Source organism: Triticum urartu, chromosome 2A, assembly GCF_056163025.1.
Source record: "Triticum urartu cultivar PI428250 chromosome 2A, HENAU_Tu73, whole genome shotgun sequence".
Taxonomy (NCBI): domain Eukaryota; kingdom Viridiplantae; phylum Streptophyta; class Magnoliopsida; order Poales; family Poaceae; genus Triticum; species Triticum urartu.
Window position 1 is genome coordinate 694,232,303 of NC_141874.1, and position 72,089 is coordinate 694,304,391.

Sequence of the window (72,089 nt, forward strand, 5' to 3'; positions counted from 1 at the left end):
GCCATTTGGACTTCGTTTGATACTCCAACGGTTAACTGAGGGACCGAAAAGGCCTCGTGTGTGTTGCAGCCCAACACCCTTCCAATTTGGCCCAAAACCCACCTAAACCCCCTCCACATCTCGTTCGTTCGATCACGATCGCATGGTCAAAAACCACGCCTCATTTGGACTCTCCTAGCTCCCTCTACTTATAAATATGTGGCCTCCCCCGAAATTTTCGCGCAGTCTAACCCTAACCTTCGTCCTCCTTGCGCCGCCGGACACGTCCGCCCGACGGCCGGACATGTCCATCCCGTCCGGCCACGTCACCCGACCAACGGCGCGCTGCCACGTCGCCCCCACCACCGCTCCCCTCCACTCATGGCGTGCCACCTCATCCCGCACCGCGCCTTCCTCTCTCCTACGCCGCCGCAGGCCCGCGCGGCCCGAACCGCCGCTGCCACGCGCCTGGTCTCCCCGCCGCCTCAGGCGCTGCACGCCCCGCGCCCTCCGCCCGCCGCCCGTCGCCGGCAAGCCGCGCCGAGCTCCGCCGCCGCAGCGCCATCGCCCCGCGCCGCCACCGGATTCACCGCCATCGCCGCCCGGGACCCCGAGCTCCTTCCGCCTCTCCATCGCCACGCCTCCGAGCCGCTCGCGCACTGCCTCTCCGCCGGTGAACTGCGCCTCCGCCGCCGCGCGAGCTCGCCGACCCCGCAGCTCGCCGGTCCCGCCACCGCATCGCCCGCCGCGCCGGATGTCGCGTCCGCGCCGCCCGGACCTCGCCGGCCCCCGGATCCGGCGCCCCGACCCCTCTCCGGCCACCTTCCTCGACTCCGGCCGCCTCCCTCGCGAACTCCGGTGAACCTTGGAAACTGTGCCAGATCCAGACCTGGAAGAAGGTTGACTTTCCACCCCCATCGAAAATCTGCTAAGTCCCCAGTATTTTTAGGCATTTTCATCATGCCATAACTTCATCACCGTTGCTCCGATTTGCGCGTATAGCATATCAAAATGTTCGCCTCAACGAGTACATCATTTCATCTCATTGCATCATTTTCATTTGAGCTCATCTTGATGCCTGAAATGCTGTTGGAAGAGGGCTATGTGATAAAATTGCCAGATCTGTTTCATCAAATAGATATTTGTCATTTTTGCCATGATTAATGTGTGCATAATATGCTCCTGAGCTCTACATGTATTTTGTTATATGCCATGCCATCTTTACAGAGGTGCTTACCATGTATTTTTGTGATATGTGTGGTGACTAGCACAAGCTTGCAAAGTAGTGCGATCGGTAATGCTGATTTCAGGGACTTAGAATTTCACTAAGTCCTTGATCTGATTTTGTCAATATGCCATATGTTCATGTTGTTTCCGAGTGATCCGTGCCTCTTTTGAGGATGATCAGTAAGGATGATTTGTTAACATTGTGGTGCTCTATCCATCCATGTCTTTGTTTGCATTTACGGAGCACCCTAGCTTGAGTCAATCGAGCTCTACTTTTGCTATTTCGTGAATCCTGGCAGATTGTTGACTTGTTAGCGATTTTGCCGAGGATGTTGCTATTGATCCGTGCATGCTATGTTGTTGTTCTTGCCATGTCTAGCTTCTATGCCATGTATTCTTGATGGGTGTATGCTTAGTTTGTCATGCCATTCTCTGTAGTGAATGCATCGAGCTCGTAAACATGCATACTCGTTAACAGATTTGCATGCTCCAGTTTTTCACTAAGTCTGTAATCTAATTATGTTTTTGCCATGTTCACATGCTTGCAATTGTATTTTCTGATCCCTTTTGGCTCAAGGTCACTAAGGGACTTTTGTTAAGTGCTTTGAGTAGCTTCATGAAATTCCTTGTTTTTCCATGTTAAGTTCATTTACCATGTAGGTTTCATGCTCCAAAGTGTGCTACCTGATGTTAAATTCCAGACTTGTGTTAATTTCACTAAGTCTGAAACATGTTATCATTTGCACTTTTGTCATGCTTGTTTGAATCTGTTAATGGATGAATTGGCCGTAGCTCAGTGTTCATCTTTTGTCAAGCATCATGAGTGGATCCCTGCCATGTATTTTTTTGTCATGTTTGAGTGTTGTAGAATAATTATCTTGATGCTTTTAGATGGCTACTTGCTGTTTATCGCAGACCGGTGTCATATTTGTTTTGCTTGCCATTCCCAAACCGTGCATCCGATTCCGGTGATCTTTATATCGATTTCAACCGAAATCACCTCACCTTTCCAGTGGCACTATTGGATTTCCAAGTTGAGGCCAGATTCAATCATTCCTTGTCAAATCTTGCATATGCATCACATATCGCATCCCGCATAGCATACCATGTTTGCATCATATTGTTCGAGCATTGCACGTGGTTGATTGTGTTCCTTTTGCTTGTTTGTCTTGTTTGGGTAGAGCCGGGAGACGAGTTCGCTAACGAGGAGCCCGTTGAGTTTGCTTACGAGGATCAAGTCAACTCTGACAACTTTGCAGGCAAGATGATCATACCCTCGAAATCACTTCTATCTTTGGTTGCTAGATGCTCGCTCTTTTGCTATGCCTATGCTACAATGCCTACCACTTGCTTATCATGCCTCCCATATTGCCATGTCAAACCCCTAACCCACCATGTCCTAACAAACCGTTGATTGGCTATGTTACCGCTTTGCTGAGCCCCTCTTATAGCGTTGCTAGTTGCAGGTGAAGATTGGAGATCGTTCCTTGTTGGAACATTGTTTATTGTTGGGATATTACCATATTATCTTGTTATATTAATGCATCTATATACTTGGTAAAGGGTGGAAGGCTCGGCCTTTTTCCTAGTGTTTTGTTCCACTCTTGCCGCCCTAGTTTCCGTCATATCGGTGTTATGTTCCCGGATTTTGCGTTCCTTACGCGGTTGGGTTATAATGGGAACCCCTTGGCAGTTCGCCTTGAATAAAACTCCTCCAGCAATGCCCAACCTTGGTTTTACCATTTGCCACCTATCCTCTTTTCCCCTTGGGTTTCCGGAGCCCAAGGGTCATCTTTATTTAAACCCCCCCTGGGCCAGTGCTCCTCTGAGTGTTGGTCCGACCGAGTAGACTGCGGGGCCACCTCGGGGCAACTTGAGGGTTAGTTTTACTCGTAGGGTGTCTCATCTGAGTGTGCCCTGAGAACGAGATATGTGCAGCTCCTATCAGGATTTGTCGGCACATTCGGGCGGTGTTGCTGGACTTGTTTTACCATTGTCGAGGATGTCTTGTAAAACCGGGATGCCGAGTCTGATCAGAATGTCTCGGGAGAAGGAATATCCTTCGTTGACCGTGAGAGCTTGTGATGGGCTAAGTTGGGACTCCCCTGCAGGGATTTGAACTTTCGAAAGCCGTGCCCGCGGTTATGGGCAGATGGGAATTTGTTAATGTCCGATTGTAGATAACATGAAACTTAACTTAATTAAAATGAATCAACCGCGTGTGTAACCGTGATGGTCTCTTCTCGGCGGAGTCCAGGAAGTGAACACGGTGTTGGAGTAATGCTTGACGTAGGTTGTTATAGGATCACTTCTTGATCATAGTTCTTCGTTCGTGCTTTGCCTTCTCTTCTCGCTCTCTTTTGTGAACAGGTTAGCCACCATATATGCTAGTCGCTTGGTGCAGATCCACATATTACCTTGCCTTACCTATAAGCTTAAATAGTCTTGATCGTGAGGGTGCGAGATTGCTGAGTCCCCATGACTCACAGATTACTTCCAGACCAGATGCAGGGACCGATGATACTGCTCCAGACGATGCGCTTGAGCTCATGTGGTAGTTCAATGAAGACTCTCGTCGTTACTATGTGTCTTTCCCAGATGATCAGTAGTGGTGCCCAGTTGGGGCGATCGGGGACCGTGTCGCATGTTGGGGTTGATCTTTTATTTTGGTACAGTAGTCGGACCATGAGTGTATTGGATGATTGTAATGTTATTCATGTATTTGTGTGACGTGGCGAGTGTAAGCCAACTATGTAACTTTTCCCCTTTTATATATTTACATGGGTTGTTGTGAAGATTACCTTACTTGCGGCATTGCTTTCAATGCGGTTATGCCTCTAAGTCGTGCTTCGACACGTAGGAGATATAGCCGCATCAAGGGCGTTACAAGTTGGTAATCAGAGCCTTCCCCGACCTTAGGAGCCCCCCTGCTTGATCGAATAGTTGGCGTTGTTGAGTCTAGAAAAATGTTTTAAGTCATTTAGGATTATATATCGGAGAGTTTAGGAATTCTTTTTACTCCCCAGTCCCTTCCTTTGATGACACCCAGTATGTCCTCCAGTTATTCGCTGCTGCTGCCTTGTCATTGCTTGCGTGTCATGCATTGCACATCATGTCATCATGTGCATTTCATTTGCATACATGTTTGTCTCATGCATCCGAGCATTTTCCCCGTTGTCCGTTTTGCAACCCGGCGCTCGTATGTCACCCGGTGTCCCTTTCTACCTCTTTTCGTGTGCGGGTGTTAAACATTTTTGGATTGGACCGAGACTTGTCATGCGGCCTTGCTTTACTACCGGTAGACCGCATGTCAAGTTTCGTGCCATTTGGACTTCGTTTGATACTCCAACGGTTAACCGAGGGACCGAAAAGGCCTCGTGTGTGTTGCAGCCCAACACCCCTTCCAATTTGGCCCAAAACCTAGCTAAACCTGTTCCATCATCTAGAGCGTTCGATCACGATCGCATGGCCGAAAACCACACCTCATTTGGACTCTCCTAGCTCCCTCTACCTATATATATGTGATCCCCTCCAAAATTTCCGCAGTTGAAACCCTAAAATTTCCCCCACACGCCGCTGGACATGTCCGCGCCTGCCGGACGAAATCCCAGCGCCGCTCCCTTCCAGTGGCAACGTGCCACGTGTCCCGCGCCCGCCGTCCCCTCCGCCGGCCCGCGCGGCCCGGATCGGGCCCGCGGGGCCCAACCGTCACCGCCGCCATCCGCGGAGGGCGCTCGCCGCCCGCGCCAGCCGGATCCAGCGCCGCGCCGCCCGCCTCTTCCTCCACCGGAGCTGCGCCTCCGCGCGCGAGCTCGCCGGCCCCGACCACCGCACCCCGCCGCCTCGGGCGCCCCGCGCCGCCGCCGTTTTCCCATCGCGCCCTGCCACCCCGCCGTCTCGGAGGAGCTCCACGCCGCCTCACCGTGCCGCCTCCACCCCGCCATCCCGGAGCTCCGGCAGCTCCACCATCTCCGGCCGCAGTCATCTTCAACTCCGGTGTACAGGAGATCCGTCGCTGCCTCGGGAAGCGTGCCCTAGATCTGGATCTGTATCCATCCTCCTCGGTTGACTTTTATTCCCCGAAACCCTAATTTTTTGGCAAATTTCATCATCCTATAACTCTGCATCCGTAGCTCCGATTTGCGCGTGTAGCATATCAAAATGTTTGTCTCAGAGAGTACATCATTTCATCTCATTGCATCATTTGCATTTGAGCACATCTTGATGCCCGAAATGCTGTTGGAAGATGGCTATGTGGTGAATTTGTCAGATCTGTTTTAGCAAATGGCGTTTTGTCATTTTTGCCATGATTAATGTGTGCATGCTATGATCCTGAGCTCTACATGAGTTTTGTTATATGCCATGCCATCTTTACAGAGGTGCTTACCATGTATTTTTGTGATATGTGTGGTGACTAGCACAAGCTTGCAAAGTAGCGTATTCGGTAATGCTGATTTCAGGGACTTAGAATTTCACTAAGTCCTTGTCCTGATTTTGTCGTTATGCCATATGTTCATGTTGTTTCGTAGTGATCCGTGCCTCTTTTGAGGATGATCAGTAAGGATGATTTGTTAACATTGTGGTGCTCTATCCATCCATATCTTTGTTTGCATTTATGGAGCACCCTAGCTTGAGTCAATCGAGCTCTGCTTTTGCTATTTCATGAATCCTGGCAGATTGTTGACTTGTTAGCGATTTTGCCGAGGATGTTGCTATTGATCCGTGCATGCTATGTTTTTGTTCTTGCCATGTCTAGCTTCTATATATGTATTTTTGATGGGTGTATGCTTAGTTTGTCATGCCATGCTCTATAGTGAGTGCATCGAGCTCATAAACATGCCTACTCGTTAACTGTTTTGCATGCTCCAGGTTTTCACTAAGTCTGAATCTGTTTATGTTTTTTGCCATGTTTTTTTTGACCTGGGCTAATCCCCTTTCCATTAAAAAAATAACAGAAATACAGTCGGTTCCAAGTTCAAACAAGGGAAAGGGAAAAAGCGAGATCAAGCACTTCAGGGAAACCCGCTGTGAGCGCTCGCAATCGAAACGCCCACTACAAGGCGAAAACGCCAAGAACATGCTTGCAATGTTCACTTCAAGAACATGTTTTTTGCCATGTTCACATGCTTGCAATTGTATTTTATGATCCCTTTTGGCTCAAGGTCACTAAGGGACTTTTGTTAAGTGCTTTGAGTACCTTCATGCCATTCCTTGCTTTGCCATGTTATGTTCCTGTAGCATGTAGTTTTCATGCTCTAAAGTGTGCTTCCTGATGATAAATTCCAGACATGTGTTAATTTCACTAAGTCTGAAATCTGATATCATTTGCATTTTTGCCATGCTTGTTTGAACATGTTAATGAGTGAATTAGACGTAGCTCAGTGTTCATCTTTTGTTAAGCATCTTGAGTGGACCCCTGCCATGTATTTTGTTGCCATGTTTGAGTGTTGTAGCATGATTATCTTGTTGCATTTAGATGGCTACTTGCTGATTATCACAGACCGGTGCCATATTTGTTTTGCTTGCCATTTCCAAACCGTGCATCCAATTCCGGCGATCTTTATATCGATTTCAACCGAAATCACCTCACCTTTCCAGTGGCACTCTTGGATTTCCAAGTTGAGGCCAGGTTCAATCATTCCTTTGCAATCATGCATATGCATCGCATACCGCATCCCGCATATCATACCATGTTCATGTGTTGGTTGTTTACTATGTTGTGTGCTTCTTTCCGGTGTTGCTTCTTCGGGTTGGTTCCGGTAACGTCGCGTTTGTGAGGACCCGTTCGTCTACGCCATTTTGTCTTCTTCATGACTCGTTCTTCTTCCTTGCGGGATTTCAGGCAAGATGACCATACCCTTGAAATCACTTCTATCTTTGCTTGCTAGTTGCTCGCTCTTTTGCTATGCCTATGCTGCGATACCTACCACTTGCTTATCATGTCTCCCATATTGTTGAACCAAGCCTCTAACCCACCTTGTCCTAGCAAACCGTTGTTTGGCTATGTTACCGCTTTGCTCAGCCCCTCTTATAGCGTTGCTAGTTGCAGGTGAAGATCGAAGTTTTCTTCCTTGTTGGAACATGGAGATGTTGTTCCTTGTTGGAACATGTTTACTTGTTGGGATATCACAATATTTCTTATTTAATTAATGCATCTATATACTTGGTAAAGGGTGGAAGGCTCGGCCTTATGCCTGGTGTTTTGTTCGACTCTTGCCGCCCTAGTTTCTGTCATATCGGTGTTATGTTCCCGGATTTTGCGTTCCTTACGCGGTTGGGTTATAATGGGAACCCCTTGACAGTTCGCCTTGAATAAAACTCCTCGAGCAATGCCCAACATTGGTTTTACCATTCGCCGCCTAGCCTTTTCTTTCCCTTGGGTTCTGCAGACTCAAGGGTCATCTTTATTTAAACCCCCGGGACAGTGCTCCTCTGAGTGTTGATCCAACCTGTCAGCTGCCGGTGGCCACCAGGGGCAACTCTAGGCTAGCCTACCGGAACCTTGGACAATCTGGTGTGCCCTGAGAAAGAGATATGTGCAGCTCCTATCAGGATTTGTCGGCACATTGGGGTGGCTTTGCTGGTCTTGTTTTACCATTGTCGAAATGTCTTGTAACCGGGATTCCGAGTCTGATCGGGTCTTCCCGCTAGAAGGAATATCCTTTGATGACCGTGAGAGCTTGTGATGGGCTAAGTTGGGACACCCCTGCAGGGATTTGAACTTTCGAAAGTCGTGCCCGCGGTTATGGGCAGATGGGAATTTGTTAATGTCCGGTTGTATAAACCCTGAAGTTGATCTTAATTAAAATACATCAACCGCGTGTGTAACCGTGATGGTCTCTTTCCGGCGGGGTCCGGGAAGTGAACACGGTGTTGGAGTTATGCTTGACGTAGGTTGCTCTAGGATCACTTATTGATCATAGTTGTTCGACCGTGCTTTTGCCTTCTCTTGTCGCTCTCATTTGCGTATGTTTAGCCACCATATATACTAGTCGCTTGCTGCAGCTCCACCTCATACCTTTTACCCTTCCTATAAGCTTAAATAGTCTTGATCGCGAGGGTGTAAGATTGCTGAGTCCCCGTGACTCACAGATACTTCCAAAACCAGTTTGCAGGTGCCGTTGAACCGTGCAGATGACGCAACCAAGCTCAAGGAGGAGCTCGATGAAGATCTTGTCCTTTGTGTTGTTTCGTTCTAGTTGATCAGTAGTGGAGCCTAGTTGGGGTCGATCGGGGATCTGTTTAGCTTTTGGGGTAGTCTTCTTTTATTTTGGCTCCGTAGTCGAGCCTTGATTGTAACTGGTTGATGTAATGCTTTATTCATGTATTGTGTGAAGTGGCGATTGTAAGCCAACTATGTATCTCTTTCCATTATGTATTACATGGGTTGTGTGAAGATTACATCACTTGCGACATTGTTTTCAATGCGGTTATGCCTCCAAGTCGTGCTTCGACACGTGTGAGATATAGCCGCATCGAGGGCGTTACAAGTTGGTATCAGAGCCTTCCCCGACCTTAGGAGCCCCCCTGCTTGATCGAATCGCTGGCGTTATTGAGTCTAGAAATGTTTTGAGTCATTTAGGATTATATATATCGGAGAGTTAGGATTCTTTTTACTCCTCAGTCCCTTCATCGCTCTGGTGAGGCATCCTGCCGTAGAGTTTTGACTCTTCTCTTCTTAAATTTTCACTAAAAAAATTTTTAGGATCACGCTGGTATCTTGGAATCGTTCCGATGGTTTTGTGACGAGAACATTGTTCTTGGTGCCTCCTGTCATTTAGGGGTTGTGGCAGTGTCCCGGGGAGTTGAGCTCCGAGGTGTTGTCGTCACAATTTTATCGTTGCAGTTCTGGAATATCTGAGATTAGTTTCGCCGACATCGAAAATCTCTTTTATGCAGTTGTTGGTGAGATAACCTCGACGCCACCCAGTACTGGGGCGGGAGTTCGGGAGTATTGCCATAACTCGTATAACGGATGCTTTTCGAAGGTTGAGGTAAATGATTTCCGAAGGTTTCTTGGTTATGTGTTGAAGGATGAATACAGCTGGATGTAGGATTTGTTAGTTTGGGTGAGATGTTATGCTTCCTCTGTATCCCCAACACCTGATTGCATAACCGGAAAGTTTCAGGAGTTTATAAGTGGGAATTCAAGTAGCTCTTAGGATATCTTTCCAACAGATGTATGATATGAAATTGGGGTTCGATGTCTAGTGGTAGAGGGAAAAAGCTTTAGCAGCTACAAATCTCCCTAATAATAAAGCACGGATTGACTTTGTCGGGTTCATCGTCACAATACGCTTCTTCCCATGAATGTATGCTTTTAGTTTAAGTTTAAAACATATACGCGAGGTGGTACTAAAAAACCGTTTCATTCGTTGGTGGCAATTGTTTCCGAACGTAGTCGATGATGGGCTGGAGCCACGCGAGTTTGCTAAGTCAGATGGGCCAACTCTAGCCGATAGCTCCAAACCAAGTAATGTGCATGCGCCGGGGTCGAAACAAGGACCAGGTAATGGACCCACAATCCCCAAGGTCAGCTTCAAACCAAGTCCTGGACTCCTGATTCCTGAAGCAACACGACGGACCACCCCGACGTATACAACTTGGACTGCGTACGAGAATAAAAATCTGCCTCCTGATCACATCGTAGCATGAGAATAAATCGAATCAAAATAACTGTTGGGTGTCAGCTGCGTCAACGAGGGCAACGCGGAACAGCTCCTGCTGTTGGGCGCCTGGGCCTCACGTGTCTCGGCGCCGGCAGGGGATTCATCCTCCAGGCCGTCGATCTCAGGCTGCCCGCTGGTAATTTCAGACACTGCTGGCGAACACCAGAGCAAGGAGCGGCAATGGCCGCCACTGAGCCCGGTGGTGGTTATCAGTAGAACGAGGACGACGGAAGCCAGGCGCGGCATCGCTGGTCCGTGCAAAGACGACGGCGCCCACTGGAGGACCTTGATCCGCCGCCCAATCGAGCTAGCATCGACCCCTCTTCTTCTCCACATCTCTAGCTTGTACTTCTTGGTGCTGCCGTTCCTGCATTTGAGGTGGCTCGGCTTCCGGCGTTTGCCTGGTTTTCTCTTTTTCCCCTCTCTTTGTATAACGGTGGCGCCAGACGGAGGTGCTGGCGGTGTCTGGAGCTAGGGAGACATTAGCAGAAGAAGCGCGTGCACCTCCTGGATGGCAGGAGCCCCCGTCCATGCTCGGTCCTCCTCCGCTGGAACAGAATGCGACCTCCCAAGAGAAGCGGGTCAGGCACACCGTCTTAGGGCGAGAAGATCCTCTTATCTACAATGGCGATGCATGAACCGACGACGAACTGAAGCTGCGACCCATGGGCCGGCCCTGCGTGCATGCGTCCGCCAGAACCAGAAACAGACCAGAAAAGGGGAGCAACCGAGGGTACAAGCTCTCTACTCTCTGTCATCTTATATCTCTGAATTTTCTTTTGCTGCATGCGCAGGTGTATGACAGCAACAGTAACTAGCATCAATCTGGAGGAGTAAGAAGCAGCGACATCTGGGTTTGCAATGGCCAAAGAACTCAATAATCCATAGTTGGGTCACTTATTTCTCCCCAGCTCGGTGACTTGGTCAACTGTGCACTTCAGACGAATAAGTACTTCTGAATGTTAAAGCCAATGGGCTAGCAAACTGTAGAGATAATTGATTTGTTTCCATGTCTACCTTGCAGTATTCAGACTTGGGAGAGGAGGTGCCTCATGGTAGAAGCTTGACATAGGTGTGGCCTTGAATGCCAAGATTTTTATGAGTAGCCTCAGCCTTCTGTTCTCCCTACAGATTCAGGATTCAAAAGATCAATGGGGCCGGGTTTGTTTCAGACAGTAAAAGAGCAATGTACTGATGCATTTTAACTGTCGTTGTGTGTTTTAACAGAAGAACACTTTCTGATGTTTTAGTGACCAAGTGTTATTGATTTTGAGGTGTGTTATTGATCTCTGTTTCTATGTAGATAGTGGTTTTTTGTACTTTCTGAAGAACCATTCCATGCAAGACACCATCAAAAAGCGTGCTACTGCTGATGCTTCCTCGTGGAATCACAGCTTGATGGGGCTTGCTGCACCTCTGGAACAAGCAGCCTGGTAGAAAAAGGGCCTATAGTCCCGGTTCGTAAGGGCCTTTAGTCCCGGTTCAGGAACCGGGACTAAAGTGTCGGTACTAATACCTCCACCCTTTAGTCCCGGTTCAATCCAGAACCGGGACTAAAGGCCCTCCACGTGGGCAGTGCGCAGAGCCCAGTCAGGAGACCCTTTGGTCCCGGTTGGTCAACCGGGACCAAAGGGTCTCCTGACTGGGCTCTGCGCACTGCCCACGTGGAGACCCTTTGGTCCCGGTTGGTGGCACCGACCGGGACCAATAGGCATCCACGCGTCAGCACTTCTGTGGCTGGGGTTTTTGTTTTTTTTTTTGAAAGGGGGGGGGGGGGTTGGGGGTTTTAGGGGGTTAATTTAGGTGTTTCATATATTGTGTTAGCTAGTTATAATTAATAGAGGGAAGTGTCCTATGTTATGTCTGTGCTTGGTCGACGCTACGTACTATACATACGTATATAGAGAGGACTAGACACGCTAGCTAGCTAGTAAGCAAACGAAGGAAACAGAAGATCGTCATGAACATATATGCATATATACAGAGAGAAGTGATATCGACCACCTCTCCTTCTCCGAGAGATTGGTCGAACAACAAGTTCTCGTATATCTATCTGACACTACCGGCTACATATATACAGTAATTATCTCTTACAAATATAATCATACGGACTCAGGGTTAACATAGAATTCTCCGTCTTCAGGGATCACGTGGTCAAGAAAGAATGCCGCCAATTCCTCTTGAATTCCTCGCATGCGAGCTGGTGCTAGGAGTTCATCCCGCTTCCGAAACATCTAATTTAAAGAAGGGGGTCAATACATATATATATGAATGAATGAAACTCAACACAAATGATGGTAATAAAATAAAATTGTGAATGTTGTTATTTACGTACTTCATATTGTTCGTCAGTGTAGCCCCGCTCACAGGTCGTGTGGCGGATGGACTCGCAAACATAGTAACCACAGAAATCATTCCCTTGTTGCTGCCACAACCACTTTACAAGAAATAGAGGTTAATCAAACTGATGAGCAAGAATGCCAAATGGTATTGATGAAACTAGCGCTTGAATGACAAGTAGATGCGCTTAAAATGCTACTATAGCTAGTACTTACTTTCGGGTGTCTAAATTGCAGCTCCTTCGGCAGTCCCGGAGCTTTTCTAGTGAATTTTCTCCAAACCCTGCCGGACAAAGAAAACAATTACTTAATATATCAGGAAATGAACAAAGTTGCTGATATGGTGGATAATGATCGATTTAACTTACTTCTCGAGTATTTGAGTCATGTCTGCATAGTCCTTGGGATCTTTTCGTCTTGAGTCTTAGACGGTTACTAGTCCCTGCTCAAGCTTAATATGTAGGAGAATATAGTGGAAACTGCACACGCATGCATAACTCATCAATTACATTACTATAACCTTGACTAATATATAAGGGAAACCGAATACACACAAGACAGTAACACTCACTTGAAGTTGTAAGGAAAGAGTATTATATCTTTGTTTTGATTTATTATCAACGATTCTAGCATGCTGGCCTCGGTTTCTGCGGCATGAAATTTAACCTGAGTTGCATCTATGAGATTTGTGTTAATGAACCCAATATCACCGACTTGTCTTTTCTTCAATTCGATGATCTTCAATCTGCATAATATAGTGAGGATGATTATAAATACATGCAATGAAAGAGCTAAGCTATATAGAGAAACTTAATGACAAAAGTAGTACTACTTACAGACAGTAGCAGGTGACAGTTGCTTTATCGAGGGTCAATTGATTGAAGAACTGATAGAACTCCTCAAATGGAACAGGCAACAGATCAATTCCAACGAGGTCATGCTCCGGTTTAACTCTCGCAAACAAAGTACTCCTCCCCCCAGAGTCTCTGCAGATTTTCAAGTACCAATCATGCAATCTTCGCATCATCGTTGATAGAGATCTTTCATCTTTGACGAGAGGCTTCCCGTACTCGTATCTTTGTATCTGCACGTCCATGGGGTCATAATGTACTTCGTCGGGCAGGTAATCTGCAGGATTGCTATAACCGGGCACCATCCTCGGATCATTATCGACGTTGTGGCTAGGCACCTTGAGCGGGGGGCACGATTGCTTCGCTTGTTCGCCGAGCTGGGCAATTTGTTTCCCAGCTCGTCGTTGTTTCAGCCTTTGATCACTGACAGTACTTCCCGACCGCTCCGCTTCGGCAAATTCCTTTCCAATAATGCGGTCATAGTTTCCTTTCGGCGAATCAGACTTCGGTGTTTTTGTCAGGGCAGCCAGAGTGCGCTTCACTTTCACCCGATCTACCTTCTCCTCCGGAGGTGGATGTTTCTTTGCTTTCACCCCTTCAAAGAATTTCTTCACTTCTTCTCGCGCGATCTCGGCGTTCTCCTCCTGGGTCCTCTCGTATGGTAACTTCTCTGGAGTCTTCAGAGAAGGACCGAATCTGTATGTCCTCCCGCCTCTGGTTGTACTGCTAGATGCCGACCGAGCAGACGTAGCGGTTGTCTTCTTTACTTGCTTAAGCGGCGGAGGAGAAGGACTACGACGCGCCGGAGCAGCTGGAGCGGCGGCAGGTCTCTTCCGCCCTTGCTGACGAGGCGGAGAAGGAGGAGGCGGGCTGCTCGGGCGCGTCGGCGCAGGCGAAGAAGGAGGCAGAGTGCCGCCGCGCCGGAGAAGGAGCCGTCCGAGGGCCCTGATCGTCACTCGCCGGAGGAGGAGGAGGCGGTGGAGGCGGAGTGCCCTGACTCGCCAGAGGAGGAGGAGGAGGCGGTGGCGTCCAGTTCGGAAGGTTGATGAGGTCCTTCCGCCATAGGCATGGAGTCTTCAGAGCAGACCCCAGCCGAGTCTCCCCTTCACCGGTAGGGTGGTCAAGCTGGAGGTCCTCAAATCCCTCCGTTATCTCATCCACCATCACCCTAGCATATCCTTCTGGAATCGGCCGGCAGTGAAAAGTTGCGCCGGGTTCAGTAGGATAAACAGAGCCAACAGCCGCCTTGACCTTCAAATTCATCCATTGCGTCATAAGGTGGCAATTTTGAGACTCCGTGATAGCATCCACGGGATAGCTGGCAGGAGCCGTCAAGGCATGCTCTAGCTGAAGCAGCTCGGTGGAAGCCACGCTGCTTCTGCGCTGAGATGGCGGGGTAGCTTCGGGGGAGGCTTCGGCAGTACATTTGCTGCGATTTGCTTCTCGTTCCTCTATCGCGTCCACCCTTGCTTGCAGCACCTGCATTTGGGTCTCCTGCACTTTTTTCCTCCTCTCATGGGATTTGTAACCGCCTGCGTCCGGAAACCCAACCTTCCACGGAACGGAGCCTGGCGTGCCTCGTGTCCGTCCAGGGTGCTCAGGATTCCCGAGGGCCATTGTGAGCTCGTCGTTCTCTCTGTCTGGAAAGAACGTCCCTTCCTGCGCTGCTTCGATATACTGCTTAAGCTTACTGACTGGTATGTCCATTTGATCGTTCGTCCAAATGCACTTCCCTGTTTCAGGGTCCAGGGTTCCGCCAGCCCCGAAGAACCAAGTCCGGCAACGGTCTGGCCAGTTATTTGTCTCTGGTTCGATCCCTTTATGAACCAGATCATTCTCACTCTTGGACCACTTAGGCCGGGCTACGAGGTAGCCACCTGACCCCGTGCGATGGTGAAGCTTCTTCTTCGCAGCATTTTGCTTGTTTGTCGCCGACATCTTCTTACTCTTTTCTGATGTCTTGTGGGCCACAAATGCGGGCCAGTGATCTCTGATCTTCTCATATCTGCCCTTGAATTCTGGTGTCTCATTTTTTTCGACAAACTTATTCAGCTCTTTCTTCCACCTCCTGAATAGTTCTGCCATCCTCTTCAGAGCAAAAGACTTGATTAATTTCTCTTTAACTGGGTTCTCTGGATTATCCTCAGGCGGTAGGGTGAAATTTGACTTCAGCTCAGTCCAAAGATCATTTTTCTGCATATCATTGACATAAGACACCTCAGGGTCTTCTGTAGCTGGCTTAAACCATTGCTGGATGCTTATCGGGATCTTGTCCCTAACCAGAACCCCGCACTGAGCAACAAATGCGCTCTTTGTCCGGAGGGGTTCAATAGGTTGGCCGTCGGGCGCGATTGCTATGATCTCAAACTTTTCATCCGAGCTCAACTTTTTCTTCGGGCCTCGTCTCTTTACCGAAGTTGTGCTCGATTCGAAGGGCTAGAAAAAAGAACAAAGACTTAATTAATATGTGTACATACCAAAACAATGAATGCATCAATCAGCTAGTCAGCATAGGCTTAACTAATATATATACCTGGCCGGACTCGGTTCGGTCACCGGAGCCGTCATCACGGTCTCCTTCTTGCACCGGCATTGGGTCACCGGAGCCGTCCTCATGTTCTTCTTCTTGCACCGGCATTAGGTCACCGTAGCCAGCTTGTTCACCCTGTCCTTCCAGACCATCGGTTTCGTTGAGAAACAACGAGATGGCATCACTTCCTTCTGCGATTATGTCCCTCAACAACGCTTCTTTTGTTGCTTCGTCTAGGGCGGTGTCCATAGTTTCTACAAATATTTACAACATGGCAATTATTATTCAAACATGATAGATGGATATATTAGTGCCAAACGTAGAACTAGCTACCTAATCATAGTAAGCTATCGGGAGGGGGTATATATCGACAACGATGACACTACATCTATGTCCCTCGACGACCCTCGTTCCCGATAAAAAAAAGAGGAAGAAGAAGAAAAATAAGAGGAGAAGAAAGAATAGAGGAGAAGATCTCCTCTATTCTTTCTTCTCCTCTTTTTTTCTTCTTCCTCTTCTTTTTTTATCCTCTTCTTCCTCTCATGTTCGATAGGATCGCCGAGGGGTCGAGAGGTTGCATAGTGTCTCAGGATTCAACAAAACCATGTCTTCATCATTAGGCGAAAGTAACATGTGCATGATGGTATGAAGCTCTTCAAAGTTGTTCTGGAACGGACTCCCAGATAGGATAATCCGCCTTTTGGTACAAAGTTCAGCAAGAGCCTTCCGAATATCGCTATTTGGAAGGCCTTTGCTGAATTGGTACCAAAAGGCGGATTATTCTATCCGGGACTCCATTCCAAAACAACTTTGCAGAACTTCGTACCAACATGCCCTGGTTACTTCCGGCTAATGATGAAGGCATGGATTTCTTCAATACTTTGACACTAGGAAACCTCTCTCGACCCCTCGGCGATCCTCGACCCCTCGAACCCTCGACGACCCTGGAACCCTCGACCCCTAGACGACCCTCTTCTTCCTCTCATGTTCAAGAGGATTGCCGAGGGGTCGGGAGGTTGCCTAGTGTCAAAGGATTCAACAAAACCATGTCTTCATCATTAGGCGAAAGTAACATGTGCATGATGGTACGAAGCTCTTCAAAGTTGTTCTGGAACGGACTCCCAAATAGGATAATCCGCCTTTTGGTACAAAGTTCAGCAAGAGCCTTCCGAATATCGCTATTTGGAAGGCCTTTGCTGAATTGGTACCAAAAGGCGGATTATTCTATCCGGGACTCCATTCCAAAACAACTTTGCAGAACTTCGTACCAACATGCCATGGTTACTTCCGGCTAATGATGAAGGCATGGATTTCTTCAATACTTTGACACTAGGAAACCTCTCTCGACCCCTCGGCGATCCTCGACCCCTCGAACCCTCGACGACCCTGGAACCCTCAACCCCTAGATGACCCTCTTCTTCCTCTCATGTTCGAGAGGATCGCCGAGGGGTCGGGAGGTTGCCTAGTGTCAAAGGATTCAACAAAACCATGTCTTCATCATTAGGCGAAAGTAACATGTGCATGATGGTACGAAGCTCTTCAAAGTTGTTCTGGAACGGACTCCCAGATAGGATAATCCGCCTTTTGGTACAAAGTTCAGCAAGAGCCTTCCGAATATCGCTATTTGGAAGGCCTTTGCTGAATTGGTACCAAAAGGCGGATTATTCTATCCGGGACTCCATTCCAAAACAACTTTGCAGAACTTCGTACCAACATGCCCTGGTTACTTCCGGCTAATGATGAAGGCATGGATTTCTTCAATACTTTGACACTAGGAAACCTCTCTCGCCCCCTCGGCGATCCTCGACCCCTCGAACCCTCGACGACCCTGGAACCCTCGACCCCTAGACGACCCTCTTCTTCCTCTCATGTTCGAGAGGATCGCCGAGGGGTCGGGAGGTTGCCTAGTGTCAAAGGATTCAACAAAACCATGTCTTCATCATTAGGCGAAAGTAACATGTGCATGATGGTACGAAGCTCTTCAAAGTTGTTCTGGAACGGACTCCCAGATAGGATAATTCGCTTTTTGGTACAAAGTTCAGCAAGAGCCTTCCGAATATCGCTATTTGGAAGGCCTTTGCTGAATTCGTACCAAAAAGTGGATTATTCTATCCGGGACTCCATTCCAGAATAACTTTGCAGAACTTCGTACCAACATGCCCTGGTTACTTCCGGCTAATGATGAAGGCATGGATTTCTTCAATACTTTGACACTAGGAAACCTCTCTCTACTTCCGGCTAATAAGAAGAAGAAGAAGAAGAAGAAGAAGAAGAAGAAGAAGAAGAAGAAAAGAAGAAAAAAAAGAGGAGAAGAAGAAAGGAATAGTGGAGAAAAGAGAAAATAGAATATATTCTATTTTCTCTTCTTCTCCACTATTCCTTTCTTCTTCTCCTCTTCTTTTTCTTTTTTTTCTTCTTCTTATTTATTTCTCCTCTTCTTTTCGGTAGAGGAAACCCTAAATAGCTAGCAAGTATCGTGGGTGTGAGATACATGTGGCCTTCGGTGTCGGACACTACATCCACGTCCCACAAGTGACGTGGGGGTCGAAGCCCGCGCCACTTGTGGGATGTGGATGTAGTGTTCGACACCGACGGTACATGTATCTCACACCGACGATACTTTCTATTTAGGGTTTCTCCTCTACCGCTCGGCGACCCTCTCGACGACCCTCGTTCCCGATAAAATAAAGAGGAAGAAGAAGAAGAAAAAAGAAGAGAAGAAAGAATAGAGGAGAAGACTTCCTCTTCTTCCTCTCTTCTTCTTCCCCTTCTTCCTCGCCTCTCTCATGAATGTCCGGCGTTCTCGACCCCCCCCCCACGTGTCGAAGAAAAAAAAGAAGAAGAAAAATAGGAGAAGAAGAAAGGAATAGAGGAGAAAAGAGAAAATAGAATATATATTCTATTTTTCTCTTCTTCTCCTCTATTCCTTTCTTCTTCTCCTCTTCTTTTTCTTCTTTTTTCTTCTTCTTATTTATTTCTCCCCGTCTTCCTCTCCCCCCTCGGCGACCCTAGACCCCCTCTCGACCCCCTCCTCTTCTCCCTCTTCTAATTCATTTGTTCATATGAATACACAAACATTTTCATATTTACAATAATTAATATCACCAAAAAAATCTATGACCAGAAAAAAATCCTATATTCTTTCTTCTCCTTCATATTTACTATTTTTTGCATATGAACAGAAAAAAAATCTATGAAAAAAATCATATGAAAAAAATCCTATATTCTTTCATATTTACTATTTTTTGCATATATACATGAAAAAAAAGCATATAACAGAAAAAAAGCATATAACAGAAAAAAAAGCATATAACAAAAAAAAGCATATAACAAAAAAAATATGCTAGCTAGGGCGCCGCGGCCGGACCAGAGGACGACGGCGACGGCGACGCGGGCGACGGCCACGGCAACGATGGGGGCGGGCGGGCGACGGCGACGATGGGGGCGGGCGACGGCGACGGCGACGGCGGGGCGGCGCGCGGCGCGGGCGACGGCGACGATGGGCGCGGGCGACGGCGACGATGGGGGCGGGCGGCGTCGGGGCGGCACGCGGCGCGGGCGACGTGGGCGACGGCGACGGGGGCGGGCCGGGGCGGCACGCGGCGCGGGCGACGGCGACGATGGGGGCGGGCGGCGTCGGGGCAGGGACGAGGACGGTGCGCGGCGGCGCAGGGACGAGGGTGACGGCGATGGGGGCGGGCCGGGGCGGCGCGCGGCACGGGCGACGGCGACGATGGGCGCGGGCGACGGCGACGATGGGGGCGGGCGGCGTCGGGGCAACTGCAGGATGAGAATGAAAAAATGCTTAAGTGCTTCCTTATATAGAACAGGCTTTAGTCCCGGTTCGTGGCAGCAACCGGGACCAAAGGTGGGCATTAGTCCCGGTTGGTGCCACAAACCGAGACCAAAGGTCAATTTTCGGCAGGCCAAAGGGCGGGAAGCGGCGACCTTTGGTCCCGGTTGGTGCCCCCAACCGGGACCAATGCCCTTGTGCGCCCCGCGCCCAGAAGTTTAGTCCCACATCGCTAGCTGAAGGACGCCGATACTGATTTATAAGCGCTGCTCTTCCTCCCCTTTCGTGCTCCTCTGAAATGCAGGCTTTCGGGCCTAAACTGCTACTGCCTGTGGGCCTGTTGGGCCTCTGCGGGCCTGAATCCTGGCCCATGTAGGGTTTCTAGTCGTATTCAGGCCGTGGAGGCCCAGTAGGTGGCATTTTTTTTGGTTTTTTCTTTTCTATTTCTACATTTTTTTGGTTTTTTATTTTTTTGTTTCTACTTAAAACTAAATAATTACAGTTTTTTTAGTGATTTCTTTTTGCTTTTAGGTCACAAAAATTATAAACTTTCTGTTAGTGACATTAGTTTTAAATTTTAAATAGTTTAAATTTGAATTTTTAAAAATTTGTGTGAATCACTAGTTTATGAATAAATTTACTATAAAATTAGAATTTTTTTCTTCTTTGCTATTTATTTTTTATTTATACTTACAATTAAATACTTATAGTTTGATTTTAGGTCACACAAATTATATTCTTTTTGCTATTGAAGAATATTATAGTTTTATTTAGTTGATCATAACATAATATTTTAATTGATTGTTTTTATTTTCATAAAAGTTTTGTAGTTCATTCTGTTTGCTATTAATTCATTCTTTGAGCTAAATGACTCTGAAATTGGAAAGCATTTCAAAATGAACTCTGAAAAGGTTGAAAGTTGGCATGGTATCATCATTTCACCCACATAGCATGTTCCAAAAAGTAGAGAGGGTTACGACAAAAACTTGATGCACTTCGTGTACAAAATGGACAATCAATTTCGAAGTATCAAAGTTTCGAACCATAAGACATGAAAGCATTTCAAATGAACTCTGAAAAAGTTGAAAGTTGGGATGGTATCATAATTTCACCCACATAGCATTTGCTTATTGCGGGATAAAGTCTTCACTTTTTCTTTGCTTGTGTCATTTGCTTATTGCGCCGTAACCATGGATAATCTTCATTGTTTATCAGGATGCTTGGGTCAGCCTTGACATTGAAGGGAGGAATTTCATGAAACTTTTCATAATCTTCAGACATGTCTGTCTTGCCGTCCACTCCCAGGATGTCCCTTTTTCCTGAAAGAACTATGTGGCACTTTGGCTCATCGTATGATGTATTCGCTTCCTTATCTTTTCTTTTTCTCGGTTTGGTAGACATGTCCTTCACATAGATAACCTGTGCCACATCATTGGCTAGGACGAACGGTTCGTCAGTGTACCCAAGATTTTTCAGATTCACTGTTGTCATTCCGTACTGTGGGTCTACCTGTACCCCGCCGCCTAACAGATTGACCCATTTGCACTTAAACAAAGGGACCTTAAAATCAGGTCCGTAGTCAAGTTCCCATATGTCCACTATGTAACCATAATATGTGTCCTTTCCGCTCTCGGTTGCTGCATCAAAGCAGACACCGCTGTTTTGGTTGGTGCTCTTTTGATCTTGGGCGATCGTGTAAAATGTATTCCCATTTATCTCGTATCCTTTGTAAGTCAATACAGTCAAAGATGGTCCCCTGGACAACAAGTACAACTCATCACAAACAGTGTTGTCACCTCTGAGACGTGTTTCCAACCAACTGCTGAAAGTCGTGATGTGTTCACATGTAATCCAGTCGTCGCACTGCTCCGGGTGTTTGGAGCACAGACTGTTCTTGTGTTCATCGACATACGGGGTCACCAAGGTAGAGTTCTGTAGAACTGTGTAGTGTGCTTGAGACCAAGAATATCCGTCCCTGCATATTATTGAGTCTCTTCCAAGAGTGCCTTTTCCAGTCAGTGTCCCCTCATACCGCGATTTAGGGAGACCTATCTTGTTAAGGCCAGGAATGAAGTCAACACAAAACCCGATAACATCCTCTGTTTGATGGCCCATGGAGATGCTTCCTTCTGGCCTAGCGCGGTTACGGACATATTTCTTTAGGACTCCCATGAACTTCTCAAAGGGGAACATATTGTGTAGAAATACGGGCCCCAGGATGACAATCTCGTCGACTAGATGAACTAGGACGTGCGTCATGATATTGAAGAAGGATGGTGGGAACACCAGCTCGAAACTGACAAGACATTGCGTCACATCACTCCTTAGCCTTGGTACGATTTCTGGATCGATCACCTTCTGAGAGATTGCATTGAGGAATGCACATAGCTTCACAATGGCTAATCGGACGTTTTCCGGTAGAAGCCCCCTCAATGCAACCGGAAGCAGTTGCGTCATAATCACGTGGCAGTCATGAGACTTTAGGTTCTGAAACTTTTTCTCTGGCATATTTATTATTCCCTTTATATTCGACGAGAAGCCAGTCGTGACCTTCATACTGAGCAGGCATTCAAAGAAGATTTCTTTCTCTTCTTTCGTAAGAGCGTAGCTGGCAGGACCTTTATACTGCTTCGGAGGCATGCCGTCTCTTTCGTGCAAACGTTGCAGGTCCTCTCGTGCCTCAGGTGTATCTTTTGTCTTCCCATACACGCCCAAGAAGCCTAGCAGGTTCACGCAAAGGTTCTTCGTCACGTGCATCACGTCGATTGAGGAGCGGACCTCTAGGTCTTTCCAGTAGGGTAGGTCCCAAAATATAGATTTCTTCTTCCACATGGGTGCGTGTCCCTCAGCGTCATTCGGAACAGCTAGTCCACCGGGACCCTTTCCAAAGATTACGTAGTGTAAATCATTGACCATAGCAAGCACGTGATCACCGGTGCGCATGGCGGGCTTCTTCTGGTGATCTGCCTCGCCTTTGAAATGCTTGCTTTTCTTTCGACATTGATGGTTGGTCGGAAGAAATCGACGATGGCCCAGGTACACATTTTTCCTGCATTTGTCCAGGTATATACTTTCAGTGTCATCTAAACAGTGCGTGCATGCGTGGTATCCTTTGTTTGTCTGTCCTGAAAGGTTACTGAGAGCGGGCCAATCGTTGATGGTCACGAACAGCAACGCCTTAAGGTTAAATTCCTCCTGTCTGTGCTCATCCCACGTACGTACACCGTTTCCATTCCACAGCTGTAAAAGTTCTTCAACTAATGGCCTTAGGTACACATCAATTTCGTTGCCGGGTTGCTTAGGGCCTTGGATGAGAACTGGCATCATAATAAACTTCCGCTTCATGCACATCCAAGGAGGAAGGTTATACATACATAGAGTCACGGGCCAGGTGCTGTGATTGCTGCTCTGCTCCCCGAAAGGATTAATGCCATCCGCGCTTAAAGCAAACCATACATTCCTTGGGTCCTTTGCAAACTCATCCCAGTACTTTCTCTCGATTTTTCTCCACTGCGACCCGTCAGCGGGTGCTCTCAACTTCCCATCTTTCTTTCGGTTCTCACTGTGCCATCGCATCAACTTGGCATGCTCTTCGTTTCTGAACAGACGTTTCAACCGTGGTATTATAGGAGCATACCACATCACCTTCGCAGGAACCCTCTTCCTGAGGGGCTCGCCGTCAACATCACCAGGGTCATCTCGTCTGATCTTATACTGCAACGCACCGCATACCGGGCATTCGTTCAGATCCTTGTAGGCACCGCGGTAGAGGATGCAGTCATTAGGGCATGCATGTATCTTCTCCACCTCCAATCCTAGAGGGCATACGACCTTCTTTGCTGCGTATGTACTGTCGGGCAATTCGTTATCGTTTGGAAGCTTCTTCTTCAATATTTTCAGTAGCTTCTCAAATCCTTTGTCAGCCACAGCATTCTCTGCCTTCCACTGCAGCAATTCCAGTACGGTACCGAGCTTTGTGTTGCCATCTTCGCAATTGGGGTATAACCCTTTTTTGTGATCCTCTAACATGCGATCGAACTTCAGCTTCTCCTTTTGACTAATGCATTGCGTCCTTGCATCGACAATGACCCGGCGGAGATCATCATCATCGGGCACATCGTCTGGTTCCTCTTTATCTTCAGCAGCTTCACCCGTGGCAGCATCATTGGGCACATCGTCTGGTTCCTCTTGATCTTCACCAGCTCCCCTCGTTGCAGCATCACCGTATTCAGGGGGCACATAGTTGTCATCGTACTCTTCTTCTTCGCCGTCTTCCATCATAACCCCTATTTCTCCGTGCCTCGTCCAAACATTATAGTGTGGCATGAAACCCTTGTAAAGCAGGTGGGAGTGAAGGATTTTCTGGTTAGAGTAAGACCTCGTATTCCCACATTCAGTGCATGGACAACACATAAAACCATTCTGCTTGTTTGCCTCAGCCACATCGAGAAACTCATGCACGCCCTTAATGTACTCGCGGGTGTGTCTGTCACCGTACATCCATTGCCGGTTCATCTGCGTGCATTATATATAATTAAGTGTCCAAATTAATAGAAGTTCATCATCACATTAAAACCAAAGTGCATACATAGTTCTCATCTAACAACATATAGCTCTCCAGAGCATCTAATTAATTAAACCATACATTGAAACTATGTAAAACATTTCAATGCGAAAACAAATGCGATCATAATCGCAACCAAGGTAACAATTGATCCAACGGCATAATGATACCAAGCCTCGGTATGAATGGCATATTTTCTAATCTTTCTAATCTTCAAGCGCATTGCATCCATCTTGATCTTGTGATCATCGACGACATCCGCAACATGCAACTCCAATATCATCTTCTCCTCCTCAATTTTTTTTATTTTTTCCTTCAACAAATTGTTTTCTTCTTCAACTAAATTTAACCTCTCGACAATAGGGTCGGTTGGCATTTCCGATTCACATACATCCTAGATAAATAAAATCTATGTCACGTTGGTCGGCATAATTTTCATAAACAATAAATGAACCAATAGTTATGAAGATAATATACATACCAAATCCGAATCATAGACAGGACGAGGGCCGACGGGGGCGGATACCAAAACCATCGCACTATATAAGATGCAATAATAAATGTAAGAAAATGATACAAGTATCTATCTAAACAGACAAGTAAGAATATTTTTCCTTTCAGAAAGAAGATAAGAACAAGAGGCTCACCACGGTGGTGTCGGTGATGAGATCAGCGCGGGTGATCGACGACGGTGAAGACGGGGACGGGGCGTGACGGACCGCTAAATCTAGACAAATCTCGAGGAAAATGGAGCTTGGAGGTCGAGCTTCGAGAGGATAAAGTTTAAGTAGTGTGGCTCGGGCATTTCATCGAACACCTCATGTGCATAGGAGGTGAGCTAGAGCACCATAAACCCCTCCCCTCGCCGGCCAGAGAAAAACATAGCACTGGAGTGCTCTGCTCGCGAGCGAGGGTATATGTAGGCACCACCATTGGTCCCGGTTTGTGGCAAGAACCGGGACTAAAGGGGAGCCTTTGGTCCCGGTTCAGGCCACCAACCGGGACAAATGGTGGTGGGCCAGGAGCGAGGCCCATTGGTCCCGGTTCGTCCCACCAACCGGGACCAAAAAGTCCAGACGAACTGGGACCAATGGCCCACGTGGTACGGCCGGCCGCCTGGGCTCACGAACCGGGACCAATGCCCATATTAGTCCCGGTTCTACACTGAACCGGGACTAATGGGCTGAGCCGGCCTGGACCATAGCCCTGTTTTCTACTAGTGCAGCCGCTTACAAAGAGAAGCTTGAAGGCTCAAACAGATGTACATAATAAAATTTAGAGTTCCAACAGTGCATATGTGCAAGAGCGTAGTTCACTTGGAATTTGCTCGTAGTGGAGACGTTCCACCCACAAAAAAAGGTGAAGAGTCATGAGGTAATTTAGTAACTCGGTTCGGTCAGTACATTTATGCGTAAATAGGAAAAAATTCCATGTAACCAAGACAATGAGTTTGTTGTAGGCATGTAAAATTGTGTATTAATTTTTTTATTAATCCTATAACTTGAAAAATCTGATTTTATATCCCATGTGATGTTGTAATAGGAGGGGGCTGGACACCATTCTATCTGATAATGAATTGATTCCGATAATGGATCTTGGTAGTTTTGAGTAATTTCATACTATTATTTTGCTACTTGCAAAGTTATTTGAGTGGTAGTATGTGCAAAAAGAAATGTCTTCGAGTGTTAATTTGTTTTATAGGTTTCAAACCATAAATATGTTTATTTATTTTGTCGGTACTTGCCATGACCCCAAGAAGTCCATCTATGCAGGCATGGGCGATACAGATAGGGCGGAGTAGGAACCATGTGCAAGATAGAGACACTATCAATCATCGGTGAATCCGGTCCCGGAACTCAAATGTTGGCATCCATGGCGCAAGGAGGTGCCTTTCGGAGTAAGCAACCTAGCAAGTGCATCAGTGATCAATCAGTGTCAATTTGGCTAGAAGTATGCACATTTCCCTACTACAATTCCTTCAAACATGCTGACACATATATGCTTACGGACATGTGATTTTTTCTCCGTTGCAACGCACGGGCTCTTTTGCTAATATCAGTGAATCCTAAAAAAAGCTACAAATATCAGCGTCACTTACACGCTCTCAACCGTCCGCCACGTGTTGTGCTCTGGACTTTTCTTTCGGATTTTGTTTTTTTTCGCACACGTTTTCGGCTTTTTAAATGATTTTTTTGGTTTTTCATTGATCTTCCTTAACTTTTGGATCATTTTTTAATTTTCTTTTTCCGTGAAAAATGTGTTTTTTTTCGCGAGAGTCACAGTTTTGCTTCTGCGAGATGCACGGTTTTGCTTTCACGAGATTCACGGCTCTCAGACACGAAAAAAACGTGTTTTCTGTTTTTTTTCTTTCACGAGAGGCACGGTTTTGCTTTCGCGAGAGGCACTAAAAAAGACGCTTTTCTGTTTTTCCCTTCCACAAGAGGCAAGGTTTTGCTTCCGCGAGAAGCACGACCGTGCCTCTCGGAAACGAAAAAAACATATTTTCTGTTTTTCGTTTTCTTTCACGAGAGACGCGGTTTTGCTTTCGCAAGAGGCACACCATGCCTCCTCGGAAACGAAAAAAGAACACGTTTTTTTCTTTTCTTTCCTTTCGCGGGAGGTATGATTTTGCTTCCACAAGAGGTACGGTTGTGATTTAGAGAGAGGCACGGGCGTGCCTCTTTCGTAAAGGGAAAATCCTCGTGCTCCCGGTTCGTTTTTTGTCCATTTTTTTATTTTTTTTCCATCAAAACCTATCAACATGGGATCTAGTTTTGAAATCTCAACGCGAGGAATCTAATGATGAAAACGGTTCGAGATTTGAACGCATGATTTAAGAGATAAAAAAAGAAAAACTCCAGGTTGCGACAGGTGGCGCACATGCAGCGCGCCACTTGTCGCAATGTGGGAAGGTGAGAGTGATCTTCGCGATGAGTATTCCTCAATTAGTGATTTATGGGCTTTTATCGTGCAAAATTTTAGATCAGGGCCTTTCAGCATGCAGATTTAACAAAACACTGGCTATTCTAAAAAAAAAAAACTGGCCTAGACAATCAATTTGGGCTGTTGCTCGAAGCCCAAATCTTCTCGGTCTCTCACCCACTCGCCAGAGGCGGACACGACGAGGGCGACGGCGATGGCCTCGCCGAAGCTCGCCGCCGGCGACGGCAGCTACGACTTCCACCTCCGCTCGCTCTCCGCCGCATCACGGGACTCCGCCGCGGCCGCGGATCCCGCCTCCGACCCCAACCTCCTCCAGTCCGTAAGCGCGCGCATCTCCCTCCGATCCCCTTCTTCTCCCCCCTGAGCCGTGCTGGAGCCGGATTTTTTTTACCTGTGTTGCCCTTCGCGTTGAAGGTGCGGATGGTGTTCGAGATGTGCAAGGAGGCCAAGGGGGCCAACGACGAGATGGTGGCGCGGGCGTTTCCCGTGATGAACAAGCTCTTCCAGCGCTGCGCCGCCGCGCCCACGCTCTCCACGGCCTCCACCGGCGTGCTGCTGCTGGTAAGACCTCGACTGACCAAATTATGTAGTACGTAGTTACATTTTGGTGGAAAGGGTTCAAGTCTCTTTAAGTTTGGATCGATCTTCTCGGGTAGAATCGTGCTTGTACATTGCAATTTCATCGCTATGCTGCAATACTATGGGAACTTTTGAGTGGTTAGAGAGCTTGATCTATTGTTAACTGTTAATCCCAGAAAGGCAAATGTACTTACTCTGCAGTTGATTAATTTTATCTGCCTGATTGATTGTGAAAAAGAGTCATTCACATTGGATAACTGTAATGTTTCCTCATTTGTGCAAATAGTTCAGCTACGACCGTAATAAAGATTGACTAATAATCTGTATTATACTGTTTCCTACCCAGACCATTCTGCAGTTCTTCCTGGACTTTGGGGAGGCGGTCTTGCACGATGCTGATGGTAGCTTGAAAACCTTCTTCCGCTCTTGCTTAAGTAGGTAATGTTTTTCATATTTGTTTCTTGTTGTGTTGGGCATGCCTTAGTCGGTTTGCTTCTACAAGCCCTCCAAATCACTCGATGTTTCTTTCTTGGTGATAGGGAGTTTTCAGACCCTATTGTCGCAGAACGCACGCTTGAATTCCTGATAGCGAACAAGACGAAGATCTTGAACAGCTTCCCCACCCTGGTTCCACAGGTGCGATACTGCTATGAAAGATCTCAATCAGTTTACATTCTTTGAGTTTCTAATATGACTCCAGTTTCTCTATCTAATTTCAAAACATACTAACCATTCAGCTAGATTCTGATTTTGCTTTTGTAATGTTGTTTTTATGCAGTTCTTCCCATTGCTGCTGAAGTTGATTGCATCAAATGGTGATAGGTATGCCCTTTCAATTTCTAGGCATCTCCTCATGTATTTTCTTTTGATTCCCGAGGAAGTCCATTCTACTTTCCCCCCTCAAATGATTTGATAGTTGCTACTGGAAACATAAACATTTTAGAATATCTTGATGACCAGTTACCTACCTAATTTGGTTTGCTGTTCTTCCAGGTTGGATAAGAAGTTCTCAGAAGTGCTCCCATTGATGATGTCAGCAGGATCTTTTCTTCCTCTCTTCCTGTCCCTTATGGATCTGCCAAGTATGCCTGACAATTCTGTACTTTCAGAACTTTCACAGGGGTTATTATCATTATTTAGCTGTCAATTAGCCTTTTCAGTTAAATATGATAAATGCATGATGACATTATTATGCTCTTCTGTGTGCTAGTATATTGTCCACATCTCTTTGGAATATATTCAGATCATGTACCACAATATAGCATGAATCTTGTGATGAGCGTTATTTATCATGTATATTTTTAGAACTGCTTATCCTGCACCATTATCATTTTTATTCTTCTGCGAGTAGCATGAATCTCGTGATGAGCATTATTTATGATGATTTTTTTAGAACTGCTTATCCTGCACTATTAATCACTTTTTCTTATGTGAGTCAGTTATTCCATATTAACTCCTGGAATATCACTCAGTGTTAGTGGTAGCACTGGAAAAGGTGGAAAGAAGTTCTGGAACTCTCATTGGTAGTAGTTTAGCTACTATACAGAAGAGTGCTGCTCCTGAGGTTACTTCCAAAATGATCTGTCCCCAAAAGCTATGAGTGCAATATCTAGCTCCAATATGTTAAGCCTATTATCCTTTTCCATACTGCAGATGCTCCTTGCACTGATGGATGAGGCATATACTGGCTCCTCAATAGAAGATCAAAGTGGCAATTCAGGTTCTGATGATAGTGGTCGTCTAGACCTTGCTGACCCAATGTTCCTTGACCTTCTAAAAGACGAGAATGATGGCATTGCTGTAAGTAGTTCCTTGTTTGCGATAAGTTGCGGCTTATGTTTCTCTATCTTCCTAATATTCCTAGGTATAATCTTTTTATTCTGTTTTTGTTTCCCCTAGGCAAAACATTGGACATCCCCCACGATATCTTCAACGTTACAAGCTGCGCTTAACAGCCCACAGTCTGACAGATTAAAACAGTCACTGAAAATGGCACCTCGCTTTCTTACTGTATATTTTGCGACAGCATTGCGGGACGTCAACAACTGTAAGTTCCATATATTTGTTGATCTGCAGATGCTAATGACAAACATAATGTTGATTTGACAATCTATGTTTGTTCGTTCAGCACTCTTGTGTGCTCTGATTCCAGTTGCTATGTCAAGATATGCTGCGATGTTCCCTGATAAGGAATTTTCTTTCGAGGTAGACACTTTTCCTTTCTAAGTGCTACTGATGCTTAATATAGTTAGATGTATGCCAGGTTAGGTTTTGTCCCTTTCCACAAGCAAAGCAAGGATATCTTACCTTCCGTATATCTTAGTTGTTTGATTTAATAGAAGTGGTTGCTTGGACATGAAGCATGTTTTAATAAGAATCAAGTAGCAACATCTCGAGACATTCTTGAAGGATAGATCCATACTGAACTGGCATCGTTTCTTGAAACTTATAATTTCTAATGCTTATCGAAAAGTTTAAAATGCTTTGAATGTCTAAGTGTAGAGACAAGTAGTGGTTTAAAATGAACGAATGTAAGAAGTAAACTGAGTTTGCTAAGTTTTGTTATTACCACATGGTGCTCATATGCATGTGTGGATTTAGGTTTGGTTATTTGCTCACAACACTTGTACTAGTTTTGGTGATATATTTGAATTTACACTGAACAAGTTCCTGTTATAACATCCTTGTAGGTGAGGAAAAAGCTGTCGGATTTCTTATTAGCTGCATTCCAGCGCTCCCCTGACATCATTGCGCTACTAAAGGTACCAACTGAGTGATCCTTACTATGTAACTGTCTGTTTTGTACTATACATACATGTCAGTATTATGGTATTTTCAAACAGTTTTGCATAACAATCTCGTACCATTCTGCAGAAGCCTATTACTGATAGACTTGGGGAGGCCCATGGTAATCCTGCAAAGGCAAGTTTATTTGTCAAGTTATTGTATCTAATTTTGCTTTGATGCTTTCATATGCTCACCAAGTTGGTTGCTGTGTCATTGCCTGCTGTTATTCTTGTGCTGAGTGCTGACTATCCTTAATACTCCCTCCGTCCCAAAATAAGTGTCGCTGACTTTAGTACAACTTTAATACAAAGTTGTACTAAGTCAGCGACACTTATTTTGGAACAGATGGAGTAAATAGCCAATTCTCGTTTTCTCCACCACAATTGAACCTTCTGATGTAGTATGGTCTATGCAGATGGAATTAGCATTGCATTTGTGTTGGGCCATTGGTGAGCATGGAGCAGGAGGGATAAAGCACAAAGATGTAGCACGTGAACTATTTGAAAATCTGGAGTTGCTATTATATGAAAACCTGGCAACTAGGTTGGTCTGTCTTGTTCAATTGTCTTCTTTTCTAGAGTTCCATGGTATTACTCATGATTGACTTTTTCCATCTGTTGCTTCCAAGTCGTTTGGGATTAAGTCAAGACCCAGGGTTCGATTCTATGGGTGCAAGCTCTAGAAAGTCATCCCAAGCTAGGCTCCTCTGCTTTGTGGTGACTGCCATTGCGAAGCTAGCAACTTGCCATAACGAGCTGCTTCCAAGAGCACGTGTGTCATTGGCTAAGGTTGCGCATTTATCAACTTATCAAGAGTTTGTTATGTTGGCATCATGCATGATTGAGGTATGTTAGTTGCTTTCCTGCAGGTCGCTCGGTCCAGGACCTCAGACAGGCGAGTCTGGCAGCGCGCCTGTGACTATTTAGGGCTCATGAATGAACCAGCCATTTGTTTGTCTGTACTGGGACCATCCACTGCCCAAGGAAATGGTCCTGGGATTGTGAACTGGAGCGAAGGAGGAACCAAGATGGTAGCTCACATTCCGTTTTACCTTTTAGCAGAACAGAAAGGTAAAACCATTTATAATAGAATAGGCATTGTTTCTTGTTATTTGAACCAGAAATATGCAACTGTGGAAACTGAAGTATATTTCAAGAATAATAAAGTAAAAAAAGAATCTATTCTGAAGGAAAAGATGATCTGTGTGACTTGATCTTCATGTTGTGTTATCTCTCCTTTTTCGGTAATATATTTTGTCGGTATGATCTTATTGAGGACGCACGAGCTACCTAACCCCTGGACTCAAACATGTGTTGCAGGTCCACCATCTCATGATTTTTCATATGCGGACCTCCTCCCTGCAGAATGAGAACACCGTCATGAGTAGCATGGATCCATGCAATGATTCTCTTGCAAACGCCATGTGCAGAGATCATAGCCTGCTGAAGATGATGATCTTGCTCTTTTATCCAGTTCATCTTTTCGATCGAGAAGTGCTGGTCCGTTGGTCTGATGAGTTCCTAAACTGTTGTAGTTTCTGGGATCTGAATGGTATTGATCAACTGTGCAGTTTGTGGGGATGTAGATGGTATTCAGAAACGCTCAATGTTGTATACATGGAATGATTTGTCAGTGTATGTACTGAAACAGCAGCAGTGTTGTGAATTTAAGATATCTGATGGTGTTGTACACACATCTACTAATAGATAGGCTGTTCTTGTGATTGGGGACGAAAAAGAAGTGTCCAAGGTCTCATTGTTTCTGCAATCCTATACCAAAATAACTGCTCAGTTGGGCTATTTGAGCGTGGAAATTGCCTTTCAGGAACTGATATTTGCCTTTACTGAAGCAGAGAAGGAGCACAAGCTGAAAGACAAGCACATCGATCACAACACAAATTTTGGGATTGAAATGGCGACGGATCACCAGGAGCGCTACAAAATTATAAACCCAATCCAAAGCAACAGACGGACAGATGGGCACAAATCTCTATTCTGCAGCACCTACGAAGCACTGGAAGTCTGAAACAGCAGCAGCAACAACGACAAGTCGAACAAATTACAAGACTGACTGAAGAAAATGACGGTTTTTTGTACTCGACGAAGAACCCTAGAAAAGGAACCCAGAGGTAGCAGCATCCGAGAGGCCGACACGAAGAGGAAGTCAATACCCGAACCAACCGCCCTTGCATAGTGGTGACCGCATCTTGTTTTCGCAAATGTTTTCTTGCATGAAACGAAGAAAGTCGCGGAGTTTCCCCGGTCGAATTCACGGGGAACAATCTGTGGCTATGAGCACCACATGGCAAGGAGAGTCTGAGGTGCGTTCTTGACTTCCCACTAATGAAGGCTCCAAAATTTTGCCGCTCCTGCATCAGGTGCAAAATGTTTCAGAGAATTCAGATAAAACCCAACACATACATTTCTTACGAAAAGTTTTGATTTCAGACTTACCTCTGATACAGAACATAGGAAGATTGATGAATTGAGCGAAGCTACTGCGGGGGTGAGGCGCCGCCATTGGAGATGACGGCGGTCTTGATGCGCTCCACGGTGCAGGCGATGAGGCTGTTGACGGTGGCCACCGACCCTAGGGAGAGCTTGGCAGTGGGGACGGAGTCGACCAGGATCTGGAACGCCACCGTCAGGAGCGACCCACCGGTGCCGGTTGCCCCTGCCGCGGCGTGCATTGTCCCTGCAGGACCGTCGGGCAGGATGGCGAAGCCTGATGGCAGGAGTGCGACGTAGTCTGGGTCGCCGCCATTGAGCACCACGTTCATGGCCACCACATCCACCGGCGCGTAGATGACGTAGGAGCCCGACGCGTCCGTGCAGCTCTCTTGCAGGATCAGCATGTTGCTTTGGTTTGAGTTGGTGCTCTGCACATAAACACGCCATATCCATGGTTAATTCGATTATTACACGAATGAGGTTATTGCATGATCAGATTCTATTGTACTTACATTGACACGGAGGAGTGAGACGCAGTTGCCATGGTCGCGTCCATTGGCGATGTGAGCCATTTCTTGGACGATGCCGCCATTGGAGAGGATGTCCCACTGCCAACACCAAAATATGAGTGTTCATCATCAACCATAGAATTTCAAGGAAGTTGGCAATGATCATTTTCATGATAGATGATGTGTGTACCTCGCTGCGAGAGGTCTCATCGCGGAGGAAGTCGAAGACGCGCTTGGGTGGGACAGGGAGCCAGAAGGAGGTGGCGGCGTTGAGGACGATGCCGGGCGGCCTCCCGGGGTCGTCGACGCTCTTCCTGGTCATGACCCTGACGTCCTCGGCGCCGCTCCCCGACAGAGTGGTCCACTGGTGCGCAACGGAGGCTGTCACGCCACCACAGAAGCTCGCCACCATCCTCTCCGCTAGCTTCAGCATGCTCTTCCTCCCCTCCGAGCTAGTGATCACTGCACACATGGACGTGGAGCACCTCTGTCAGTGATCTGCTAGTGATCACGAGCAGATGAACTATGCATGTGTATGACATAGGACGTACCTCCGATGTCGCTGGTGGGGATGTTGCTGGCCATGGCGCTGGCGAGGCGCTCGCACTGGCGGCCGAGGACGCCAACCCACCGGCGGGCGCCGAAGGCGAGGCCGGAGCCGACCAGCGGCTTGTAGATGTTGTGCACGGACCTGTCGTCCACCTCCACGTGCTCCACCCAAGTCACCTTGGAGTAGCCGTTGGGAGCCTCCTGGATGAGGCAGCCGGAGGGCCTGCGCCGGCACTTGACCCCCTGTAGGCCGTCCAGCGACACGTCCACGACGGCCCAGGCCCCATCAGCATTGCGCTTGCAGTAGCGCACGAAGTAGCTCTCCCTCGTCGGCACCAGCGGCGACGGCACCTGGAACTCCACCGACATGACCTGCAGCGCGCCGTCGTAGCACCCAGCCACGCCGGTGGACAGCACCTCCAGGGTCGCCGCCCTCGACACGATGCTCGAGAACACCGCCGCGTACTGGTTCTGCATGAATTCCACACACAAAAGTGAAGCTGAACATCAGTGCAATGCACGATGGATGATCGGAAAAAAGTAGAAATGATCAATGAGTGCTGAGTACTTACGACGTCCATGAGGATCTCGACGAGGCTGGCGGGGGTCATGATGACGACGGCGGCGTCGCGGGAGGCCTCGGAGACGAGGCCATACTGCTTCGGCCCAAGGCCGCCGCGCGGGTCGATGAACATCCTTGCATACTCCTCCTCGTCCAGCGCCAGCGCCTGGTCCACGGTGGTGGCCCAGAGCGGGTCGTCGAGGCGCGCCATGCGGAGCAGCTCCTCCATGGCAGCCACAGCCAGCTCGACCACGACGCCCTGCTGCTTGTCGTCGGGCGGCGCCTGCAGCACGGAGGCGGCCCCGGCGAAGACGTCGTAGGCGGAGGCCCCCGGGGCGGCGGCCAGCGGGCTGGAGAGCACCGGGAAGGGCACCATGGGCTTGCCGACGTACTTGGCGGCGATGGCGGAGATGCGGTCGATCTCGTCGCGCAGGCGCGCGTTCTCGACGCGGAGGTGGTGCTCGTCGAACGACATCTCGCCGAGCGCCGCCGGGCCGCCGCAGTTGGGGCAGGACGCGCTGCTGAGCGCCTCCTTGTAGCGCATGTTCTCGGCCCGCAGCTTGTCGTTGTCCGCCCGCAGCTGCGAGTTCTCGTGCCTCTCGTGCTGGTTCTGCATCCATGCATGATCAGTCAGTCAGCACCACCAACGCCATCAGATTAACAGCCATAACACGTTGCATTTACAGGTGGGGTGAGCTGACAGTGCAATGTGCATGCGGCTGACGGTGCATGCAGTGGGCAGGCCAGGTCACTGTACACGTAGGCGCCATGGCAGCAAAGATTGTGGGGTTTGACTATGGGAGCGTCGGGCAGTGTGCACGCAGACGCGGAGACGGGGCTGCCGCCTGCCTGCATGACCTGACTGCCAGCGTGTGTGTGTGTGTGGGCGAAGTTTGTCCAGATATAGCAACAGGCCATGAATGCGTGCTGCAGCGGCATGGCTGGCTGCCCCGGTCAGAGGCTTAAATGAGGTGGTTGCGACGCTGGCCGGCCGCCACCAAATTTCCCAACAGCCGAAATGCAAGACACCACTTTCATCTCCAATGGTGATTAATTAGATCAGGATGTAGTAATTAGTCAGGGGTGAAAAAAATTACCTTCATCTGGGTCCTCTTGTTCTGGAACCAGAACTTGACCTGGAGCGGCTCCAGCCCGAGCTCCCGGCTCAGCTCCTTGCGCTGCTTGTCGTCAGGGTGCGGGCACTCCTTGAAGAACCTGCATACACACGCATACAATACAATTACACAAATACACATCAATACAATACATACACATTACATCATGCATCGTCCCAATTTTCAATGCGGCAACGGAAAAACATGTCACTAATATAAAATTCCACGACCCATGCACGCATCCCCGATTTAATTGTTGCGGCCAAAAAGCCAGAGGAAATAACAAAAAAGTCCAGCAGCAGCAGCAGTGTGAACCGTGAACGCGTACGTAGGCCTTGAATGAATGCTGCGTCCCCCGTCGTCCGTTCGTTTGGGGAAGGGCGCAAGACAACAGAAACGGTTGCCCGCTCGGCTTTCGGCCCAGGCCGGCCCGGTCAACTTAGAAACGTGTAGGGGTGCGTACGTACGTACGCTCTTTGTCCACTCCACACTACTAGGACTCAATTTGACTTGCGCGTCTCGTATGAACATCCATCCATCCAGTTCCACCCACACTGTTTTGTTCTCTTCTCGTCTTCCCCTCCAATCTCCTCGGCCACCTCCCCTCCCCAACAACAAACATGAAATTTGTTTTTTTTCTCTATATATAGTTTTTTGGCAGTAATTGAAATCTTTAGAACAACGGAAAACATCCATCGGGGAACCCAACAACAAGCGTTTCATGTGTTTTTTCTCTATTATTATTTGGCAGTAATTGAAATCTCTAGAACAATGGGAAGCATTCATTTATTGGGAATTGATGCTTGTGCATGGCCTTTCAATAGCAAGAGATAAATAAGATTTTTTTTTGGTATATATGTATTCATCCTTGATAGACTTCCATCTAACTGCAATTAGAACAAGTGAGAATTTATTCATATTCATTTAAGCAGGGATGGATAACATCCATCCAAGACATTACAACAACAAGAAAGAATTGAACAGAAACGTAGCACTAATCCGACTACAGATCATTAACCAAAAGTACAAGATACATATGTATTTAATGAGCATGATTAAGGAATGGGGAGTGTATATCAACGTATGCTTCCATGAATCTCGATTCAAGAACAAAGCGAAGATTCAAGGAAAGATAACAAGAAGGAATTGAACACGAGTTAAGGAGTGGTACCAGATATGAATGAGCATGCTTGATGTGAGTGAGACTAATCAATTACGGACTAGAAGAGTATACACAGTGGTAATTAACAAAATGTGGAGGAGATTGGGTATACGTACGCTTCCATCTCCTGGATCTGGTGCTGGGTGTGGCGGTGGTAGCGCTTCTTGCGCGGCCGCTGGTTGGGGTCCTGGTCCTGCTCCGCGTTGTCCACGGCGTCGCCGTCCACGTTCTCGCTGCCGGACCGGCTCTCGAACTCGTCCCCCAGCGGGTCCATGGAGTCACGCCCGCGGATCATGCCCACGCCGCCGCCGACGCTGCCGTTGTTGTTGTCGCCGCTCTCCGCCGCGCGCGCCGGGATCTGCTCCAGGAGGTGGTGCGGCAGGAGGTGCTGGTTGCTGCCGTCCAGCAGGTTTGGCTGCAATTTATAGAGGAAGCAAAGTTTAGGTCCGTCGTCGGTCAGTGGTGTGCCGCTAAACATAGAAGCGATTAATCCATTCAATTACGAAGTAGCAAGTCGCAGTACACCGCACATAGGCGAGAAAGTATGCGTATTAATTAATTAGTAGCCAGAGAAAGGGGAGAGGTTTCAGGGCCAAGATGAAACGGAAAAATTTCGTGTAAAAACCATCCAAAAATTCATGCTAATCTGTTTTGGGGAGGAAAAAAACGTGTTCGTGCGGGCAAATAATTTGGGGGGCAGAATGGAAAAGCTAGCTAAAATTAAGCTAGAAATCAGGGATCGAGGGAGAAGAAGTGAAGCAACTTTTGATTTCTCCCTTGATTATTGATGTCTCATTTTCTCCCCAGAGATGTGAAAGCAAGATTGCAAAAAGAAAGGGGGGAGGAGGAAGAGGAAGAATAGAAGGTAGGTTTGGCCATAAAGACCAATAGATTTGGAAGAACAAGGAAGCAAGCAACAGCAAACCTGTGGAAGCAAGCACTATTCTCCACTCCCCTCCCCTCCCCTCTGGATGTGTGCAAGATCAAGAACTGAGGAGAGTGAAGTCTCCCCCCCTCTCTCTAGCCCCCCAACCTATAGCTGCAGTAGTCTTGTTTATCTGCTCCGTTTATATAGGAGCGGGTCTTAAAGAAAGGGGGCTCGTGTGCCCTGAGCTCTGGTGACCTAATCTATGTGTGAACAGCAGCCGCGCCTAAGTACCCGGAGGTAACCCCCCTCCTTCTCTCTCCTCTTCCCAAGGGAAAAAAGCCAGTGGTAAAGTACAAATTATTTTGAGACGGATCGGTACTCCTATATGCAAATCAAGGAGTACCTGTCTCTTCCATCTCTACAAAAAGTGGCAAAATATGCAAATCAAAGCAAGGGGAATTTAAAGAAGCAAATCAGACGGCATCAGTACTTGCAAATAGAAACAAAGGAGAAATTAAAGGAGCAAATCATTAAGGATCAGATGAGTACATGCAAGTCAAAACAAGAGAGTTGTAATCACGCAGAAATTAAAGGCAACACCAACAGCAATGACTCCTGCGAGGCAGTGATCTTTCTTTCCAAAAGGAAGAGAACGGAAATGGAAGCAATACACGCAAATTTAAGCCAATCTCAAGATTTCTTTCAGCTCGAAATTGAACTTTCTGGAGATATACAAAACGTAATACCTGGCCCAGCGACAGTGCTGATGAGGATCCGTAGGGCGCGCCGCCGCTGCTCCGGCCGATCATCGACGACGGCATGTGCCTCGCCGGGATCATCATGGTACTCTCTACCTTGCTGCTAGCCTGTCTAACACCGAAACCCTAGCGCTCGGCTCCTGGTTCCCGCACCTTCCATTTCCTCACATACACATCTGCATCTCTCTCTCTCTCTCCCCTTCCCCTCCAACAAAGATAGTGCTAGTACAGTCCTATATATGGAGAGAGGGGTATATATATCTTGCTTGCCACGCAACAGCACGAGCAGCAGCAGATCTAGTAGAAGGAGGCAGCCCGGAGGAACTTGGCAGAGAGAGATCTAAGATGAGAATCGTATGTGTCTATATATGTTTGCAGCTCCGATCCCTCCCCGTGGCTTGTGTCTAGAAGGAGTTGCGTGCGTGAGACAAAGTTCGGCGAGCTCAGGAGGGGCAGCGAGACGACGGAGAGAGATCTAGAGGAAGGGGACGACGAGCTGGGCGGCCATGGAGGGGGGAGGATGGAGGAGGAAGAAAGGGGGGGAGGAATGTGGAGCGGATGGTGGAGGAGGAAGGAGGAGTTATTGCCGGAGAGTGTTGAGACGGTGCAATCGCATTTATTGAGAAGAGGAATGCGTAGTGCAATTGCTAGGGGAGAGAAAGAAAGAAAGAAGGGGTAGAGTCAGAGAGGAGAGATGGGGGGAGCAGTGGTGTGTGTGTGTATTTTCACTCGGCGATATACGCTGGGATTTTTTGTATTAATGTACTGGTATTAATACGAAGATATCTTGTTTGTGTTAATTGTGCTATATTAAGCATTTCGTATTGAGTTTATATCCTCTATTGCATGCAATCAGTGCGTGTGTATTTAAACTCTCGGCGATATATGACGTGATTTTTGTATTAATGTACTGGTATTACTACGAAGATATTGTTTGGAGATCCTTGGGTGCCATAAGCAAAATGTTTAATTGTGTTATACGTTAAACATTTTGTGATGACTTTGTACCTTCTATTCCATGCAAGCAGAGTGTGTAATTCACTCTCGGCGATATACATTGAGATTTTTGTATCAGTATACTAGTATTACTACGAAGATCTTTGTTTTGAATTCCTTGGGTGCCATAAACAAAATGTTTAGTTGTGCTATAAGGTGAGATTTTTGTATTAATGTACTAGTATTGCTACAAAGATCTTGTTTGGAGCTTCTTGGGTGCCATAAATAACATGTAATTGTGCTACATTAAACATTTCCTATTGAGTTGTATATCTATTCCACGTGTGTGGTGCTCCCCTTTGCTCCTAAATTTAAAACCTTATCATAAAAATTCATGAAAAAATGTAACATAATTTGCCGGCATAGATACAATATGTATCAATCGTGACAACCAAAATTCAAATCAAAGTTGAATTACCCTTTTGTCATCAGAATTTGTGACAAGATAGATACATAGTATACATTAATGCTTTGAATTGTTTCCAAAAATAGCAATTTTGACATGTGTCAAAACACTAAGGTGCACTCGGAGTACTCCACAAGTGGAAGTACATGATAATTTATTGATTATATTTATAATTTTGTTCTTGGCCAATATGTATCTCACTCTAGTTCACAAGAGCATCACATTTTTGGGCATTTTCATGGGTTTAAAGATGTAACAGCAACCACTACTCTATAAATATTTTAATATATGTACAAATAGATATTGAAGGTATGTACCGACAAATTCAAACAAAATGATCAAAGTATTGAAAAAGGTGAGTGGTACAGTTATTTAAACTTCAGTTGTATCCGAGACATCCATGCGTTACACGTGAGATCGATGTCAACGTAAGTATTGATCCTCACTCTTTATCAATCCCTATGGATCGGTCTAGCAATCATGGAATCTATATTTTGTTTACTGAATCACATGAAATTCTAGGGAACTCGACATATGAATTTCATATATGCATTTCATACATATGTATATCGGGACCATTTTGATGAAAATTCGAGTTTGCCAGGGGTACAGATGAATTGATAAAACATTCCTACAAAAAAATCTGCCACTTATACTTTATGATATTCTAATCAGATTGAATGGCAAATATTTCTCATTTCATCTCCTTTCTATGAATATAATAATGCCGTAATATATAATGCACTCTTTTGACTCGAGAAGGCATTCTTCTGCCTCTACGTTTGTTACTCAAGAAATGAAAGAGTTAGGTAGTCGAGGTATTCTAGTATTTCCGGCATGTGATTTATAAATAGCTTCGGCACAAAAGACAAAACGGTCTCTCCAGAGAATTTCATGACTTAGTGTGGGATGGATGCATTTTTGGTCTGAACACTAGGTGAAGCACATAATGGAAATTGCAAAAATAAAATAAAATTGGACTCCTTTTCATCTTAGATCAATCAAGTAACTACCTGTACTGAGCTAATCTATAATCCCCACTCTTAACCAGCATTTGATAGATTATCCAACCCCTAGCAATCTTAGTTATTGGTGGGGGTTCGGTTCGTTAGCAGGTATTTGTTTGGTCATTCAGATAGAGATTGGTATTTTTTTGGAGAGCAACATTCTCTTATAACCAAACATTGGAAGGATAGAAAGGAGTATCCTGAACATAAGGCCAATGGCTAGCATACTTTGTTGAACACTCACTATATTCACATCTAATAGCTAAAGGAAGGAAAATCAACTAAGACCCCGTTTGTAGCGGCGAGCGAGAGTGAAACAAGAGTTTTCATCAAAAGAGCAAAAAGGACAGAAAAGAATAAGGAACTTCTACTCCCTAGGTGGTTATTTGCTGCATAAGACAGTGGTGGGAGCTAAAGGAACGAGTAGGAAGGGCCGCCGCTCAACGGATAGAAGTTACTTTAGGGATAACAGGCTGACCTTCCCCAAGAGTCCACACCGACGGAAAGGTTTGGCAACTCAATGTCGGCTCTTTGCTACTTGAAGCCGTAGGTGGTTCCAAGGGTTGGGCTATTTGCCCATTAATGCAGTACGTGAGCCGGGTTCAGAATGCCGTGAGACACAACCGACAAAAATCCCTCTTTTGCCTCCCTCTATCTCGATGAGAGGAAACAAAAACTCCTTTTACCTGTTGGTCTCTACAAATGGGCGAGGTAGTAGGACATGGTTGAAAGTTTTTTGACACGAGGCCTTGCGCAAAAGACGAGTACTTCATATCCCACAAGGAAAACAATATTGGTTCGCATCTCTATATTAATCCGCATTGCTTGTATGATTAAAGTTCTCTCTCAAGTGCCATCTCATAATGGTAAACTTCTTATGATATAGTAATTTGTCTTAGAATAAGAAATATCTCTTCCCCCTAATTTCACGGCCCCTTGCGGGAATGTGTATCGTTGCTGCATCGCCATCGTATTCATGACTTGCTTTTCCGAAATGCTTGCCAGAACCAAAAGTAAAAATTGTTGTGGATAGGGATCCTGTAAAAACATCTTTTGCGGAACGGGCCAGACCCAGCCATTTCTCAAGAACAAGATATTTTTTTTTGGTTTGTTCCACCTTCCCACCCAATGAAGTGTTAGGATTCTTTTCAATAAAATCCTATGGGATCATAGGTTCTGACATTCCCACTGCTTCTCCTTGAATGGTTAGGTTTGAATCCCGCAATGGAGATTCTACACGATGTCGAATGCAAATAATAATTTTCTTTGTCGCATTATTAGAGTATTATGCTTAGACCTCATGATTGAACTCATTGATGCGTCTAGTTAAATAAATAACAAACAACAAAGTAGTTTAAAATTCTTAAGGGCTATTAATTCCCGTGTTGGTTGATTTATGTGGTTTCATTTAGGGTTTAGTGTTGAGATTTGGGTTCTGAGTTTGCATTCTACAATACATCCTCCAAGTCATCTTTTTATTTTGTGGCACGAACATGTAAGTTAAAACCCTCTTTTGATGTCAAATTGGTTGCAACAAACACATGCACATATAAATTAAACTTGTTTGACTGTCAAGTGTACATAAATTGAACATGACAACAATTTTCAAATCTCTCTCAATCCTTAAATCTGGTAATGCATGGAACTATTATTGTTGAATATGCTAAATCGTGTTATAAAGTTTTATATCAGAAATTTCCATAAGGCAACAAATACCCAATACTTTAGGATCTTTAGTCTGATGAAATCTATGATGCGAATGTTAAACAGTGCTAAATAGTAGTTCATAAACTAGTTAATCTTAGTTTATGTCACTGGGGTAGTCACACCGGACTGGCAAAATCGTAGGTGACATTGTATCTTTGATGGTGAAAGCCTCACAATAATTAAGTTGAGGGTTGTTTAGGTTTTAAAGGGAAAAAATATTCAATTATACTACATATAATTTACAATACATTCATATATGGTAAAATTTGTATTAATTTATTGGTAGAGCATAGACAATTCTTTTGGAGTTTCTTGAGTGCCACAAACAAAAATGTTTAATTGCACCACATTAGACATTCCCAATAAGGTTGTATCCTCTATTCTAAGAATGCGGTCTCCACGTGCTCCTAAAGTTGGAAACATCATCATAAATTCACCATAAAACCATGAATATTTGATGGCATAGACCCAATATGTATTAATCATCTCACCATAAATTCAAATCCGAGTTGACCTACCCTTTTGCCCTTATAATTTGCAACATGATATATACATGTAGTATTCGTGTTATGAATTATTTCAAAATTTCTAGCAATTTTTAGATGTTTCAAAGGGTGCATGTGTGGAATTATTGGATAGTTTCTCGGTTACATTCAAAATTTTCCTCTTGGCCATGTATCCGGGTCTAATTTGCAAGAGCTTCACATGTTTGGGGGCATTTAAATAGCCTTAAAGACGTAACTATGATCACTATTCTATAGTTATTGTAATATATGTACTTTTTAGAAGGGTTCAAATCTATTATTAAGGTTCACCATAAGTAAAAAGCACCCATAACATAATAAAAATTACATTGAGATCCTTGGACCACTAAATGACCATTGCCCCTATCAGAACGAGCCGCCGATGTGTCGTTGTCACTAGTCCCATATCGAAGCCGGCATGGCCTTGTGAATGGCAACTAGAAAGTCTTCATGCACGTGCCCTAAGGACCAGTGCCATGTAGTTGCATTCACCGCCATTGAACCCTGAATTGATCCAAAGAACCCAACACCAATTCTCACGCTCAATGGGAAACGCTAACCTCGTCGCCATGAGGGACTGGTAGGAATCTATGTCAGAGCTCTGTCCAATCCATCCATGAACTTGAGGAGGGTTGGAGCACGAAAGAATGACTCGAAGAAGAAGCGCCACCATCCGTCCGAGGTGCTGCCCCTGTGAGGACTAAAATCCTAACTTATCTACTAGACGGAGCCGAGGCACCGAGATTCCCTGCCCCGCCATGGGTGGTCGCAGCGGCCGATGGAGGGGAGGTGAATCCCCGGTCTCACCGGCGGAGCTCTAGGGGAGGAAGGCTTTTCCCTAGTCGCTTTGGGATAGGGGAAAGAAATACATGGTTTATGTGTCGTATTGTAATATATGTATAATACATATTGAATGCATGTAACGGCAAATTTTCAAAAGAAAGAGATCGAAGTGCTGAAAAGGTGAGTAGTACCGTTATTTAACTTCCCATGTATTCGGGACCTCAGAGCGTTACACGTGAGATCGATGTCAACGTTAGTATTGATTACCTACATGATGTCAAATGCAGAAATTAATTATCTTTTCCGCCTTGTCCGAGCATTAAGCTTCATACCTTTTTTAGAAATGAGGCACTTGCCTGGCTTTAGCGAACTGAGGGCAATCTATCCTGCACAATTTGCCCACACATCGGACATAAACCGTCCCCCGGTCCATGCCGTTTCTGGATTTCTACACCCGAGGGCAATCTATCCCGCACAAGTTGCCAAAGGATTCGGGCTTTCCAAATAACCATCATGTGGAAAGGGGCAACACCGTTATGCAACACACGATAAAGCGAGCGGGGAGAGAACTCGCCCAAAGGCTCGAGCTTCCACCTAAATGAATCTTCTTCCATAGATGGGACAACCTCCCTTAACAAATATACGAGGCTAGTCCATTCGTCAACCTCAATTGGTACTAGGGAGAGGCGGAATTCCAGACACCACTGTCCGTTCCACCTGTTGTCACCAATTAAGGAATTTGGGTGTGATGAGGTGGCAAAAAGTCTTGGAAATCAGGAAGCACACGGTTTCGTACCTAACCACACATCTAGCCATTCCCAATAGTAGTACCGCCCCTACACGAAGGAGATGACGGATTTTCAAAATTGACTTCCATAATTCCGAACCATTTCTGCATGAGGCAGTAGAGACCGGAGCTAGCTGGAGATATTTATGTTTTATAATGTCGAGCCATAAACCCCCTTGACCGGTGAGCATTTTCCATGCCCACTTGCTCATTAAGCACCAGCTCATGTGCTTGATGTTTAGGATTTCGAGGCCCCAACCTCTTGTGGAGCACAATTGGTACTCTAGTGTACCGTGTGACCTTTCTGTTTTCCAAGTTCTTTACCCCACAAGAAGCTGGATCTAGCAAGGTCAGTGAACTACATCTTTAAGCAGAAAGAATCCCATGATGAACGTCGGTAAGCTAGAAAGACATGCACTAATCAAGGTGGTTTTCTCTCCGGTTTACTAGTATTTGCCAACCCATGGTTGAACTCTTGTAGCCACCCGATCGGTAATAAAGAGAAAGTCCTCAATGGTCAGATGTTTATTGGTTAAGGACATACCCAAGTATTTGATCGAAAGGGTTCCCAAACGATAGTTCATAATGTGGGCGGCCCTATGGTGGTCCTCCAGACTCCCTCTAGTGACATACGCCTTGCTCTTGTCAAAATTGATTTTTAGGACCGACATGGATTCAAAACACATAAGCAGGATCTTCAAGTTTGGCTTTCTTCTACCTCCAGATCTTTGTACCTGAACCCTAGCTGCCCCTCCTCCTCGCTAGCCGCCCCTCCTCCTACTCCCTAGCCGCCCCTCCTCCTCTTCCCTTCCTCGCCGCCCCTGAGGCAGCCGCCGGGCAAGCCCGGGGCGCCAAGGATGGTGGCGGCGGGGCCTCGGTTGCCCCGTATCTGCGTGGGGAACCTCGGATCTGGATCGGCAGCTTCATTGGCAAGGCACGGCCGGCTAGCAGCCGTGTGGGCGGTGGATCTGGCGTCCTGGCCGCGCGGGCCGCGGGATCCAGTGGTCGTTGGCGGCTGGCGGCGGTTTCTGCGGTGGCCGGTGCGCGCGATCTGGCGCCTCCCCTCCTCCCCTGTTTGGCGTGCGGGCCAACCTCGTCGGGCCGCGCTTCCTTGGGTCGCCGGTTCTGTACAGGAGGCGCTGCTGGTGCTGGGGATCTAGTTCGGGAGAAATCCCTGGTCGGCCATCGCCGGCCGCGTCGACGGTGACGCCTGAGGGCGCCGTTCACCTCCTTGGAGGCGTCGGTATGGACTGATCCCCTCACTTCCCCTTCCCCTAGGTCTCCCGGGCGAAAGCCCTAACTTTGTTGGGCGGCGACGGCGCTCACGGTGTCGTTCCCTTCTTGAAGGCGCCGCTTTGGGAACTGTTGGGGATATTACTACTGGGCGTAAACCGGCCTATCTGGGTCGGGTTAACTTCGTCAGTAGTTAAGTATGTTAAAGCCCAAGAAGGCAGATGAGGGCTCAAGGCCTATGGTCGGTTCAAGGCCTGTAGCCGTAAACCGGCATTAGTAGTTAACTTGTATTGTAAGTTAGGAATAAGTAGAGACCAAACCGGACACATCTATGAGCCGGTATTGGGACTCTGTAAGCCGACGGGAGTCACCCGTGTATATAAGGGGACGACCCGGCGGCGGTTCAAGGACAACAGATAACAACTCGAGACATAGGCGAAGCTTGTTTGCTCCCTAGTCATCGAAACCCCATCAATTCCGTCACAACTAGACATAGGCTTTTACCTTCATCGAAGGGGCCGAACTAGTATAAACTCTCTTGTGTCCCTGTGTCCGCTTTAACCCCTTCAAGCTAACCCGTAGCGATGGCTCCACGACTAAGTCCTTTCTCTAGGACATCTGCCGTGACGAAGCCATGACAGTTGGCGCCCACCGTGGGGCTATCGCACGATGGTTTCCGGTTCTTGGAGGGCCGCTTTGAAGGACTCGAGGGCTACGCTGTAGGCCGGATGACTAAGAGTCGTCGCGGCAAGTTCTACATCGACGGCGCAGGCTGGGGCCTCGAGGCCGGCTCAATTGAGTACGGGTACCGGGTCCCAGTTGGAGGCATTCACGTTTTCATTGGCAAGATCGGTGAACCGGGCCCTGAGCCAGACATCTGCACCGACCTCGTCGAGACGGCTCAGCGTGCGCGATCCGCCCGGGTTAAACCGGCCATGAAGCGTGCCTTCGTGGGAGTCATCCATGGAGGAAGTTATGAGGATGGATCGAAATCTCGCGGCGATACCGTCGTTTGTTCCGATGACGAGTCCCGGAGAAACCGAATCTCTTTATCAGCTACAAGACGGCCGGATTGGGGGCTGTTCCGATGGCGATAGTATTCCGGACCCCTCTGATCTGCGCAACCGGGTTGGAATATTCATGACTGGCACACAAGCAGCGCTTCATTCTTCGACCGCTGCGGCAACAACCTCCGGTTCAGCAGCAGCGGTGGCTGCCGGGGCAGGAGGCCCTGTGCGCCCGCCAGCTCAAGTTCTATCAGAGCTGTTTGATGCATTGGCTGTGCTTATGGCGGAGGTTAATCCAGCGGATCAGGGCGTTCACAACGCCGAGATTGTAAAAGTGAAGGAACAGATCACCCAGGCCAAGGCAGATCTGGCAGCTGAGGACACCAGGATGGCCACGGAGCGGGCCGCTTTAGACGCACAAGCCTACAGGCTCATGTTAGACCAGAGTGCGTCGCAGGAAGTCATGAGGAGGAAGTACCGATCCCGTTTTCCTCCGTTTTTTGAGGCCAGAAACCTTTTCAACACTCCAGGAGTAGGAACCGGCAATCCGCTGGAGGCAAACCGAGCGGAAGCTCCCGGGACCGGGGCACCGGTTCACCCTCGTTAGATGGACCCGCCTCGTCAAAACACCGTTATACCTCAGGCTGTTTTAACACCTCCGGGTCACTACTCCAACCCGATGGACAATCTCGTTGCCGCTGCTGCACGGCTGGAGGCCATCCCAATTGAAGGTGATTCGCCGCAGGCAGTAGAGACGCGACGGGTCAAGGAGCTTCTGAGGACAGCTTTGGTCCAACAGGAAGCATACTTGTACAGCCGCGACCGGATCCACTCGACCCCCCGTCCAAGCCGAAGCTATAGCAGACATATGGACGAAGCGGCAGTGTCGAGTAACGAACGACGTGGAGCACCCCGTGGCAACAACCCGACGGGTGGTGCTGATAACGCTCAGGAAGTGGTGGACCGGGCCCGGGCGCGCAGGGAGGCCGAGTTAGCCACACAACATCAGGCTCGGCAGCTCACGCCGGTTCGTCCAACCATCTCGATCGAACCTGGTGTTACTTCTAGTTCTTTGGGGGTGCCTTGCCTTATCCCCGCTTTACGCAATGTACGCCTGCCTAAGGATTTCAAGGGCCCGCGCAAGGTACCAAATTACACGGTGGATCAGCCTCTGGAGACATGGGTGGAGAGCTATGAGATGGCCATGGAGATGCTTGATGTGGATGACGCGACGTGTGAGAAATACTTCACCATGATGCTTGAAGGAACGGCCCGTACTTGGTTAAAAAGCTTGCCGGCTAATTCTATCAGCTCATGGGCCCAATTACGAGCCCGGTTTATCAGCAATTTCAAGGATACATGTAAACAGCCTATGTCGATAGTGGACTTAGCTGCATGCGTCCAGGAGGAAGGAGAATCAACGACTCATTGGGTGCGCCGGGTTTCACAAGTGTTGCACTCATCAGATCGCATCAACGCTGACACCGCAGTGTTAACCCTAGAAGGCAACTGCCGGTTTGGGCCCCTGAAGCTGAAGTTGGGACGGATGAAGCGTCATTGTACTAACATGGGGACCCTCATGGCCGCTTTGGTGAAATATGCTGATTCTGATAGTACCAAGGATCCCGAATCTGATGATGACAAGACAGGGAAGGGAAAGAGGAACATCAACTCCAAAGGTCAGCAGCATCACTGGGCAGGTAATGATGGTGGAGGCAAGCATAAAGCGGATGGTAACATGGACTTTGTGCCTAATACCAACGCACAGGACAATGGCCAGCGACGTAGGGGTAAACCGAAAAATCGTAATGGGGCACCCAACCCTAACCCAGACCGCCTAAACTATCTGCTAAGCCAGCCCTGTCCAAGACATGGGACGAAGGAGGTGCCAGCAAACCACCTTTGGAAGGATTGCTTTATTATGCAGGAGTTCAAGAATTCTAATAATTTCCGGTATGATCATGAATCTGGCGGTGGCTCAGGATCCGGGCCGGGTTACGGTGGAGGAAGTTCCGGTTCAGGATTTAATGGTAATCCAGGCGGACATAATGGTCAAAATAGTCAGAACAACCAGGGTGGTTACAACCAACAGCAGCAACAGTCAGGTTACCAGAGCAACCCAAAGCAGTTGAGTAGTGGGCAGTACCATGTTTTCACCACTAGCTTGGACAAGCGAGACCGGAAGGTTCAGAGGCGGGCGGTCAACTCTATTGAACCGGCCATACCCCGTTATCTACGTTGGTCTGAACAGCCAATCATATGGAGCAGAGAGGATCACCCTCCCCAGGTCGATAATCCGGGTCAGTTGGCTCTGGTGGTGGCACCTCAGGTGGGAGGTTATAAGTTCACCAAGGTGCTCATGGATGGAGGTAGCAGCATTAATATCTTGTACTATGAGACCTTCCGTCGTATGGGACTGACAGATAAAAATCTTAAACCGTCTAACACGGTGTTCCACGGTGTAGTACCTGGCAGATCAGCATATCCTGTTGGTAAGATAGCTCTGGAAGTGGCCTTTGGGGATGATCATGATTCCAGGTCGGAGACATTGATGTTTGAAGTGGTGAAAATCCAAAGTCCGTATCACGCCCTATTTGGGCGACCGGCCTACGCCAAGTTTATGGCACGGCCCTGTTATGTGTATTTACAGCTCAAGATGCCGGGTCACAAGGGGACAATAACGGTTCACGGAAGCCACAAAATCGCTTTGGAGTGCGAGGAAGGTGATGCGGCCTATGCAGAGTCGGTTTGTGCCACCGAGGAGCTGAAGTATTATAAGGAAAAATGTTGATCCAGCGGACATGACTCCGTTAAAGAAGCCAACTACGGAGCATGATCCGGCCCTGAAGTTCAAATCGGCAGCAGAAACTAAGCTTGTTGACTTTGTACCTGGCGATTCGTCCAAGCAGTTCAGCATCAGTGCTAATTTGGATCCGAAATAGGAAAGCGCGCTCATCGAGTTCATCCATGAGAATTGGGACATTTTTGCATGGAAGCCCTCTGACATGCCAGGTGTACCGAGGCAACTCGCTGAGCACACCCTTAATGCGGATCCTAAATACAAACCAGTGAAAAAGTTCCTCCGCCGGTTTAATGAAGAAAGACGCAAGGCAATTGGAGAAGAGGTAGCCAGGCTCTTAGCAGCTGGTTTTATTGTTGAAGTTTTTCACCCTAAGTGGCTTGCCAATCCGGTGCTGGTCCTTAAGAAAAACGGCACCTGGCGCATGTGTGTGGATTACACAGATCTTAATAAAGCTTGTCCAGCAGATCCTTTTGCCCTCCCCCGTATTGATCAAATTATTGATGCTACGGCGGGTTGTGAGCATTTAAGTTTTTTGGATGCATATTCTGGCTATCATCAGATCAAAATGGCAGTTAAGGACCAGGAGAAAACGGCATTCATAACTCCCTTTGGAGCCTTCTGCTATGTGTCTATGCCCTTTGGGATCAAGAGTGCCCAGGCAACTTATCAACGTTGTGTGCAAAATTGTTTACACAAACAAATTGGCCGTAATGTACACGCCTACATGGATGATATCGTGGTTAAATCCAGGGAGAAGGAGACTCTGATTGGTGATTTAAAGGAAACCTTTGATAACTTGAGGACATACAGGATGATGCTTAATCCGGACAAATGCATCTTTGGTGTACCGGCGGGCAAGTTATTAGGCTTCCTGGTGTCCAATAGGGGAATTGAGGCTAATCCGGAGAAGATCACAGCCATCACCTCCCTGGCTAAACCAAAGTGTGTCAATGATGTTCAACGCCTGGCAAGCCGGATTGCCGCGTTAAGCCGGTTTATCACTCGTCTTGGTGAGAAGGCAATCCCTTTGTATCAGATGTTGAAGAAGACAGATCAGTTTGTCTGGAGTTCTGCTGCTGATGAAGCATTTGAGGACTTAAAGCGGCAATTGGCCAATCCGCCTGTGCTCGCCGCTCCCATTGACAAGGAGCCGTTACTGCTATATGTTGTTGCTAATGCTCGGACGGTCAGCGTGGCTATTGTGGTGGAGCGAAAGGAGGCAGGTAAGGAGCATCCGGTTCAACGTCCGGTCTATTATATCAGCGAGGTGCTCATTGAGTCCAAGCAAAGGTATCCGCATTGGCAGAAGCTGGTGTATGGAGTTTTTATGGCAAGCCGAAAGCTTAAACAATATTTCCAAGGGCATCCAATTACGGTGGTCAGTTCTGCTCCTTTGGGGGATATCATCCAGAACCGGGAAGCAACTGGCCGGATTGCCAAGTGGGCTATAGAGCTTGGGCCGCACGATTTGAAGTATGTGCCTCGGACGGCGATTAAGTCTGAAGCACTGGTTGATTTTATCAATGATTGGACGGAAATGCAAGCACCTGAAGAAAAGCCGGATCACACATATTGGACCATCCATTTTGACGGATCCAGGCAATTGGAAGGTTCGGGGGCTGGAGTCGTATTAACTTCCCCACGAGGTGATAAGTTTTGTTATGTTCTCCGCTTAATGTTCCCTTGTACTAACAATGCAGCTGAGTATGAAGCCTTGCTCCATGGTCTCCGGATGGCTAAGGAGATGAATCTATGTCGAGTTAAGTCCTTCGGTGACTCGGACCTCGTGGCTCAGCAAGTGTCTGGCACTTGGGACTCCAAGGATCCACTCATGGCAGCATATCGTCGTGAGGTGGATATTGTTGCAGGTCACTTCAAAGGCTATCAGGTGGACCACGTGGACCGGCGGAAAAATGAAGCGGCAGACGCTTTAAGCCAGCTGGGCTCTCAGCGCAAACCGGTTCCGCCCAATGTTTTTCTGGATGTGTTGCACAACCCATCGGTCAAGATCCCTGGTGAAGCGGATTTGGCTATTACTGATCCGGAAGCTCAATTGGTGGCAGCTCTTCATGTTATTCCGGATTGGACGCTTCCCTACCTGGCGTACAAGAACCGGGGCGAGTTACCGGAGGATAAGACTCTGGCCAGACAGATAATCCGGTGATCCAAGTCCATGACTATTATCAACGGCGAGTTGCATCATTGTAGTGTGTCAGGAGCATTTCAATGCTGTGTGTCTCCTGAAGAAGGCCGTGAAATTTTGCGTGAAATCCACGCAGGAGATTGTGGTCACCACGCCGGTTCAAAATCTCTGGTGGCTAAAGCGTTTCGCCATGGCTTCTATTGGTTAACTGCTCATGCTGATGCAGAGGATCTGGTCAGACGATGTGATGGTTGCCAAAAGTTCTCAAGACGTGCTCATGTACCAGCTCAAGGATTGAGAATGATTCCAATTACTTGGCCGTTTGCGACTTGGGGGCTGGATATGGTTGGGCCTTTCAAAAGGTCCAAAGATAAGAAGACCCACCTCCTGGTGGCGGTTGACAAGTTTACAAAGTGGGTGGAGGCAGAACCTGTTAGTAAGTGTGATGCGGCCATGGCGGTTCAGTTCATTAAAAAAGTGATTTTCCGGTTTGGCTTTCCACACAGTATCATCACAGATAATGGTACCAATTTGTCCAAAGGTGCCATGAATGAGTTTTGCGAACGAGAGCACATCCGGCTCGACGTTTCATCAGTGGCACACCCACAGTCCAATGGTCAAGCAGAAAGAGCTAATCAAGAGATTTTGAGAGGCATCAAGCCCCGGCTCATGGTTCCTTTGCAGAGAACGCCGGGTTGTTGGGTAGAAGAATTACCATCTGTGTTATGGACCATCAATACAACACCCAACAGGTCAACAGGATACACACCGTTCTTCATGGTTTATGGAGCGGAGGCGGTTCTCCCCAGTGATATTCGTCATGATTCACCTCGTGTGACGGCTTATATTGAAGCGGACAATGAAACAACACGACAAGATGCTTTGGACCGGTTGGATGAAGAGCGTGACATAGCAGCCGCCCGATCGGCGATTTACCAACAGGATCTTCGTCGTTATCACAGTCGCCGAGTCAGAACCAGAACCTTCCAGGAAGGAGATTTGGTGCTTCGGCTCATCCAAGATCAGACTGATATGCATAAGTTATCCCCACCTTGGGAGGGGCCTTTCGTGGTCAGCAAGAATCTGCACAACGGGTCATACTATCTGATCGATATTCGAGAGCATAAGGACTCACGTACATCAGAGGAGGAAACCAACAGGCCGTGGAACATAGCTCATCTTCGGCCTTATTATACCTGAGCCATTGGTTCTACTTATGTACATATTACAATGATGTATATATTATGATTAAATATAATAAACCGGAACTCAGCTAAAGCGGGGTATCTGTTCTTTTACATCATGTGTGGTTACACGGAGTTGTTCTAAAGCGGCCTCTGGTTTACCCCTTGAGTTCGCTTTTTAAAAAGCATTGTGTTATATCACTTGGAGGTTTGGTCGTGTCCGAACCAATACCATACCTCTTGATAGGCGAGAGCCACCAGATCATTTGGGGACATGGTCACGTCTGAACCACTCATGCCTCTTGATCGGCCTAAGGCCACAGAATCACTTGGGGGCTTGGTCGAACCCGAACCATCGCCATGCCACTTGGTCGGCATAAATGCCACGGTTTCATTTGGGGACCTGGCTGACTAGAACCATAGTTACACCTAACGGAAGCTTGGTCGTGTTCGGCCATGGTAACGCCATTTGATCAGCTCAAATAAACCTTTTTTACAGACGGTTTTGTCATTGCTTTTGCTTCGCACTTTTCTTGGCAAGATACTTTTTTCTTTTTTATTGCGTTCTTTTTAAACCGACAAAGTTTTCAACCAATCAATTGACGGAACACAGTTCACGTCAATCCGGAGACTATTTGCCCGGTTTGATCCTTGTTGTTAACATCCTCTTATGGAGTAACACGGTGTTTATTATAACCCGGCACGGTTTACATGGTAAACCAGCGTCATATATATACAGGAGCTGTTATCTCCTCCAACAGTGTGGGTTTGCAAAACTCCGCTTCAAGATTGGCCAAGCCAACTTCACGCTCAACGATGGCAGGTATTATGTATCTCAAAAATTTGGTCATATACTTAAAAAAAATTTGGGTGTTTTGACTTCATATATGCAGACATCATATTCCGCCTGACGGTACAACCGCGGTGGCACTTAAAGAGTTTCTTATTGCAGAAAGTGCTTTGGAAAATTCATCACCACAGGAAGAACAACTTATGCACGAAGGCATATCAACATCAAAAGTATCAGCTAGCCTATTACAAGGCAACACGGTGCCCATAATAATATCATTGTTTTCGCAAAGGAGAGGCAGTTTTAAAACCGGCTTCCGGTTCAAGCTTGGTCACCAGCCTGGCCTGATGGTTGTGGATCATCCTGCGCCGCTTCAGCCTTCGTTTCTCTACCCAGTGGCTGGAAATCAACAGTTGTCCAGTCGATTCCCATTAATGCTTGAAAAACAGCTTCATCATGGATCAGCAATGACAGGTCAATATCGGGAGCGTAAGTATGCTTACGGATTGGAGGGATCAGATTTTTGATTCATGGATTGGTGCAGCTATTCGCTTGTTCTGATTGTCATATTGGGCTTGATAATGAGACAAGTCTGCTTCTTCAGCCAATTGACAAGCTAGCGGACGTACCTCCCAGTTTATTGCTCGCAGATCTGCTTCACCAAATTCTGACCCGTCTTCCTTCAAGCTGGGATAGCCCTGAGCCGCTTCAATAGGATCAAAATCAGGCACCCAGGCTTTTGCCCGGATTAAGCCATTGATCGCACCGGTTTGAGTAGCAGATTTCTTCAGCTCTTCAACCCGGGCAGGAAGCACCAACAGTTTCATCAGAGTGTCTTGAATCAAAGTAGGCGCCGGTTTGTTATGGGATGCGGTACAGATGATCCGCTGGGCACCAGTATACAATTGTTCAACCAATGTATATGCGGCTTTCAGTTTCTTCCGCACATCTGACCCCAAGTGACCAATGCGTGTCCCTGAAATACCATAAAGGGTTAATAAACCGGCAACTCTCTAAGAAGGCAGAGCCAATTCAGAAGTCAAACTGACTTACCAAAGATAGCAGTAGTCATGGCATGCATGTGCCGCTTTATGCTGGTCATTTCATCTGCTACTGGTTTTAGTGCAGCCTCGGCATCCTCTGCTCGTTTGATTAAAGCGGACTTTTCAGTGGCCCAATCCGTCTGCTTCTTCTTGAAGCTCTCCTTAAGCTGTTCCATGGCGCTTAAAGCATTGGCTAATTCCTCTTTTGCTTTGGAGGTTTCAGCTTGTTGGGTTTTCAGGTTTTCTTGGAGATCGGCGACTTGGCTTTCTTTCGTTTTCAGCTCCGCCTGCATGCAGACAGTTATATGCTTCAACAAAACGGTACAAGGATTGAAGTACCAACCACATAACAAGTTATGCACTTAGCACTTGGGGGCTAATGCATATTCGATCTTCATCTTTCAATTGCTTACAAAGTCCCAAGATCAATACAAGTATTCAACTTGGCACTTGGGGGCTAATGGCTATTTGCTCGTATATATATTCTGATGCAGCAATCTCAATTACTCAAAGTACCGGTTTAACTACGCTAAGTTGAACCGGCCCTTGGGGGCTACATCGGCGAATTTCAAAGTATTAAGATTTATGTTAGTAAGTCCCGGTTTGAAAGAAGATTACAAACCGGCCCTTGGGGGCTAGGAGAGTCAGCAAGTATTGAAGCATACAAGCAGGAAAGAGCATATGGAAGTTACCTCGTATTTATCCTTCATCATATTAACCAGACTGGCTTCATAGTCACGGCTGGTATACAGTCGGTTCAGGTAGCCGGAATGGATATCTTGGGGATTTAGACCAGCATAAGTTGCCAGATCAGCATTCCACTTGCCTTTACCAAAGGTAGCAAATTCTTCCTTGGCAGAATGTTTGGACAAAGCAACAGGATTGCTTGGCTCGGTATGGCCAGTGCCAGTAATGACAACCTCGTCCTCCTGAGTATCGTCGGTTTGCACGGGGGCTGTTGGCTTGTCGGTAGTTTTTGCTGGACCGGTGGATCTCTCAATCCGGATGGAGCCTGTGGGATGATTGACAGGACCCGAGGCATCAGTAGGTCTCTCTTCAGCAATAAGATCGTCGTCTTGCTGCGGTGGATCGTTGGGTATATCCTCAGGAATAGCCGCTTCAAGATCGGGTGTCTTGCCTGGCTCAAGAACGGCATCTTCTTCGGCCGCTTTGTCCAGGCGGGCCTTCTTGCTTGGCCTAGGTTTGGCCCTAAAAAGAATAACAAAATCAAATACAGCATATGTTCTAAGGCGATGTGCTGCAAGTATCATAATAAGTATAGCTTACCCAAGCACCGTTTTGAGCGGTGGCAGCTGAGTAGCCGATGACTCGCCAGAAGATGAGCGGGAAGTAACCTGGTAATCGAAATCAGATGGATTAAGAGGTTGACGAAAGCAGCCCGCTTCAGGACAATCACTGACAAGCAAATTAGAGACCTCTGAACGGCGTTTCCGAACCAGACTGTTCGGTAAACCGGCGGAGGTAACTACCTGGCCGCTGTGCCGGGTTGTGTGACGAGCTTCGTGCTGTTGGGTCTTCATAAGAAATTTGGGATCCAAATAAGCAAGAGGATGAGAAAATTTAACTTTCCGGTTTTCCTGACGGATTTTTAGCAAAGGCAAAGGTTCTGAATCAGAAGAGAGAATAATTACCTCTGCAGCATCAGCGTGGCTGGCCTCGGCATCATCCTGACAAATATCATCATCAATAAGACGCATGAAAAATAAGCCAAGTGAGTCAAGCTCTACCTCAAGGTCCAGGTTATCCACATCATCATCAGGGGCCGGATTAGAAGATGCTGTAGTTCTTTTCCTGTGGGCAGTCTTCTTTACAGCTTTAGTCTTTTGTCGGGTAGCTCTTTCCGGTTTGTCTGGTTTTTCCGGTTTCTCCTGCGGCAATTTCTTGCTCCAAAACGGATCATTGCCCTGATTACACAGACACTGATATTAAACAATGACCAGATATATCAATAACAGATTCAGCAAAAGGAAAAATCAAGGTCTTACCGCTGGCGATTTGTTGGTGGCACAGAAGGGAAGCAGGCCGTTTTTAGCACAGATATGTTCCGGTTCATTCAGCATCTTATTCACAGCCTCTGTGATTTCTTCATCGGTGAGCTAAATTTTGGAATGTCGCAGTGGGTCATCAACGCTGCCGGTATACTCGCACATCAAACCGAAGCGCTGACTAAGGGACAGTATGCTCCATGATATCCAACAGCGAGCGAGATCAACCCCTGTTAAACCATTGGCCATAAAGGCTCTGAGCTTCGACAGTTGAGGAGCATATTTGCTTCTCTCCTGGGCAGTCAATCTTTGCGGAAAAGGGTGTGTATTGCTGAGCCGCTCCGGACGAAAGCCGGGCAAGGGATTCTCACCAGCAGGAGAGGTGTCTTTGCAGTAGAACCATGTCTGATTCCACTCTTTGGGGTGGCTGTGCAGTTTGGCGTGAGGGTATGTGACCTCTTTCCTTTTCTGGATCGCCACGCCACCCAACTCTGTATTGGAGCCGTCAGTAAACTCAGTACGGCGGTTTAGATGGAAAAGGTCTCGGAACAATTCCACTGTGGGCTCCTCTTGAAAGAACGCTTCACAGAGCACTTGGAAGTGACACATATTTGTAACAGAATTGGGGCTAGTGTCTTGTGGATGGAGTTGGAAATCGGCCAAAACATCTCGGTAAAATTTAGAACCGGGTGGCTTAAAGCCCCGATCTAAGTGATCTACGAAAACAACAACCTCTCCTTCTTGAGGAGTGGGAGGGCCTTCTTTGCCAGGAGCCCTCCAATGGATGGTATCTTTGCTGCCTAAAGCGCCGATCAGGACTAGATCGTCCAGCTGAGCCTCTGTGACGCGAGAAGGAACCCAATTGCATTCATATACTTGCTTGGCCATGATGGAATCTACAAGGTAGAAGATCCCGGTTTAAAAATGCATTTGATCAAGGTACATTGGTATGTGCAATGTTAAACCGGAGACAGATCTATCTAAACGGGAGTTTTATGAAGCAACAACATCTGGCGGTTCAACAAGGGGACTAATGGTATATACCAGTTTGACAATTTTTTCCTACAAGGTTAAACCGCTGGGTTTAAACATTGAAGCAGATGAGTAAGTTTATAGAAACAGATTTCGTAAGATTTCTCTACAGCGATGGATCTGAAGCAAGTTCAGAAAAAAGATAAATATTCAGAGGTCCAAAAGGAGCAGTACCGAATCAATGAGGAAAACGTACATACAGATCTATGGTTTTGAGATGTGTAAGTGAAAGCGAAGGGTAAACAGCTACCATTGCACAGAATAAAGATTTGCGGAGCCATCTAAAGATCTATCGTATGAGCAAGAGGCAGATGATGAACACTGAAGAACTGTGAAACCCTAGGTCAGATCTACGGGGGAAAGGATAGAAGATTTACCGGAGCTGAGGAAGACGCGGAAGGTTGCCGCGATGCTCTGGTGCGCTCAGGTTGATGCAGCGGCCAAGGTTGAGGCAGAGGTCGACGGCGGCGGCGGAGCTCCGAGGCTGGAGACGCGAGGAAGACGAAGAAGGCACGAAGGGGAGAAAAGAAATGACCCTTCGGTCCTATTTATAAGGCGAAAGAACATGTGTTCGGCGCGACAATCAAGGGGCTACGAAACGGAGCTGTCGCCTCGATTTCCGCAGATCTATTAAACAAAGAAGCATAATGGATAACTTCGTTATGACAGGTGACGTCACTCCGGTTTACAGCAATCAGAGAATATGACATCATGGTGGTTTACCAATTTATGAGAAGATGTTGAAGATGAAGTTTTTGTTAAAGGATTGACATGAACCCGTTCAAATCAATCTGGGGCCTAATATTGGGGATATTACTACTGGGCGTAAACCGGCCTATCTGGGCCGGGTTAACTTCGTCAGTAGTTAAGTATGTTAAAGCCCAAGAAGGCAGATGAGGGCTCAAGGCCTATGGTCGGTTCAAGGCCTGTAGCCGTAAACCGGCATTAGTAGTTAACTTGTATTGTAAGTTAGGAATAAGTAGAGACCAAACTGGACACATCTATGAGCCGGTATTGGGACTCTGTAAGCCGACGGGAGTCACCCGTGTATATAAGGGGACGACCCGGCGGCGGTTCAAGGACAACAGATAACAACTCGAGACATAGGCGAAGCTTGTTTGCTCCCTAGTCATCGAAACCCCATCAATTCCATCACAACTAGACGTAGGCTTTTACCTTCATCGAAGGGGCCGAACTAGTATAAACTCTCTTGCGTCCCTGTGTCCGCTTTAACCCCTTCAAGCTAACCTGTCGCGATGGCTCCACGACTAAGTCCTTTCTCTAGGACATCTGCCGTGACGAAGCCACGACAGGAACCTTGGGGCTGGGTGGCGCTTGTGGGTGGTGGGCGACGGCGGTGGTTGATAATCCCCAAGTGCAGGGAATCATTGTAGCAATTTCCAAAGGTGGAAGTGATAAGTATGGAGTGTCGAACCCACAAGTAGCTAAAGGTAAGATCAATATTCTCTCAAGGCCTATCTGCCACTGATACGACTCTACGTACACCGAATGTTTGCTTCCAACTAGCAACGAGAAATAAAACTACGTTGTGGGTATGAAGTGGATAACTTTGCATGATATCGGAGAGGTAAAATATAAAAGTAGGTGTTGTTATCATGAAGTTAGAATATATTACTAAATATTATAAATAGCGAGTGTGGAATAATGGTGGATCGGTGTGCGGAATCGTCCTAGGCAATTGTCAACAAGACCGGTAATCACTATTCCAGTTTCATACGAGGGAGAGGCATAAGCTAACATACTTTCTCTACTTGGATCATATGCACTTATGATTGGAACTCTAGCAAGCATCCGCAACTACTAAAGATCATTAAGGTAAAACCCAACCATAGCATTAAAGCATCAAGTCCTCTTTATCCCATACGCAATAACCCCCTTACTCGGGTTTGTGTTTCAGTCACTCATGCAACCCAGTATAAGTGAATCATAAACGTATTGCAACACCCTACAGCGGGAATCCCTCACGCTTGCGCGACACGGAGGGCACCATAGGACAACACCAAAGTAAAACATACAACTCATACCAATCTATATCATCAATCAGCTCAAAGACAAAAGATATCTACTCAAAACATCATAGGATGGCAACACATCATTGGATCATAATATGTGGCATAAAGCACCATGTTCAAGTAGGGATTACAGCCGGGTGCGGGAGAGTGGACCGCGTAAAATAGCTGAGGATGGTGATGTTGATGAAGACGATCACTGTGGCGATGATTCCCCTCTTGATGGCACTCCGGTGCCACCAAGAGAGAGGAAGAGAGGTTCTCCCCCTTGTGCTTCCTCCTCCATGGCCTCCCCCCTGGATGGGGAGAGGTTCCCCCCTCTGGTCCTTGGCCTTCATGGTGACGATGGCCCCTCCGGGATCCTCCTCCATGCCCTCTGGTGATGATAGCCCCCTCCGGCAGGGTGCCAGAGAGGGCCTAGATTGGTTTTTGGTGGCTACGGAGGCTTCTAGCGTCCGAACTCCCGATTTAGGTTAATTTTCCGAGGTTTCTGTATTTATAGGAATTTTTGGCGTCGGTCTCACGTCAAGGAGGTGCCCGAGGCGTCCACGAGGCAGGGGCCCTCGCCCAGGGGGGTGGGCGTGCCCCCCACCCTCGTGGACAGCCCGGGACTCTTCTGGCCCAACTCTTTTACTCCGGGGTCTTCTTTTGGTCCATAAAAAATCATCAAAAATTGGCACGTCAATTTGACTCCGTTTGATATTCCTTTCTGTAAAACTCAAAAACAAGGAAAAAACAGAAACTGGCACTGGGCTCTAGGTTAATAGGTTAGTCCCAAAAACCATATAAAATAGCATATAAATGCATATAAAATATCCAAGGTTGATAATATAATAGCATGAATAGTTCATAAATTATAGATACGTTGGAGACGTATCAGCATCCCCAAGCTTAATTCCTGCTCGTCCTCGAGTAGGTAAATTATAAAAGAAATAATTTATGAAGTGTGAATGCTAGCAAGTGCATAAGTTTCATCAATGATAGTTCCAATCACTTTTTCTAGCATCATTATATATCATAATAGTAGCTCATTTTCATAAAACTTTTCATGATCAAGTAACAAGCTATTCACATGTTAAAGTATATATCATAAACTCTCTTGAAACTAACAAACTATATTCTCAGTCATCAAACAATTGCAATTCATCTTACTTTCAGGAAGGGTCTATGTCAGAGCTTTGATTTAGCAAACTCCACATACTCAACTATCATTTAGTCTTTCACAATTGCTGACACTCACGTGATATTTATGGGTTCAAAGTTTTAATCGGACATAGAGAAAGATAGGGGCTTATAGTTTTGCCTCCCAACATTTTACCTCAAGGGTAATGTCAACAACAATAGTTCATGAAAACTTACATCCAATTGGATATATATATATATATATATATATATATATCAGGATCTTTCCAACACAATGTGCTTGCCAAAGGATAAAATGTAAAAAGGAAAGGTGAAGATCACCATGACTCTTGCATAATGGTAGAAGATAAAAGTAAAAGATAGGCCCTTCGCAGAGGGAAGTAGAGGGTGTCATGCGCTTTTATGGTTGGATGCACAAAATCTTAATGCAAAAGAACGCCACTTTATATTGCCACTTGTGATATGGAACTTTATTATGCAGTCCGTTGCTTTTATTTCTTCCACATCACACGATCGTATAAAGCTTATTTTCTCCACATTAATAGATCATACGTATTTAGAAGGCAATTTTTATTGCATGCACCGATGACAACTTACTTGAAGGATCTTACTCAATCCATAGGTAGGTAGGGTGAACTCTCATGGAAAAACTAGTTTAAGGAATGTTTGGAAGCACAAGTAGTATCTCTACTTGGTGCAAAGAATTTGGCTAGCATGAGGGGGAAAAGCAAGCTCAACATGTTGGATGATCCAAGACAATATATTTTATTTCGGATATAAGAAAACATAACCCATTATGTTGTCTTCCTTGTCCGACATCAACCTTTTAGCATGTCATATTTTAATGAGTGCTCACAATTACAAAAGATTTCCAAGATAGTATATTTATATGTGAAATCTCTCTTCCTTCAATATTCTTTCATGAATTGTTCAAGTGACCAATTCTACGTTTGCTAACTTTCAATAAGTTTACTACCTATACTTATTCTATGTGAAGTCATTACTCCCCAAGGTATGAGCATATGAAACATATATAAATTCAGATTTATGATGTTCAATTATTCAACCATTTACTCATAGGATATACGTGAAGCACGTGAGTAAATGACAAACTACTCCAAAAGATAATAGTGAAGGACACTGAGTAGTCAAATAATTAACTAGCCATGGGAGGATTATTTTTCATTTAATAATTCAGATCCAATGATTTTATTCAAACAGCAAGTAAAATTGAAAATACGCTCCAAGCAAAACACATATCATGTGACGAATAAAAATATAGCTCCGAGTAAGGTATACCGATAGTTTTGAAGACGAAAGAGGGGATGCCTTCCGGGGCATCCCCAAGCTTAGGCGCTTGAGTCTTCCTTAAACATTACCTTGGGGTGCCTCGGGCATCCCCAAGCTTATGGTCTTTCCACTCCTTATTCTCCTCATATCGATATCTCACACAAAGCTTGAAAACTTCAATCACACAAAACTTAACGGAACTTCGTGAGATGGGTTAGTATGATAAAGAGTAAACCATTCACTTTGGTATTGTCAAAGACAAGGTTCATAATTGTTCTCACACAATGCCTACTGTACCATATCATTTCTGTAATTTATATTGAGGAATATAAGTCATAGAAACTAGAAAACAAGCAAACTATGCAATGAAAACAGAATCTGTCAGAAACAGAACAGTCTGTAATGATCTGAACACTAACCATACTTCTGCTACTAAAAAAATTATGAAATAAATTGGTGGACGTGAGGAATTTGTATATTAATCTTCTGCAAAATGAATCAGCACCAAAGCACTCTTCTGTAAAAAAAAATGGCAGTTAATCTCGTGAGCGCAAAGTTTCTGTTTTTTACAGCAAGATCACATTAACTTTCACCCAAGTCTTCCCAAAGGTCTTACTTGGCACTTTATTGAAAAAAAGCTATAAAACATGATTACTACAGTATCTTAACCATGGTAACACACAAAAACAGTGAGGGTAAATATTGGGTTGTCTCCCAACAAGCGCTTTTATTTAATGCCTTTTAGCTAGGCATGATGATTTCAATGATGCTCACATAAAAGATAAGAATTAAAACATAAAGGGAGCATCATGAAGAATATGACTAGCATATTTAATTCTAACCCACTTCCTATGCCTAGGGATTTTTTGAGTACATAATTTATAGGAGAAAGAATCAACTAGCATAGGAAGGAAAAACAAGTATAACTTCAAAGCTTCAAGCATATAGAGAGGAAACTTGATATTATTGCAACTCCTACAAGCATATATTCCTCCCTCATAACAATTTTCAGTAGCATCATGAATGAATTCAACAATATAACCATCTCATAAAGCATTATTTTCAAGATCTACAAGCATAGAAATTTTTCTACTCTCCACATAAGCAAAATTCTTCTCATTCGGAATAGCGGGATCACTAGTTCCTAAAGTTGACACTCTTCCAAACCCGCTTTAGATGGTAGTATTATTCATACTCCAAAAGATATAAGTGAAGTTCATGGAGCGTTCTACAATTAACATAGACTAACCAATATCCAAGCTCAAAATGTATAAGTGAAGCACATGAAGCATTCTATGAAACCATACTCAAAAGATTTAAGTGAAGCTCAAAGAGCAATTCTATAAGATCATACTTAAAAGATATAAGTGAAGCACATGAAGCATTCTATAAACCAATGAAGAGATATCTCATACTAGCATGGTTCTTAAAGGAAAAAATAAAAACACAAAGGACACAAATCATGTGAACAAAACGAAAACCGAGGTATACCGATAATTGTTGAAGAAGAAAGATGGGATGCCAACCGGGGCATCCCCAAGCTTAGATGCTTGAGTATCATTAGAATATTTACTTGGGGTGCCTTAGGCATCCCCAAGCTTGAGCTATTGCCTCTCTTTATTCTTATCACATTGGTAACTCCTCGTTCTTCGAACACTTCATCCACACAAAACTTTAACAAAAACTTTATGAGACCCTTAGTATAATAAAGCAAATCACTACCTTTAGGTACTGTTGTGAACTCATTATAAATTCATATTGGTGTAATATATACTGTATTCCAACTCATTCATGGTCTATACCCTCCGATACTAGCCATAGATTCATCAAAATAAGCAAACAACACGCGAAAAACAGAATCTGTCTAAAACAGGACAGTCTGTAGTAATCTGGAAGTTTAGTAAACTTCTGTAACTCCAATAATTATGAAATAAATTTTAAAATTTGAAAAATTTATACAAACGTAACGTGCAAAAAATTTCAGACCCATTTGACTTTCCAGTAAAAAATGTAAATTCATGCGCTACAGCCAAAGTTTCTGTTTTTGTTCTGCACATAGTAAACAAGCAATCTAATCATCCTAAACCCAAAGCTTGGCACATTATTTTTATAATACAATGGATATATACAAGGGGATAATTATTTACAGAGAAACTTCCACGAAAAATTCTACATTGTTTCCGTGAGCATGAACACAAGTGCTCAAGGTCGACCCTCACTTCTTCAATGCATAACTTTCCAATCGCTTCTCTTTTTGAAAAACTTTTTAGGCATGAGAGGCAAGTAATTTTTTTTGTATTTTCATTCTTGAAATTTTTTTTGTATGTTTCACCCACAACTAAACAGAAACAAAAAGGAAAAACAAAATCTACTTAGTGAATAAAGCAAACAAGCACACACGAGAATATCAACCCCACGCTATTGCTCCCCGGCAACGGCACCAGAAAAGAGCTTGGTAATCCCCAAGTGCAGGGAATCATCGTAGCAATTTCCAAAGGTGGAAGTGATAAGTATGGAGTGTCGAACCCACAAGGAGCTAAAGGTAAGATCAATATTCTCTCAAGCCCTATCTGCCACTGATACGACTCTACGTACACCGAACGTTTGCTTCCAACTAGCAACGAGAAATAAAACTATGTTGTGGGTATGAAGTGGATAACTTTGCATGATATCAGAGAGGTAAAATATAAAAGTAGGTGCTATTATCATGAAGTTAGAATATATTACTAAATATTATAAATAGCGAGTGTGGAATAATGGTGGATCAGTGTGCGGAATTGTCCTAGGAAATTGTCAACAAGACCGGTAATCACTATTGCAGTTTCATATGAGGGAGAGGCATAAGCTAACATACTTTCTCTACTTGGATCATATGCACTTATGATTGGAACTCTAGCAAGCATCCACAACTACTAAAGATCATTAAGGTAAAACCCAACCATAGCATTAAAGCATCAAGTCCTCTTTATCCCATACGCAATAACCCCCTTACTCGGGTTTGTGTTTCAGTCACTCACGCAACCCAGTATAAGCGAATCATAAACGTATTGCAACACCCTACAATGGGAATCCCTCACGCTTGCGCGACACGGAGGGCACCATAGGACAACACCAAAGTAAAACATACAACTCATACCAATCTAGATCATCAATCAACCCAAAGACAAAAGATATCTACTCAAAACATCATAGGATGGCAACACATCATTGGATCATAATATGTGGCATAAAGCACCATGTTCAAGTAGGGATTACAGCCGGGTGCGGGAGAGTGGACCGCGTAAAATAGCTGAGGATGGTGATGATGATGGTGATGTTGATGAAGATGATCACCGTGGCGATGATTCCCCTCTCGATGGCACTCCGGTGCCACCAAGAGAGAGGAAGAGAGGTTCTCCCCCTTGTGCTTCCTCCTCCATGGCCTCCCCCTGGATGGGGAGAGGTTCCCCCTCTGGTCCTTGGCCTTCATGGTGATGATGGCCCCTCCGGGATCCTCCTCCATGCCCTCTGGTGATGATAGCCCCCTCCGGAGGGTGCCAGAGAGGGCCTAGATTGGTTTTTGGTGGCTACGGAGGCTTCTAGCGTCCGAACTCCTGATTTAGGTTAATTTTCTGAGGTTTCTCTATTTATAGGAATTTTTGGCGTCGGTCTCACGTCAAGGAGGTGCCCGAGGCATCCACGAGGCAAGGGCCCACGCCCCCCACCCTCGTGGACAGCCCGGGACTCTTCTGGCCCAACTCTTTTACTCCGGGGTCTTCTTTTGGTCCATAAAAAATCGTCAAAAATTGGCACGTCAATTGGAATCCGTTTGATATTCCTTTCTGTAAAACTCAAAAACAAGGAAAAAACAGAAACTATCACTGGGCTCTAGGTTAGTCCCAAAAACCATATAAAATAGCATATAAATGCATATAAAACATCCAAGGTTGATAATATAATAGCATGAATACTTCATAAATTATATATACGTTGGAGACGTATCAGTGGTGCGGACCTATCCTGGCATGGATCTGCGTCCGTTGCTCGAAGATGGACTCACGTAGGTGGCGGTCGTCGTTTGGCGTCAAGGTGGCGTCGATGGTGGAGGCACCTACCAAGGTTGGCACCTCAATCTGCTCTGAAGATGAACTAGTGGAAAATGGCGGCGACGACACATGTGAGTGCGTCAGACCGGTTTGTGCCCCGGACCCGGTATGTGGCTCGGTCGGGGCCTCCGGCTTTAGATGTTAGGCTTAGGTGAGAGGTCTGGGTATTTGGCCCAGCTTGCACCCCTTCATCATATGGATTGGAGTAGCGGCAGATGTTGCCAAGATGGCGAATTCAGGCATATTGTTATACTACTTTGTAAGGTCCTCGAGAATAATCAATAAAATGGCCGTATGCATCTCCCAGATGCAGAGGCCGGGGGTCATCCTCCTTTTCTAAAAAAGGATCTTCAAGTTTATTACACTATTTGGATCATTCTTGATGATAATAAGTGCGTCATCGGCATACCGTAAGTGAGTAATACGCCCTTCATGTAACTTAGGTAATTAAGTTGAACGGGGTCTGAGTTTTAGAAGAATGAAAAAAAATATTCAATTGTACTACATATCATTTTCCAATACTCATATATGGTGAAATTTGTATTGATACTTGTAGAACAAAGGCACTTGTTCCTGGATTTTCCTGGGTGCCATCAACTAGAATGTTTAATTGTACTACATTAGCATTTCCAATGAAGTTGTGTCCTCTACTCTAAGCATGCGGTCACCGGGTGCTCCTAACTTGGAAAATATCAGCGTAGAAGTTACCAAAAAAGCTAAGTAAAATTGAAGGCATATATACAATATGTATGAATTGTCTCGCATTATCTTTTTTTCACTTAGAGTTTGTAAAATGGTAGATACATGTAGCACTAATGTTCTGAATTATTTCACAAAATTTAGGAAATTTACTATGTGTCAAGATACGTGGGTGCACGGGGAGTACACCACGTGTAAAGTAGTGTATATGTTTTTGATTATCTTTATAAGTTTCCTCTTGCCTTGTATCTAACTCTAGTTCACAATAACAAATTAACAACACCTTTTTTTTGGCATTCCCACCGGTTTAAAGATCAAATTTGGATCACTAGTGTACAATTATTTGAATATGTCTATAATACCTACTAGAGGCATGTAACGACAAACTCATTTGAAAAGATATAGGTATTTCAAAAAAGGTGACTGGTATAGTTATTTTAACTCCCCCCTTCATCCGAGACCTACAAGGCTTTACATGTGAGATCAATGTCAACATAATTATTGATTAACTACATGCTAACATATGCAAATATTAATTATCTTTGTCATGTTATCTGAGTCTTAAGCTTTAGACCTCATGGTTTGAACTTGTCGATGCGTAGGTTCAATAAATAACGAACACAAGTTAGTTGAAATTGCTTAAGGGGTATTAATTCCTCAATATTTTTGATTTGTGTGGTGTCATTTAGGGTTCGTTATCAAGATTCTAGTTTGAGTATATCTTTTGAATTATCTTTCCTTTTTCCCTGCAAGACAGGTAAGTTTAAACCATCCTTTGTTAAGAAATCGATTGTAGTCAATACAAGCACATATAAATGAAACTCATTTGACCTTCAAGTGCACGTAAATTGGAGATGACAACAATTTTCAAATATCACTCAATCCTTAAATATAGTAATGCAAGGAACTATTATTGTTGGATATGGTAAGACATGTCATAAAGTTTTATATTTGATAGAAATATCATAAATCCACAAGCACCCAACAATTTAGGATCTTTAGCCTGATGACATTCAATCGCGCGATTGGTCAAAATTGCCAAAGAGTAGTTCATGAACTTACTAAGCTTCGTTTGCATTTTGGGTTAAGTCATACTATACTCGTGAAACCTAGGCGACATTATATTTTTGATGGTGAGAGCCTCACCATAATTAAGTTCAAGGGTGTCTGAGTTTTACAAGAATAAAAATATATTCAATTGTACTACACATCTTTTACAATATTCTTATGGTGACATTTGTATTGATTTAGTAGCAGTATAAAGACGCTGAGTTGGAGTTTCTTGGGTGCCATAAACTAAAACATTTAATTGTACTACATTACACATTTCCTATGGAGTCATATCCTCTTTTACAAGCAAGTAGTTACATGATGCTCCTAAATTTGATAACCTTATCATAAAAAAGGGCAGCCCAGTGCATGTAGCTCCGACTTGTTTAGGGCCCAGGAAAGAGTTCAACCACTTTGGATCTATAACATGCAGCCTTTCCCCACATTTCTGCAAGAGGCCATTTTCAGGACTCAAACCCGTGGTCTCATGGTCACAAGGCAATAGCTTTATCGCTGCACCAAGGCTCCCCTTCGAAAACCTTATCATAAAGTCACCCAAAAACCTAAGAACAATTTATGCGTAGATACAATATGTATCCATTGTGTCACTGATAATTCAAATCCAAGCTAAATTAGCTTAGTGTCCTTAGAGTTTGTAACATGCTAGATGTAGTGTTAATTCACAAGAGGATTAAGTTTTTGGGAATTTAACCAGGTTCAAAGATGTAGTTGTGATCCCAAGTTTATAAATACGATAATATATCTATAATAAGTATTGAAGGCATGTAACGACAAATTCATTCAAAAAGATCAAGGTATTGAAGAAGGTGACTGGTAATTATTTTAACGCCCCCTTCACCCGTGACCTCCAGGCCTTACACATCAGATTGATGCTAATGTAAATGATGATATATACACGATGTCAGAATTATATATTTATTATCTTTGTCATGATGTTCGAGTATTAAGCTTTTGACCTAAGGGTTCAACAGGGCGACGATTACATTTCAATAAATAAAGAACATAAAAATTATTTAAATGGCTCAAGGTCTACTAATTCCCTACATCGTTTGTGTTGTACGGTTTCATTTAGGGTTCATTTTTAAGACTCGTGTTTGATTTGCGTTTTGCAATACATCTTTTGAGCCATCTTTTTCCCAGCACGACAGGTAGGTTGAAACCCTCCTTCATTGCCAAAATGGCTATAGTCAACACAAGCACAAATAAATTAAACTTGTTTTGATGGTCAAGTGCATATAAATTGAACATGGCAACAATGCTCAAATCCATCTCAATCCTTAATAAATCAGCTAATGCGTGGAACTATTACGGTAAAACATGTCAAGGATCTTTTGTCCAATGAAATTCAATCATGTGAAATTGTCAAGGATAAAAAATGGCATAAGGACACAAATATCCAATTGTCAAGGATCTTTTGTCCAATGAAATTCAATCATGTGATAGGTAAACAGTGCCAGTAGGGTAGTTGATGAATTCGCTGAGCTTTGTTCGTGCCGCTGGGTGAGTCATACCAGACTGGCGTAATCCTAGCCGACATCGTAACTTTGATGGTGAACGGCCCACCACAATTAAGTTAAAGGGCTCAGAGATTTTAAACAAATAAATGTATATTCAATTGTACCATGTATCATTTATATTCATACATGACGAAATTAGTACTAATACACTAGTGGACAATGACAATTACTTTGGAGTTTTTAGATGCCAAAACTAAAAAATGATTTGGTCCCTCCATATGGTTCTACTATCAACTAAAGTATTAATTTGCAGTCAACTCACCAATTCAGCTTTCGATGAACTAGCCCGTTCATGCAAATCAATAAATAACAAATAATTTCCATTTTGGGGGGTTATATAATGTTATTAATTCATCAAGCCATACAAATATGTGAATTTGGCATTTGCAAGAACACGATGATGAAGCACAAAATTAGAATCTATAATCCCTTGTGTTTCATGTTTTCTTTGCACGGAACCTTTGCATTGTTTTATTAGTGTTGTTTTGCTATGGTTTGTTTGTTAAGAATTGAGTTGAGTTACACCAGAGTCCCAATAAATCTTTCAGTTCTTAAGTCGAACATCCTCCCATGCCGCTGCCTGCAACTAACATAAGCACATAATCCTCCAGTTTCAAAATGCATGGCATATTAGTTGTTTTCTTAAGACAAATTTTGCAAATTTTTAAGTTATTTTATGGGGAAAACATTAACATCCTTAAATATGTTAAACACAGGGAATCATTGCTCTTAAATATGGTAAAACATGGCATGAAGTTTTAAATGAGGATACAAATACGACATACAGTACTGTACTAGTAAGGGTTCGATGCTTCAACCGCCGGGATTTTAACCTCTTCTCTCCTCCCTCTCGCGTCGCCCCCCTCGCGGGCGACATGGGAAGCTTCAACCCCCGCCATTGAGACCTTCCCCAACGACTCACCTCCCCCTATGCCGCTGCCAGTGGTCGGCGATGGGCAAAGCCCGTGCATGCGATGGCAGCGGCGGAGGGCCTGTCCTTCCTCTCTTGGATCCACGGGCGGTGCAGGCTCCCAGATCCGCGGGGTGCCCTCCCTCGACTTCGGTGACTCCCGGCGGCGGCGGGCTTGCGACGCGTTGTGCGCGGGCGCCCAGACCATGGAGTGCAGGTCTCCGACGACGTGGTGGCTCCCGGCGGCGACGGGCTCGGGAGACGGCGTGAGCCGTGCAGCGGCGGATCTCATCGCACCGATCCTTACGGAGGAATCTGGACCTTGAGCGGCGACCCCAGTAGGCGTGGTGGCGATGTCCTTGGCAGGCTGAACTCGCGGGTGGTGGATGGATGACTTCTTGACCGCGTGGGCGGTCAGTTGCCGATGTATCTCCTCCTCGTTGCATCCTCTCTCCGGCTGCACTTGGTGTCTTGCGACCTCGGTCATCGGCCCAGGTGCATCGGCGGGTGTTGGTAGAGGTGGCTCCGGACCTGAAGAAACTCTGGATGGTCCGCTCGTCCCAACAGTGGCAACGGCCACAATCGTCGCTTTCCTTCTCACAGGCGTCGTCGAGGTCCTCCCCTCCACCCCGACCCATGTTCGGGTGAAGACCCAAAATCCCCTTGGATTGGGCGGCGGTGGCACAACGTACGTCATGTCCTTCTTGGAGGTGCCACCTAGGGCATTCGGGTGCTCGGTCGGAGGACTTGCAGGTGAAGGGGATGGAACCAGTGGTAGCAGGTGGTGTTCGCGAAGGTGGAGTGGTGTGGCATCTGACGCGGGGACAACAACGGGTCTTAGTGGCATGGGACAGTGTGGTCTCGGCGATGGTCGCGTGTTGATGGGCGCGCGCAGGATGGTGGCGTTGTATGGCGCCGTGTTGGCATCGACGACAGTTGGGACTGACAAGGCATATGCATTGATCTCTCCTAAAGATGAGACGACGGAAGATGTCAGTGGCAAATTCTTCATTGTGCACATGCAATGTGTGTTGAGTGTCTGCTACACCGGTTGATGCTCTCGGCTCAGTCAGGTAACCTGGGATGGCCATCGGATTAGATGGTGTGCGTGGATGCATCAGGGAACTTCATAAGACTTGTAGGTGTAGCGATTGAGATCGCCATAAAGATAACTTTGGGTGATCCGTGTATCTACTTTGTCGGACTCTGTTAAATAATTAATAAAGCGGGCTGTGTGCATTGCTTGATGCAGAGGCCGGGTACTCCTTTTGGAGAAAAAAACTAGTATAGGGTCGGGTTTTTTTCCTGGGTAGCGTGGGAAAAAAAAATGCACAGCTGGACAGATGTGCTGGACCCCGTAACCCGGCGTAATTACCGAGTGAGCTGTTACCTGTTACATTCACAGACAGACTGCTGGAGCGTACACGTACAGTTCATCTCTAGCTTGAAGCCAAGGATAAAGACAAGACCATCCAGACTGTATGGTCGTGTGCGCATGCACGTAATATATCGATGTCAATACGACGGCATCTCATTGTTTGCTAGCTTTAATCACCGTGTGATATCAGTTCTTCACATATACATCCATGTAGTATACGTGAAGCACAGCTGTGTAGGAGTAGTACGTACGCAGAGAGTAGGAGCAGCACTACTGCAAGT

At 45.9% G+C, this 72,089-nt stretch overlaps 2 protein-coding genes across 2 annotated transcripts; one reads left to right on the forward strand and one right to left on the reverse strand.

The window, feature by feature from the left end:
• The first annotated feature begins 27,002 nt into the window (after positions 1-27,002).
• Positions 27,003-31,982, forward strand: LOC147986835 (AP-5 complex subunit zeta-1). The gene is made up of 16 exons (XM_087544968.1): positions 27,003-27,214; positions 27,310-27,456; positions 27,821-27,912; positions 28,014-28,110; positions 28,253-28,296; positions 28,468-28,556; positions 28,947-29,038; positions 29,128-29,274; positions 29,374-29,521; positions 29,603-29,679; positions 30,165-30,236; positions 30,349-30,396; positions 30,677-30,804; positions 30,890-31,049; positions 31,130-31,331; positions 31,581-31,982. Exons 1-16 carry the CDS (start codon positions 27,089-27,091, stop codon positions 31,628-31,630), a joined length of 1,719 nt encoding a protein of 572 aa, XP_087401094.1. The 5' UTR covers positions 27,003-27,088; the 3' UTR covers positions 31,631-31,982.
• A 161-nt stretch (positions 31,983-32,143) lies between these two features.
• On the reverse strand, positions 32,144-38,841 carry LOC147986836 (homeobox-leucine zipper protein ROC2-like). Its single transcript, XM_087544966.1, has 9 exons — positions 38,223-38,841; positions 36,725-37,023; positions 35,429-35,546; positions 34,342-34,941; positions 33,772-34,240; positions 33,411-33,682; positions 33,224-33,319; positions 32,715-33,139; positions 32,144-32,629 (listed from the first exon to the last, which is right to left on the reverse strand). The coding sequence occupies exons 1-8, from the start codon at positions 38,316-38,318 to the stop codon at positions 32,756-32,758; spliced, it is 2,334 nt and encodes a 777-aa protein (XP_087401092.1). The 5' UTR covers positions 38,319-38,841; the 3' UTR covers positions 32,144-32,629; positions 32,715-32,755.
• Between the last annotated feature and the right edge of the window lie 33,248 nt (positions 38,842-72,089).

What these genes read in the sequence shown, in the direction of transcription:
- LOC147986835 (XM_087544968.1), top strand. Translation starts at nt 27,089, where the DNA reads ATGGCCTCGCCGAAGCTCGCCGCCGGCGACGGCAGCTACGACTTCCAC. An exon ending in GTCCCTTATGGATCTGCCAA is followed by an intron (nt 28,557 to 28,946) that starts GTATGCCTGACA and finishes AATATCACTCAG; the next exon opens with TGTTAGTGGTAGCACTGGAA. An exon ending in CCCATGGTAATCCTGCAAAG is followed by an intron (nt 30,397 to 30,676) that starts GCAAGTTTATTT and finishes TGGTCTATGCAG; the next exon opens with ATGGAATTAGCATTGCATTT.
- LOC147986836 (XM_087544966.1), bottom strand. Translation starts at nt 38,318, where the DNA reads ATGATGATCCCGGCGAGGCACATGCCGTCGTCGATGATCGGCCGGAGC. An exon ending in CAGCACTGTCGCTGGGCCAG is followed by an intron (nt 37,024 to 38,222) that starts GTATTACGTTTT and finishes TATAAATTGCAG; the next exon opens with CCAAACCTGCTGGACGGCAG. An exon ending in CCCCACCAGCGACATCGGAG is followed by an intron (nt 33,683 to 33,771) that starts GTACGTCCTATG and finishes CCATGTGTGCAG; the next exon opens with TGATCACTAGCTCGGAGGGG.